At 33.6% G+C, this 60948-nt stretch overlaps 1 protein-coding gene across 1 annotated transcript; it reads left to right on the top strand.

Annotated features, from left to right (window-relative positions):
• Positions 1–31953: 31953 nt before the first annotated feature.
• LOC127715859 (probable methyltransferase-like protein 24) lies at positions 31954–54960 on the top strand (the record flags this gene model as incomplete). The annotated part of the gene is made up of 6 exons (XM_052221985.1): positions 31954–32012; positions 38677–38805; positions 40963–41037; positions 47250–47391; positions 48828–49021; positions 54951–54960. Coding segments are annotated over exons 1-6 (609 nt in total), but the record flags the coding sequence as incomplete, so codon positions are not given.
• Between the last annotated feature and the right edge of the window lie 5988 nt (positions 54961–60948).

A 60948-nucleotide genomic window follows, 5' to 3' on the forward strand; every position in this document is an offset into this window, starting at 1 on the left:
ATTCAAAAAGTTCCGTAACTTTACCCACCTGGGTCTTTGGGTCCAGGCAACCTTAGGCAATTGCCTATCATTTGTACCTAGTGTGGACAAAAGCTTTGCCGTAGGGACTTTTTTATGAATTAAAGAAGGGAGGGGGTTGGGTCACCCTACCCCAACTTTGGACCTCAATTCAAAAAGTTCCGTAACTTTACCCACCTGGGTCTTTGGGTCCAGGCAACCTTAGGCAATTGCCTATCATTTGTACCTAGTGTGGACAAAAGCTTTGCCGTAGGGACTTTTTTATGAATTAAAGAAGGGAGGGGGTTGGGTCACCCTACCCCAACTTTGGACCTCAATTCAAAAAGTTCCGTAACTTTACCCACCTGGGTCTTTGGGTCCAGGCAACCTTAGGCAATTGCCTATCATTTGTACCTAGTGTGGACAAAAGCTTTGCCGTAGGGACTTTTTTATGAATTAAAGAAGGGAGGGGGTTGGGTCACCCTACCCCAACTTTGGACCTCAATTCAAAAAGTTCCGTAACTTTACCCACCTGGGTCTTTGGGTCCAGGCAACCTTAGGCAATTGCCTATCATTTGTACCTAGTGTGGACAAAAGCTTTGCCGTAGGGACTTTTTTATGAATTAAAGAAGGGAGGGGGTTGGGTCACCCTACCCCAACTTTGGACCTCAATTCAAAAAGTTCCGTAACTTTACCCACCTGGGTCTTTGGGTCCAGGCAACCTTAGGCAATTGCCTATCATTTGTACCTAGTGTGGACAAAAGCTTTGCCGTAGGGACTTTTTTATGAATTAAAGAAGGGAGGGGGTTGGGTCACCCTACCCCAACTTTGGACCTCAATTCAAAAAGTTCCGTAACTTTACCCACCTGGGTCTTTGGGTCCAGGCAACCTTAGGCAATTGCCTATCATTTGTACCTAATGTGGACAAAAGCTTTGCCGCAGGGACTTTTTTATGAATTAAAGAAGGGAGGGGGTTGGGTCACCCTACCCCAACTTTGGACCTCAATTCAAAAAGTTCCGTAACTTTACCCACCTGGGTCTTTGGGTCCAGGCAACCTTAGGCAATTGCCTATCATTTGTACCTAGTGTGGACAAAAGCTTTGCCGTAGGGACTTTTTTATGAATTAAAGAAGGGAGGGGGTTGGGTCACCCTACCCCAACTTTGGACCTCAATTCCAAAAGTTCCGTAACTTTACCCACCTGGGTCTTTGGGTCCAGGCAACCTTAGGCAATTGCCTATCATTTGTACCTAGTGTGGACAAAAGCTTTGCCGTAGGGACTTTTTTATGAATTAAAGAAGGGAGGGGGTTGGGTCACCCTACCCCAACTTTGGACCTCAATTCAAAAAGTTCCGTAACTTTACCCACCTGGGTCTTTGGGTCCAGGCAACCTTAGGCAATTGCCTATCATTTGTACCTAGTGTGGACAAAAGCTTTGCCGTAGGGACCTTTTTATGAATTAAAGAAGGGAGGGGGTTGGGTCACCCTACCCCAACTTTGGACCTCAATTCAAAAAGTTCCGTAACTTTACCCACCTGGGTCTTTGGGTCCAGGCAACCTTAGGCAATTGCCTATCATTTGTACCTAGTGTGGACAAAAGCTTTGCCGTAGGGACTTTTTTATGAATTAAAGAAGGGAGGGGGTTGGGTCACCCTACCCCAACTTTGGACCTCAATTCAAAAAGTTCCGTAACTTTACCCACCTGGGTCTTTGGGTCCAGGCAACCTTAGGCAATTGCCTATCATTTGTACCTAGTGTGGACAAAAGCTTTGCCGTAGGGACTTTTTTATGAATTAAAGAAGGGAGGGGGTTGGGTCACCCTACCCCAACTTTGGACCTCAATTCCAAAAGTTCCGTAACTTTACCCACCTGGGTCTTTGGGTCCAGGCAACCTTAGGCAATTGCCTATCATTTGTACCTAGTGTGGACAAAAGCTTTGCCGTAGGGACTTTTTTATGAATTAAAGAAGGGAGGGGGTTGGGTCACCCTACCCCAACTTTGGACCTCAATTCAAAAAGTTCCGTAACTTTACCCACCTGGGTCTTTGGGTCCAGGCAACCTTAGGCAATTGCCTATCATTTGTACCTAGTGTGGACAAAAGCTTTGCCGTAGGGACTTTTTTATGAATTAAAGAAGGGAGGGGGTTGGGTCACCCTACCCCAACTTTGGACCTCAATTCCAAAAGTTCCGTAACTTTACCCACCTGGGTCTTTGGGTCCAGGCAACCTTAGGCAATTGCCTATCATTTGTACCTAGTGTGGACAAAAGCTTTGCCGTAGGGACTTTTTTATGAATTAAAGAAGGGAGGGGGTTGGGTCACCCTACCCCAACTTTGGACCTCAATTCCAAAAGTTCCGTAACTTTACCCACCTGGGTCTTTGGGTCCAGGCAACCTTAGGCAATTGCCTATCATTTGTACCTAGTGTGGACAAAAGCTTTGCCGTAGGGACTTTTTTATGAATTAAAGAAGGGAGGGGGTTGGGTCACCCTACCCCAACTTTGGACCTCAATTCCAAAAGTTCCGTAACTTTACCCACCTGGGTCTTTGGGTCCAGGCAACCTTAGGCAATTGCCTATCATTTGTACCTAGTGTGGACAAAAGCTTTGCCGTAGGGACTTTTTTATGAATTAAAGAAGGGAGGGGGTTGGGTCACCCTACCCCAACTTTGGACCTCAATTCCAAAAGTTCCGTAACTTTACCCACCTGGGTCTTTGGGTCCAGGCAACCTTAGGCAATTGCCTATCATTTGTACCTAGTGTGGACAAAAGCTTTGCCGTAGGGACTTTTTTATGAATTAAAGAAGGGAGGGGGTTGGGTCACCCTACCCCAACTTTGGACCTCAATTCCAAAAGTTCCGTAACTTTACCCACCTGGGTCTTTGGGTCCAGGCAACCTTAGGCAATTGCCTATCATTTGTACCTAGTGTGGACAAAAGCTTTGCCGTAGGGACTTTTTTATGAATTAAAGAAGGGAGGGGGTTGGGTCACCCTACCCCAACTTTGGACCTCAATTCCAAAAGTTCCGTAACTTTACCCACCTGGGTCTTTGGGTCCAGGCAACCTTAGGCAATTGCCTATCATTTGTACCTAATGTGGACAAAAGCTTTGCCGTAGGGACTTTTTTATGAATTAAAGAAGGGAGGGGGTTGGGTCACCCTACCCCAACTTTGGACCTCAATTCAAAAAGTTCCGTAACTTTACCCACCTGGGTCTTTGGGTCCAGGCAACCTTAGGCAATTGCCTATCATTTGTACCTAGTGTGGACAAAAGCTTTGCCGCAGGGACTTTTTTATGAATTAAAGAAGGGAGGGGGTTGGGTCACCCTACCCCAACTTTGGACCTCAATTCAAAAAGTTCCGTAACTTTACCCACCTGGGTCTTTGGGTCCAGGCAACCTTAGGCAATTGCCTATCATTTGTACCTAGTGTGGACAAAAGCTTTGCCGTAGGGACTTTTTTATGAATTAAAGAAGGGAGGGGGTTGGGTCACCCTACCCCAACTTTGGACCTCAATTCAAAAAGTTCCGTAACTTTACCCACCTGGGTCTTTGGGTCCAGGCAACCTTAGGCAATTGCCTATCATTTGTACCTAGTGTGGACAAAAGCTTTGCCGTAGGGACTTTTTTATGAATTAAAGAAGGGAGGGGGTTGGGTCACCCTACCCCAACTTTGGACCTCAATTCAAAAAGTTCCGTAACTTTACCCACCTGGGTCTTTGGGTCCAGGCAACCTTAGGCAATTGCCTATCATTTGTACCTAATGTGGACAAAAGCTTTGCCGCAGGGACTTTTTTATGAATTAAAGAAGGGAGGGGGTTGGGTCACCCTACCCCAACTTTGGACCTCAATTCAAAAAGTTCCGTAACTTTACCCACCTGGGTCTTTGGGTCCAGGCAACCTTAGGCAATTGCCTATCATTTGTACCTAGTGTGGACAAAAGCTTTGCCGTAGGGACTTTTTTATGAATTAAAGAAGGGAGGGGGTTGGGTCACCCTACCCCAACTTTGGACCTCAATTCCAAAAGTTCCGTAACTTTACCCACCTGGGTCTTTGGGTCCAGGCAACCTTAGGCAATTGCCTATCATTTGTACCTAGTGTGGACAAAAGCTTTGCCGTAGGGACTTTTTTATGAATTAAAGAAGGGAGGGGGTTGGGTCACCCTACCCCAACTTTGGACCTCAATTCAAAAAGTTCCGTAACTTTACCCACCTGGGTCTTTGGGTCCAGGCAACCTTAGGCAATTGCCTATCATTTGTACCTAGTGTGGACAAAAGCTTTGCCGTAGGGACTTTTTTATGAATTAAAGAAGGGAGGGGGTTGGGTCACCCTACCCCAACTTTGGACCTCAATTCAAAAAGTTCCGTAACTTTACCCACCTGGGTCTTTGGGTCCAGGCAACCTTAGGCAATTGCCTATCATTTGTACCTAGTGTGGACAAAAGCTTTGCCGTAGGGACTTTTTTATGAATTAAAGAAGGGAGGGGGTTGGGTCACCCTACCCCAACTTTGGACCTCAATTCCAAAAGTTCCGTAACTTTACCCACCTGGGTCTTTGGGTCCAGGCAACCTTAGGCAATTGCCTATCATTTGTACCTAGTGTGGACAAAAGCTTTGCCGTAGGGACTTTTTTATGAATTAAAGAAGGGAGGGGGTTGGGTCACCCTACCCCAACTTTGGACCTCAATTCAAAAAGTTCCGTAACTTTACCCACCTGGGTCTTTGGGTCCAGGCAACCTTAGGCAATTGCCTATCATTTGTACCTAGTGTGGACAAAAGCTTTGCCGTAGGGACTTTTTTATGAATTAAAGAAGGGAGGGGGTTGGGTCACCCTACCCCAACTTCGGACCTCAATTCAAAAAGTTCCGTAACTTTACCCACCTGGGTCTTTGGGTCCAGGCAACCTTAGGCAATTGCCTATCATTTGTACCTAGTGTGGACAAAAGCTTTGCCGTAGGGACTTTTTTATGAATTAAAGAAGGGAGGGGGTTGGGTCACCCTACCCCAACTTTGGACCTCAATTCAAAAAGTACCGTAACTTTACCCACCTGGGTCTTTGGGTCCAGGCAACCTTAGGCAATTGCCTATCAATTGTACCTAGTGTGGACAAAAGCTTTGCCGTAGGGACTTTTTTATGAATTAAAGAAGGGAGGGGGTTGGGTCACCCTACCCCAACTTTGGACCGTTTCCCCGATTAAAATTCCAATGTTAAAATGAAATAGTTGGTATTGTTGTGATTGCATCCTTTTCTTGTTAATTTAAATCAGTGTAAAGAAATTGTTCTTCTGATTTCGGTTTTTCCATCTGTTTCCCGATTTTTTTTTGAATATGCCTCCTTGAAAAGCTTTGATTTGAAAATTTTGTCTGTTAAAGTAGCTAAAATCTTTATATCCATTCAGATATCGTGTCACGTGTGTCATTGTCACATAAAACACATTTCCTATTGAAATGTAATAAATAAATTGCCAGTTTTCAATCATTCCTAACGAAAACTGTGGATATTTATTAGCTTTTATTTCAACTGATAATTCTAACTGCAAAATTCTGTACTTTACGTTCCAAAATCGGTATTTTGTTTTCTTTTAAAAAGAATATAAGCATGTGGATTTAATTTTATCTTTACACTAGTTAAGTATGGTCTAATTTTTTTATTTATTCACTATTATCATGATTATAAAGACAAACCGTTTCTACTCAAAGGTAATCAAAAAAGGGAGAGGAGAACCTAAAAGGAATTTTGAAAATCCTACAAGAGATGTCCTGTGGTCAAGAACAATTATGTTGTCTTGAATATATAAATAAATAAATAAATAAATAAATACCGGTAAACAGTTTTCTATTAATAGTCTTTTTGAAAATGTATTGCATTTCGTCTTCCTACTGGAAATGATTGTTATCAGATTTCAAAGAACGTTTCATGTTATTGCAAGTCTTCGGTTTTTAGGCAAGATCAGTTTGGCGCGTATTTCTTATTGTTCGCTGGCTTATTGTTCGCTAGCTTGATACACCTTATTGTTCGCTGGCTTATTGTTCGCTAGCTTGAGTCTGGTTAAAACAATGTCATAGTCGGCTTGTGAAAACTGTTGATATGATCTTTTGATAAAAGAAAAATCACATATTTGGTCACTTATCAATTTATACACCATTTGCATATTAAGAACTACACTCAGAAGAAATATGATGGCTTGTTTGAAGCATTGCCAGAGTGGATTTAATTATAATTGTTATGAAATTTCTGTTGGTTTCCATTTTTTTTAAATGAGTGTATATTTTATACATTCTTTTGGTAATTACCGGTTCTACTTAATTGAATATATAACTTTGTTAACTAATTCAAAAAATAACATTTGTGTTCTCTTAGGATTCTGATCGGTGTGGACAGAAATGTCCGTTTTGTACTAAGAGGGGTAACGCTTAATATTTGTACATAAGTAATGTGCAGAAATTTTTTAAACATTTTCAACACAAAGTCTGACGAATATGTCGAAAATACAGTCAATAAAGTGTCGGGCAAGTTGCAATGTTAAAAACGGTGACCCGTTCTTGTTTATTCTCTCTTTGACCCTCTTGGTGCCGGAGGGAAACATGTGTTCACACCGGCTGTGCCGATGGGACACATATTGTTATGAGCTTGTAATTGTTATGATTGGTTACCTTGGCCTAATTTGTTTTGTATGGCCTTATAAGATGTTTACACAGTTGTTTACAAAATAATGTTATAATTGTGCAGTTTAGAAATCACTGAAATCATAGATACTGATGGAATGATTAGAACTTTCTATATGACTTACATAATAATTCCGGAATGATCATAATCCACGATTCGTAATTTAAACTTCTACAGTATATAAATTTCTAGGAGTTTCTCTTCTACAGTGTTCTAGAAGTTTCCGTGACAACTATATATACAGACACCGAAATTAAACGGACAGACATTAATATATTTGTATTCTCAGAAGTTCTCTGGATTTGTTGGATTGACACTTTTATTCACGAACAACATCATACTAGATTGGGAACTTATCACTGCATGAAACTATATATTTAATTTGTAATTATACCCTTGATAAACTACAGTTAAATTCTCATTTTAAATGTATACTTTAAGTTTATTTATCATTTAAATTTCACATTTAATTGTGGTTTAATTTGAATTTAAGCTATTAATTAAATTCCTACATTTAATTGTGGTTTAAATCAACCTTTATGGTAGCTTAAATTTAATGTATAAGTAAGTTTAAATGAATTTATATTTGCATAAATTCTTAATTTAAGCAAGAATAGTTCAATTTTAATCTTCATTTTACTTAACATTTATGTGCAATTAAGCAAATATAAATACCTATTTTCAAAGTTTATTTTAATTTAATCTTCACTATACTAGACATTTAAGAAAATTTAATCAAACATTATATAGATATTTTGAAAGTTTAATTTTAAATAATCTTCATTTTACTAGACATTTAAGAAAATTTAATCAAACATTATATAGATATTTCAAAAGTTTAATTTTGAATAATCTTCATTTTACTAGACATTTAAGTCTGAATTTAAGCAAGTTTATTTTAATTCATATTTACAAAATAAATGAATTTAAGCAAATATTAAATTGCTATATTACAAGTTTAGCTGCATTTAATCTTCACTTTATCCAACATTTAAGTCTTTCTTTAGGAATAAATGTTTAGTTTAACAACAACTTGGGCTTTGCTCATTTTTGAAGGCCGTACGGTGACCTATAGTAGTTAAATTCTGTGTCATTTGGTCTCTTGTGGAGAGTTGTCTCATTGGCAATCATACCACATCTTTTTTTTTTTTTATATTATCTGAAATTAAATTTGAATAAAAGTAGGATTCAAGAAAAAATACTGAATTTAAATATTAAAGCAGCTTTTCTTTTAAATCGGGATTAAACTTTTTGATCTATTTGTGTTTGATTTGCTTAAGATTCTATGTATAATGTATACAATATAGATACTATGGGTTTGAATCCATAAAATGTATATACTTTTTCAATGAAGCAGGCGAGTTACTTTGCCTGCTTTATATTCTGTTGAAATCCACATTATGTTTTGTACTTGCAAACATATTGTCATTCAAAGGTACAAAAGTAGTTTACTGGCCACTTGTCTTGAAACTTAACCATATTAACAGACTCTTAAGAACATGAAATGATAAAATTAAAGCAGTACTATATTAAAATACATGTACTTGTTTAGTTTTCTTCCAATATATACCCTGTAATTTATATGTTTTTCTTGCATTTTTCGGAATGATTGTTGTTGTCTTGCTGAAATTTACCCCACATCTGCCCTGTTCTTTATACAAATATGCCATCAACATCAACTAGTGTCTTTTTTTCTTTGTCAGAAATAATAAGAATAAAACAACAAAGTAAAGTTCTAATTTGATTACTAGCCACAACAGTTATAACTTCATTTTGGAATATATACCAGCTAGATCTGACTGCATTGTAAGCCATTCATCCGAAACAACATAAAACATCTTTTCATTTGAACTTCATTAAATTAATTCTATCAACAAATCAGAATATAGAACATGAGTTTTGGAGTTGTCTCTCTTTAATAATTAAATAAATTCGGTTGACATGGCACAGTTGAATATTCTGATAAATTTGTGTGTACTCATCAATAAAACAATTAAAAGAAAAAAATCAGAAATAACCTCATCAGTATAGTCAGTTTAATTTTCATTAAATAAAAAAGTCCTGTAATCAGTGGGACATTTTTTTAAAGAAAGACCTGTGAAAAAGCTTATTTTATGGAATTACCAATACTGTAAATCAGATATTAACTTTACATGACCTTTCAGCCAATAGAAAAAAACAAGCAAATACAAATATTCACATGCTTATTATACTTAGATCTTCTTTTCATTTGAAATATCAAGAATGTTTGGAAATTGTGAGAAAAAAAGTCAGCTAAAAGCAATGAATGTGAAGATAAATAAAGATAAGACTGTTTCAGTGAGTAGAATGAAATCTTATTTTTACTTTTTGGGAAAACAATTTGATATATATGAACAAAAATCATATTAAAACAATGACATAAATATTCAAACAATCTCACCATACCAAAAGGTTATAACAAACAATTATAAAAAAAGGAGTTACTTCCCCTAGATCAGAGAAGTACAGAATGTCCTTGATATCAAAGCTATGGTTACATGGATTATTTTGAGTTAGGCTACTTGTATTTATCATAAATGAGGTTCTTAATTTGATATCTTATGTAGACTAGACAGATAAAATATGTTACAAAGTAATCACTTACAATTCATTTTGTACTATCAAACTTAAAGCAGATAAAAGTACATAGCAAATAAATTTTACTGTCATTGATATATATTTTGTTATAACTAGCATATGACACATACAGTCACCCATCAGATTATACTATGAGTATGCACAACACAGATATTTCCACGCCCCCACATTGTAAATCCTTATCAAAATATTAGACATATATATTCCATTAGATTCCGTACAATTAAGAGAAAAACTCCAGATAAAGAAAAGACAAAGGATCGGACATATATTTTAACAGTTAAGTTGACATTTCAATTTGTATAATATTTCTTGTAAAATTGTATAATAAATCTTGTTAAATTTTATTATTGATTTGTGTCTTTTGTTGCCTATAATTTAAAGGTGATTTCTGGCCGTAACAGAAATTGGAGGCTTGTCCGGGAGAACGTAAATATTAGATTCAAAATTTTTCAGAAAGACAGATTTTCAGTATTTTATTGAGTTTATAGAATTAGCCAACAAAATTCAACAATATGGCATTTAAAGCTAGTAAATTTTGAAAACGCCAGACCTTGACGGGTTGGATATAAATTAAAGAAAGAGCAATTAGTGTTGCTTGCTAAACATCTCACCATAGAATTTAGAGTATCTATGAGAAAACAAATTATAAAAAAATTGGTAATAGACAAATTAGTTGAAGCAGAAATTTTAGGTGAAGAGGCTCTTGAACTCAAGATCGAAAACGTTGATGCTATCAAATTAAAACAGCTTGAATTAGAACATGAATTTAAGTTAAAACAATTCGAAAACGAAGATCAATTAAAACAATTGGAAAAAGAAGATGAATTTAAAGTAAAACAATTGGAAAAAGTAGAAAGACAGGCAGAACTTAAAATGAGGGAAAGGTTAGAGATGGAGAAAAAAAATTGAAATGGTCAAAGCAGAAAGCAACACTAAAGTAGAGTCAAAATCAGAAAATTTTTATGCAGCAAAACATATCCAAATTTTGTGAATAAACAGTTGATAAATTTTTTCCACAGTCTATGAAAATTGCTCAAAATTTGAAATGGCCGAAGCCGTATTGGACTACAATGCTGCAAAGTGTTTTTGAGGGCAAGGCCGCTGAAAATTACTCAGCACTTTCTTCAGAAAAAAGTTCTGATTAGGACACTGTAAAACTTGAAGTTTTGAAAGCTTATGAGCTAGTGCCAGAAGCATATAGACAGAAATTTAGGTCTTATAAAAAGTTTGAATTACAAACCTATGTTGAATTTGCTAGGGAAAAAGAAGATCTATTTGATAAATGGCTTACGTCAAAGAAAATAGATAACAATTTTGATAAAATAAGACGGTTAATGTTATTAGAAGAGTTCAAGCAGTGTGTTCATTTAGACTTAAAAACACATTTAGATGACAAAAATGTTGAGACTTTGCAAGATGCAGCTGTTGTTTCCGATAATTATATCCTTTCACATAAAAGAAGTTTCAAAGGTCAAATTTTTAGTACTTCGAGCGGAAAATACAAAAATCAAAGTACTGTGCATGCTGAAAGAAAGTCTGTTGCACTCTGTCGCCTCTCTTTTGCACAGAATAAGAGTCAGTCTAGTTATAATATGTCTAGTCCAAAATCTAATTTTTTGAGGAGTCACTGACTTGTGCATATTGTAAGAAAATTGGTCATGTGATGGCTGATTATTTTAGACTCCAGAAAAAGAACGAAAGAGATATCAAACCAAAGTCCAGTGCTTGTACGACACCCTTTGTTAGCAATAAGTTAGAATGTCCTGCGAGTCAGGCTTTTAAGTCCAGTTTTTGTGATTAAATGGAGGATTATAAATCCTTTATGTCTGATGGGTTTGTTTCTATAGTTACTCCTCAGCCCATTAAGATGTTACGGGACACTGGAGCTTCTCAGACTTTGTTGTTAGAAGGTGTATTGCCTTTGTCCGATGAGACTTCTGTTGGTGCCTCCGTTTTGTTACAGGGTGTGGAGTTAGGTTGTATTAATCCCCTCAATCGTATTTATTTGAAGTCAGATTTAATTACTGGACCAGTTGTTGTTGGTGTTTCATTATTGCAAGGCAATGATCTAGCTAGGAACAAAGTGGTTGCTGAACCAATTGTTACCAGTGAACCGGTTGTGGATGTTAAATCACCTGAAAATGATGCTGAACTGTATCCAGATTGTGTTGTTACTAGGGCGACGGCAACAAAAATAGGATTTACAAGAAAACCAGTCTAATTATATGGACCTTACTGACACTTTCCTTGTCGACATTGAAGGTTCCATAATAAAACCAACTAGTACTAACAAACATGTAATTATGCCATGACCAGACGTGAACAGCCGTTCATTAGACCTTCTCTTGTGGAAGAGAAAATAAAGACCCTGAGATTGTTCAGCTCCGCAAGAGAGCTCAACCACAAGAGGAAGCAGACAAAGTGGCCAAAAGTTACTACCATCAAGACGGCATTTTAATGAGGAAATGGAGGCCCCCAGATGTTATCCCAGAGGAGGAATGGAGAGTGGTATACCAAGTTGTGGTGCCTAAAGTTTATAGCCAAGAAATAATTGGTCTTGCCCATTACACCCCCTTGACCGGACATTTAGGTATAAGGAAGAATTGTCTAAAGGTCATACAACATTTCTACTGGCCCAGACTTAGAAATGATGTAACAGAATACTGCAAATCATGCCATATATGCCAGGTTGCAGGCGGATACCCAGTTGAAATTAAACAAAAGAAATGAAACTCTTTGTTAAAGAAGGTAAAAAAGGCCAAATAGGTATATTTGAATTGTTTACATCTGTTTCTATGGGCTTTAAAAGTCTAATGAAGGTGCATCATTTATGATTTTATGCATCTTATATATGTGTTCTTACTTAAACTATAGTATGGAGCTTCGAGAAATTTAACAATTTTTAAATTATAGACACATTTTCATAAAATAGTCGATTGTGGTATGTTCAAATACATGTTGATCTTTTTTGTGCATAAGCATAAATTCCGCCGAAGAAAAAAATCCTCAGAAAGATAATAGATCTATCTTTTCAAAGCATTAAGTTGCATCTCTGCCCCCAGCGATAGTATTTTGTGAAAAAGATTGACTTTTCTATCTTGAAAACGCATAAGTCAAAGCTATTTGATACATCATCTCGCTTCAGATTCTATTATTTTTATATATTAAGGCTACAAGTTGATTTAATAACATTTAGAATTCACAGTACTTAAAAATATAATATATGGGTCATGTGAAATACCTTTCTAATGAGTCATAACAATTAGTAGGTGTGCTCGAATAACCAATTTTTACTAAAAGTACTTGACGATAGACTTTACAACTGGATCTTAAAAATGCATAACTAGAGTTATTAGTCTTCAACCTCTGAAACTTTTTAGTCTGCCCTTCCATGAAATATTTGATTAGAATTTATTTTAATGTTTTTGAACATTCAAAAATTCCCCCTGACAACCGATCAGACAATAGTTTGAAGTTGACTAAATGCAGAAAATACATTGAATGATGTTCAATAGCTAGTAGATACATTTGTCTTTTAAAATACAACTGGCTCATAAGGATCGTAATGGTGCTGTGGATAAATATACTGGTTTTCAAGAGCTAAATTGGAAGCGCGTCATCCCTACAATGGCTTCCTCTTTTACGATTGTAAAAATTATCTGGCGTAATGGGGAGACAATTTTGACGAAGTAGAATCCTAACTGGGTTGTTGGTAAGCCTAAGCAGAAAATACCACCAGCACCACTTCTGCCAATTCCAGCCTTTGAAGAACCTTTCACACGAGTACTTATTGATTGCGATGGACATTTGCCAAAGACCAAGACTGGAAATGCGTATTTATTGACGATCATGTGTACATCCAATCGCTTTCCTGAGGCTATTCCGTTAAGGAATATCAATACACCAACTATTGTCAAAGCTCTTATCAAAATTTTCACGTAAGTAGGACTTCCTAAGTCTATACAGATCGACAAGGTTTCAAATTTCATGTCAGGTTTATTTCAGCAGGTCGTTTACCAGTTAGTGAATACTCAGTATAGGTCAAGTGCTTATCATCCAGATCTCAATGTGCCTTAGGACGCTTTCATCAATCATTGAAGAGCATGATTAGAAATTTTGTCTTCAAATTGACAGGGACTGTGATGATGGTGTTCACTTTCTACTTTTTGCGGTCCGAGGGGCTGTTCAAGAATCCCTTGGTTTTAGCCCCTATGAGTTGGTTTTGGTCATACTGTAAGGGGACCTTTGAAATTGGTTAAGGAAAAATGGCTTACTGAACACAATGATTTGAATCTCCCAGACTATGTATCTAAATTAAAGAAAAATTGTATACTGCTTGTCAAATTGCTCAGAAAAACTTAAAAACTGTTTAGAATGAGATGAAAATATGCTATGATAAAGATGCCAGGGACAGAGTTTTTGAGCCTGGTGATAAGGTACTTGTATTTTTGCCAGTCCCTGGAATCCTTTTGCAGGCTAAATGTTGTGGTCCTTATACAATAGAGAGTAAAATAAATGATTTGAATTATATTGTAAAAACTCCAGGTCGGCGCAAACAAAATAGAGTGTGTCACATTAATATGTTGAAACCATATTTTAAGCGTACTAATTAAGGTGAGAGCAAACCAGTTGACACCTTAGCCATGGTTAAATTGGAGAACGATCATGACAAACCAGATATAATTGAACCACCTTTTGATTTTAAGACTATGGAACAAACTGTTAGATTAAAAAATTTTCAAATTTAGACTCAAAACTTGCACATCTGACTTTCGATCGCAGAGGAAAATTGAAAACTTTGGTATTTTCTTTTAAAAATCTTTTTCGAGATGTGCCAAACAAAACCACTGCTGTTTGTCATGATGTTGATGTAGGCGATGCTTCTCCAATTAAGCAACATCCTTATCGGCTCAATCCACTTACACTTGATTTTATGAGACAAGAAATTAGATATATGCTTGACAATGATATTATTGAGCCAAGTAACAGTGAATGGAGCTCTCTTTGTCTCCTTGTACCAAAACCAGATAAAACCTTTCGTTTCGTAGCTGCGGAACGTTTATTCTGTTTCAAAATCTGATTTCTATCCAATTCCAAGGATAGACGAATGTATTGACAACATTGGGCAAGCAAAATTTGAAAGCAAATTTGATTTATTGAAGGGTTACTGGCAGGTACCCTTGACACACAGAGCTCGTGAAATATCAGCTTTTGTCACACGAGACGTTTGGTATGAAAAGGGTTCCAGCTACAATTCAAAGAATGATCAATAATGTTATAAAAGATTTAGACTGTTGTTATGCTTATATTGATGATCTTATAGTATTAAGTGATTGCTGGAAAGAGCATTTAGCACATTTAAATGATTCTTTTGATAGATTGTCACAATCAAATTTGACTATTAATCTTGGTAAAAGTGAATTTTGTCAGGTCACTGTTGATTATTTAGGGCACACAGTTGGCCAAGGTCAAGTGAAACCTATTATGGCTAAAGTGGATGCAATTACCAAATTTCCTCCTCCTACAAATAAATAACAACTTATGAGATATTAAGCCATGATTGGATTTTACAGGAAATTCTGTTAAAATTTTGCCACTGTTGTTCAACCATTGAAGAATCATTTTTTACGGAGGGATTTTAAATTCATCTGGAGTAATAATTGTCAAAACGCTTGTGAAAAAGCAAATCACTTTTAATTAACAGTCCAGTTCTGATCGCTCCAGACTTATTCAAACTTGCCGTTTACACAAGTGATGTAGGAGTTGGGTCCGTTTTATTTCAAGAAACAGATGATAATGTTGAGAAACCTATTTCATATTATTCTAAGAAATTAGATAAACATCAGAAAAATTATTCAACTATTGCTGTCTGTACTTCAACATTTTGATGCATTTTTAAATCCTACTATGCATCCTATTCTTATTTATACTGATCATAATCCTCTCACCTTCATGCATAAATTGAGAAACAAGAACCAGAGGTTGACTAGGTGGAGTTTATTGTTACAGGAATATGATATTATTGTAAAACATATTAAAGGTAAAGATGATTTAATAGCAGATGCTTTATCTAGATCTTTTTAAAACACTGTATGTATATATATATATATATATATATATATATATATATATATAGTTGTCACGGAACTTCATATTCCTGTTCCCTTTCTATAGTTTTCTTGGATTTTCCCTTCTACAGTGTTCTAGAAGTTCCACGACAACTATATATACAGACACCGAAATTAGACAGACAGACATTAATATATAGGTTCTCTGGAGTTGTTGGATTGACACTTTTATTCACGAACAACATCATACCAGATTGTGAACTTATTAGACTTATACCGGTATATTCCATTGGATTCCGTCCAGTTAAGAGAAGAACTCCGGATAAAGAAAAGACGACAAAGCATTCAATTGACTTTCGTGGTAATATAACGTCACACTGGCGCCATGGATATTACATCATTTCCTCAATATAGTTCACCAATTGCAATTTATGAAACGACATATATGTCGCCTTGACATTAAACCCCAAAACGATATACATGTCGCTTTGGCATTAACACTGAAACGACATATATGTCGCCTTGGCATAAAGAATCCTCCATGTAAAGGATAAAATTACATTTGCAATATTGTCGACTGCTACAGCCTTTGCCTTTGGTGGAAATTTAAAGCAAAAGACGGCAAAAGAAGCTACCGAATTGTTCCTAAAATTTATGTACATATTCGGTCCACCTCGGATACTCCAGACGGACAACGGGAAAGAATTTATCAATGCAGATCTTTGTGCAGTGATGGAGGAGTTTAAAACAAGAAACATTATTGGTTGTCCTTACCATCCCCAGTCACAAGTTTAGTTAGTGAACTAAATTGTACTTTAATACATTATCCTTAATCAAAATTACATAATCATTACAATATGTTTTATAATGCTTCATGTCAAAATGCCAGATTTTGATTGGTTAATACGAGGGAGACAATTTACTCTATCCCATGACAAATACTCTATAACCATTCACGGAGACGCTTGCTCAAGTGTGCGCTTTAATAAATACGGATGATTGTTATATACAAGAAGACATAGTTTATATCTTTGAATTTGAAATTTAATAGACAGTTATAACAGAACATTCAATATAATATATTAAATAACACATATCTGAGAGGGTGATAGAGCAGATTGTTACCCCTCGAAAAGACATTATCAACCTTGGCTTCGCCTCAGTTAACAATGTTTTCTCAGGGTATCACCCTCTCAGCTATGTGTTATTTATATAATATTGTCTACATTAGCTCCAGGTTTAAATTTTTCATTAGGCCTTTTTTTAACGGCTACTTATTTTTTTAATATTCATTGCCCCCTTTTTTTTTACTTATTTTATGAATAGTCATTATTTTAATCTTACTTATTTCATGAATATTCATTATTTTTAATTAAATTTAATGTAAACAAACGGTATAACTATAAATTACCATTCTGAACAGTTATATTCTAATTGCTTTATTCATTAGACATAGAATTTTAAAAGTGTCATCAAAAATTGTTTCACAATAACATCAGGACGTGTAGAAAGATTCAATAGGAAAGTTGTTGAATACTTCAGAGCCCAGATTGTTGACACAAGAGATTAGCGAAGTTTACTTGGAGAATTGTATCATAAATATAACAACAGAGCTAACTATAAGAACAATGACACCCCATCAAAGATTTTTCAAGAGGCCAAAATTTTCAATGGCATTAGAACAGGCAAATAATAAGGACTGGTTCATACCATGCACAATTATTGTTAAAATGAAAATATAAAAAAAACATGAAAATGTGGTATGATTGCCGCTAAGACAACTTTCATTTGAAAAACAAATGACGTAAATAAAGCAAATATAGGCTACCATACGACCTTTGTCAATGAGAAAATCACACACTGAAAGGTACAGTTTAAAAGATTGTGATATAAACACAATTTCATACACAAATCCGACGGTTATATTTAAGTGCAAAAAAGTAACACCAAGTTGAAAAATTGTTTTTATTATAGAATATTCGGAGAAGGCTTCATTATTTTGTATGACTTTTAATAAAGTAATGTACACTTAATTTTCCTTGTCGAATGTACAGTGGTAAATATTACAGACACATACAGGACAATCATATGCATAATCATTTGATCATTTATACTAAAATACTTTTATTATTCTACTATTTCTGTTAAGGTTGCAAAATATAATTTAACTAAAGAGGGAAAACATTCCTGGAGTTGGCTCACTTGGACGTTGAGGAAGATGATGACGACAACGACAAATTGACATAAGAGGAAAATAATTGTTTGTTGAAATAAAATAATTTACAAATAATAAAAAATTCTCAATTACTTTAAAATAAAAATAAGAAGATGTGGTATGATTGTAAATGGGACAACTATCCACCCAAGACCAAATGTCGTTGATGTATGCAATAAATAACCGTACTGCCTTCAACGTGGAGTCTTGATCGACGCCTTATAGCAACCTATATAGGACCACACAATGACCAGTGTAAAACAATTGAAAAGAGAAAGACAATGGCTTGATCTATGAACAAGAGAATAAACGAAAAACTAAAAGGAACACAGCAATAAACCATTGCCTGAACCCTATTGCCGTTACACCATCGAACTTTAGCGTGCTATACCATCGCACTTTAGCATGTTTTACCATCGCACTTTAGCGTGTCATACCATCGCACTTTAGCGTGTCATACCATCGCACTTAAAAACAAGCATCCATCGCACTTTAGTGTCTTACACCATCACACTTTAGCATAGACGATCGCACTTTAACGTGGACATGGAGTACCATCGACTTTTAGAGTACCATCGACTTTAGAGTCCTACATATATATTAGGACGAACATCTCCTTGACGTTCAGTATTAGTCTTGTAGCTTCTTCCTATTTTTTCTTCCATGAAGTATTCCCTCATTTGGATATTAATCTGATAATCCTTGTATTTATGTAATCCTCGGTTAGAGACACTGTATGATGCACGTTCCGCATAATTATGTTTAAATTATGTGTATTGTTCTCTTGAGCACAATTTATAGGTTGCACTTTGTAAATACAGCTGTTTCACAAACCACGCCTCTTTTGGGGAGATATATAATATTCTTAGATATTTTGTTTGTTTAAGTACTGGTTCCCAGATATGATCTCTATGTTTCATCTCATAGAGTAGCAGTATATTTACACATAGTTGTAAATGATAAGGCTTTTTTCCAACTGATTAAGCGACATCAATCCAGTGTTATAAACAATGGTCCTGAAATTTTGGTAGATGGCGTTAAAACAGCAAAAACGCATTCCAGTCAAAGAGAAACTTTCGCAGAATTCTTCCAAAATCTAGCAACTCCACAAGAAGAAAATCCCAATTTCATAGAAGTTCTTAATAACAACACAAACAGGTGTAATTTGATAAAAGATGTCTCAAAAAATATGCAGGGAATGAGATAACTCACATATACCAAAACATTTTCAATCAGATCTTTGAGGAAGGGAAAGTGGCAAACAGCTTTAAAACAGGTGTAATAACGCAAGTTCCTAAAAATGGGAAAGATCTTACCCAAGCTTTAAATTACAGAGGCATAACAGTTACATCTGCTCATGGGAAGGTATATGAGTATGTGCTGATTGAAAAGGCAGGTCTAAAGAATATCAAACAATCAAACCTAGAATTTGGTTTTACTGAAGGACTCTCACCTAATATGGCGGCGCTGATATTATCAGAAGTATGCTCAATGATCAAAGGAAAAGATATATTATTTTTAACAACACTAGACAGTCAATAAATATTTGATGTGGTTAATCATCAAATATTGCTAGACAAACTCTACTATCTAGGAATAGATATTGAATATTGGGATGTTATTGAGGATTTGTTAAATGTTGTCACCTCAACTGTGAAATGGAAAGGAGGTACAAGTCTCTCGTTCAGTATTGGTCAGGGAGTAAGACAGGGTGGATTCCTATCTTCACACATATACAAACAATATATCAGTGATACTACTCTCAGAACTAGAAGCTCACAACATATGAACATCTATAGGAAATACATATGCAGGATGTCCTAGCTGTGCAGATGATATTGTACTGCTATCAAATGACCAAAACGAAATGCAAGAAATGCTCAACACTGTGAATGATTACTCTAGCGACCATAGATTCTTAATCCATCCAATAAAAAGCAATACAATATTCAAAAGTGTCAACAAACGAAATGCTGAAAGAATACAACAAACAACAGAAAATTTTACTTTAGGTGATAACTTTTTGGAATTTAAATCAGAAACAACACATCTTGGTCTGAAGAGAACAACATCTGAGGAAACTAATATTAATATCAATGACAGGATATCACTAACACGAAGAACACTATACTCCCTGATCAAAACTAGCGTTCATGGTACAAATGGACTCAACCCAAGAATTTCATGCAAGATTTACCAAGTCTACGTCATTCCACGCATTCTATATGGTCTAGAAACCTTAAATCTTCAAAACAAAGACACAATAGCACTATGCAGTTTTCATCTTAGCACTCTGAAGCATATCCAATCACTTCCAAATAGAACAGCTACATCAGCAGTCTACTTGCTTCTGGGAGCACTACCAATAACTGCTTAGCTCCACAATAGATAGCTGAGTCTTTTACACTCAATAGCAACGAGTCACAATAACTCAATACGAGAGATTGCATGGAGGCAACATACATCAGGTCGACCAACTATCTTCATCAAAAGAATAAATGACATACTGGACATGTATCAACTCCCATCATTCAACGAAATAATGAATCAGCATTACAACAAAATAGACTGGAAAAACATCGTACGAACAGCTATCTCATCTCACTGGACAAATAAACTTAAAGCAGATTGTGAAGAAAAATCAACACTCAAATTGCTATCAAAAAGAAACTTAAATATTAGGGCAAACTCACAACGTATGGGATACAATATCAAACTCCGTTAAAGATGTCGGAAAAGCAACAACAAAAGTACGCATGCTAACTGGAACATATATGCTTCAAACCATTAAAAGTCAAATTCAACCAAGCTGGGGTAGACCCTACTTGCCCTATATGTACAATTGAAGCTGGAGACCTCTATCACCTTCTAACAAGCTGCCAAACGTATAGACACATTCGGAAATCTCATTTTCAACAGATAAAAGAATATGTGATTAGTAAAATTGGAAGTAGAGTGCGGACTAACTGTTTCAATAACAAAGTGGCTATCACAGAACTATTGATAGACTGTCAAAGTTTTGTTGAAAAGAACATTCTCCCAAATGACAAAGTAGTTCTAAGAACAATTGAAATGAAATCAAGGGACTATTGCCACCTAATCCACATGAAAAGAATGAACATTACTAATGTGTAGCTAGTGTGTGGAAAGAGGGGGTAAATCTCTGTGTATGGTCAGTCAGCCTTATATCTTAAATCTTAAAAGTAGTATTCTATATGAACATTTTTAAACCAATTTAAAATAATACTACACAAACATCATACTCATACTATTAGATTTTAAAATTGCATTTAATAAGAACACTTACTTTTTATAATTATGGTACCTTAGCCAAACGAACATGTAATTTATTTTTATCTCTTGGCATTTTAAACTAACGCTAACCTATTTTAAAAACAATGATAGTCAAACCAATCAAATACATATTTTTAGATTTTAAAAAGTAACATTGTGAAATATTATACATTACTTTTAAAGTCCTCATATTGCTGCTAAAATTTAAACTCACGACTTGCTGTATATACACTGGATATTACGGTGGAGGATAATGTTCATTCATATTTTACAAAGGATTAAATGTGTTTTAATATGTACAGATACTTTTAATATAATTTATCGGTCTCATCCGAGTGCTCCGAAACAGTAGGAAACTACGAAAGAAGAAGAAGAAGGTTGCAGGGAATTTTGAATTCTGAGGGTCACCTAAAGTGAAGGTAGGGGTAGTACAGAACTTAAGTATAAGTTTAAACTCGTAGATGTTCGGGGCATATAAATGTTGGAAATATGCCGCACAGCCCTATGTTTTGACCATTGAACAAAATAGTAGTGCATATCAACTTTCCATTCTAGGATATAATTTTTCACGAAACTTCTTAGTAAAAGTGGCACAATTTTAGCCGTAAAGGGAGTTCCTATGGTAAATCGCATTGTCTATATTTACAGAAATGCAACCTATATTGGGTGAAAAAAGAGAACATGTAGAATTTCACCAAATCTGGTTTATCTCAGAGATTTTAATGAAATTAACTCAAATATAAAGTTTTATAAATATTTGATGAAGATTGAGAAAATCTTGTGCCTTAACTGTGATGACTCAGCATATATTCACAGTTTTCAGTAAGCATAGTTTACTTTAAGCTCTGAATGCAAAGTAAATTCATAATATATGCATATTTGTAATTTAAATTGTGTACTGTGGATTCATTTATTTTCGTGGGTACCAATTTTCGTGGATTAAGGAAAACTTACATGTTCGTGGATATTTAATTTCGTGGTTTTTGACAGTGTCTGCATACAAGCCTATAGTAAATTTGCCATTCGTTGAACTTTTAATTTCGTGGTTAACCTATAACCACGAAATCCACGAAAATTGGTATCCAACGAATAATAATGAATCCACAGTATAAGTGCTTATTTTTACTCTTCGCAGTCATTGAAACTCATAAATCCTTGATAAATATTGTTGTTGGGGTGTTTTTGTCCTGTCGATAACCCAAAAGTAAGCCGTAACACCTGAATGTGCTTTCTTGGGACCGCAGCATAAAAAATACCAGCTAGAAATACAAAAATACCTCAATAAAACTAATAATAGTGTGTTCTATCCTAAGTATGTACATAATATTCCATATTCACAGAAACAGCAGAATTGTTTAGCAAATTTGAGGTCCCAGTGGCAAAAAACAGAGAAAAATGCCTACCCCCCTGGGTCATTAAACAGATAATTTAACCTGTAATGCTATGATTTTATCATTTTAAAGGTCTTTTGTATAGAAGACAATAACTGTGCTCGGAAGTTATGCAAAAAAAGATTTAAGCAGTCAGTTTTATAAAACTTTCAGTGAATTCATACATCAGACTGGTAATTTCACACATACAACTTTTGCAATTATGGCTCTATTTAAACACTTCTAGTTCATATATTAGCTAAATTATGTTAGATATATGGTGAGAGAGGATATTTTTGTGACAAGATTTCTAAAATGACCATTTGAGGCAGAAGCTGTAAACTTTTATTGATAAATAGGCATACAGTAAGATGTGGACTGGAGACAGATGCAGGATTGGATACTTTATATGATCTTGAATGTTGGAATTAATAACTACTAGACTTTACATTTATGGTATTCATAAATGCTTTCAATTTGTTATCCGAACAATTTCAAACAGGTTCTAGACATTACATGTCAGAAAACATGCACATAGGTTAAGCTGACAATTATTAAAGTCTTGTTTTCAAATTCTTTAAAAATTGAAACAGGGGTAAGGGGTATAAAATGTACGGTAAAAGAAAAGTTATAGTATATGCAGTGATTTTGTTTGGGCTAACATTCTGATAAATAACTATTGTTTAGAGAAAAAAGTGTTTTTCAAGATTTTTCTATTTCAATAAATGTTAGTATATTGGGTGAAAAAAGAGAACATGTTGAATTTCATCAAATCTGTTTTATCTCAGAGATTGTAATGAAATTAACTCAAATATAAAGTTTTATGAATATTTCATGAAGATTGAGAAAATCTTGGGCCTTAACTATGATGACTCAGCATAAATTCACAGTTTTCAGTAAGCATAGTTTACTTTAAGCCCTAAATGCAAAGTAAATTCATAATATATGCATATTTGTAATTCAGATTGTGCAGAAGTGCTTGTTTTTACTCTTCGCAGTCATTGAAACTCATAAATCCTTGATAAATATTGCTGTTGGGGTGTTTTTGTCATGTCGATAACCCAAAAGTAAGCCGTAACACCTGAATGTGCTTTCTTGTGACTGCGGCATAAAAAATACAAGCTAGAAATACAAAAATACCTCAATAAAACTAATAATAGTGTGTTCTATTCTAAATATGTACTTAATATTCCATATTCACAGAAACAGCAGAATTGTTTAGCAAATTTGAGGTCCCTGTGGCAACAAAACAGAGAAAAATGCCTACCCCCTGGGTCATAAAACAGATAATTTAACCTGTAAATGCTATGATTCTATCATTTTAAAGGTCTTTGGTATAGAAAACAATAACTGTGCTTGGAAGTTATGCAAAAAAAGATGTAAGCAGTCAGTTTTATAAAACTTTTAGTGAATTCATACATCAGACTGGTAATTTCACACATACAACTTTTGCAAATATGGCTCTATTTAAACACTTCTAGTTCATATATTAGCTAAATTATGTTAGATGTATGGTGAGAGAAGATATTTGTGTGACAAGATTTCTAAAATGACCGTTTGAGGCAGAAGCTGTAAACTTTTATTGATAAATAGGCATACAGTAAGATGTGGACTGGAGACAGATGCAGGATTTGATACTTTATATGATCTTGAATGTTGGAATTAATAACTACTAAACTTTACATTTATAGTATTCTGAAATGCTTTCAATTTGTTATCAGAACAGTTTCAAACAGGTTCTAGACATTACATGTCAGAAAACATGCACATAGGTTAGGTTAAGCTGACAATAATTAAAGTCTTGTTTTCAAATTCTTTAAAAATTGAAAAAGGGGTAGGGGGTATAAAATGTACCGTAAAAGAAAAGTTATAGTATATGTAGTGATTTCTTTGGGCTGAAATTCTGATAAATAACTATTGTTTAAAGAAAAGGTGTTTTTCAAAATTTTTCTATTTGAATAAATGTTAGTATATGTTGCACTTTGTAAATACAGCTGTTTCACAAACCACGCCTCTTTTGGGGAGATATATAATATTCATAGATATTTTGTTTGTTTATGTACTGGTTCCCAGATATGATTACTATGTTTCAACTCATAGAGACATAACGTGGGAATGTTACCAGTATATTTACACATGGTTGCAGGGAATTTTGAATTCTGAGGGTCACCTAAAGTGAAGGTAGGGGTAGTACAGAACTTAAGTATAAGTTTAAACTCTTAGAAGTTCGGGGCATATAAATGTTGAAAATATGTCGCACAGCCCTATGTTTCGACCTTTGAATAAAATAGTAGTGCATATCAACTTTCCATTCTAGGATATAATTTTTCACGAAACTTCATAGTAAAAGTGGCACAGATTTAGCCGTAAAGGGAGTTCCTATGGTAAATCGCATTGTCTATATTTACAGAAATGCAACCTTATATGACATTTAATATATTATCTCATTTATGAAAATAGATTATTTCATAATGGCTTCACCTCACTGGTTAATTATGCATTTACATACATCATCTTGTATTATATCAAAGAAAATGTAACCAAACTCTCTTTTGTTAAATATTCTTTTAAAGTTTCATTTCATGTGAATATTCAACTTCGTATTTTAACAGCATTGAACTATTTCAGAACATGCAGTTATTCAGAAAACCAACATTGAAAATATCAATTATTTTTGTGACCACTGCCATATTGCTTACAGTAATTCTTCAAAAAAATGCCCGCACGCTACGATGATGCTGTGATAACAAACCAAATGGAACATATGTTACAGGTACGCAATAGTAACAGTTATTGCTTTTCATATAATTATAACATGATACACAATATAAAGTAAAATAACAAAAATACCGAACCCAAAGGAAAATTCAAAACGCAAATGGCAAAATTAATAGCTCAAACACATCAAACAAATGGAAAACAACTGTCATTTTTATGACTTGGTACAAGCATTTCCTTATGTATACAATGGTTTTATAGCTAGCCAAACCTCCCACTTGTCTGACAGTCGCATATAATTCCATTATTTTGACAACAATATATGAGCAAAACAAGCAGACACCATAGGCAAAAATGTAAAAAATAGGGATACAGCAGTCAACATTGTGTTATAATCTTAATCACTATAAAACCAAACAACTGTGTGAGCAAAGAAATACAAAATGGCATAAAGACACTCTAAAGACAAAGCACATAAGCAAAAATGAAAAACAAGAATTCGAAAAAAGACCATAGCGCAATCTTAAAACACTGGTGTGACGTCATTCTATTGTTGTACTCGTTCTTTTTTTCAGTGATTGGACTATCAGTAACCTGTAAAAAAACCATTACGTTTCCTTTGACTGTGAAAATTCATGTTTGTCGATTTAACTTTAAGTCTCAAATTTGATCCATAACATAATAAAACGTATATCCAAATTACAATAAATCTGAAATAAACAATTAACAATGCATGGACGCGATAACATATATCAACCTTCCGTGTGTATTTTAGTCTAGACGCTATCTAGTTAACCATCCATCGAGATGACCTCCGAAGACTGCCGACGGTCACATAACCCGATATAAACATAAACATAAAATATTAATATATAGCGACCTCGTGCAATTGGACTTTTCTAGGTGTGTTTGATTTCATGTTATAGGTTAAAAAAAATAAGTATGCATCGTTTTTACCTGTATAATTAAGAATAGTTTTTGTGGATCGAATCACTCAACGAAATGGTTCACCGTTGTTTCACTTTCAATGTTGACATTCTTTTCCTTTTAAAAGCTGAACACGACTAATACATGCGTAACCAATCTCTAGCTAATGGGTTAAATTGAAGGTCACATGAATACGGATTCAATGAGGTCGAATTATTCATTTGCAAGTGAATAATTCATCAGCGATGTTTCTTAGTTTATTTTGACAAGTTGACCTAAACTGGCTGCTAAAAGCAAATTGTTATTTCACTATTTCATTTTCATTAATGATTGAACAAAAAAAATCGTATTTAATTTTTTTTGTAATATATCATAGCTAATGCCCCTTTAAAGAATAGCCCTCTTCTTTATCAAAAATATTGGACAGCTGAAGGTAGCATAATTGATTCTTACAGATAAATGATAGTTCAATGACTGAAAAGAAATCCATCAATGCACACAATTTGCGTTTTTCATTTTGAAAAAATTACAACAAAAGAACACATAACAATTACACAAAATTATTTTTTTATCAGTCCAAAGATACAAATGCACAAATTAAAAAAAACTTTATCTTTTAAACCTATTTTTGCAGAGAGAAAAAATATATCCAGTCATAGGAGACTTTAAACCAATCGAAGATACAAACTGCATAAGAACCGTAAGTTTAAACAAACAAGTGTTAAACAACCGACAGTTAGCAATAATAGCTAAACAATTGAAAGACATTATAAGCCTGGAATCGTGATGAGTTATTTAAAGCTGTAAATGTTTACCTTGACAACATCTATGCACGTTTCGGCAAAACACTTTGTCATGTTGTAGGTATTTCAATGGGCACCAATGTGCACTTTTAATTGCGGATTTTTTATGAAGACTAACGGTCCTACATACTGTCAAACCTTGTATTTTGACATTGATTTACTCGTTTGATTTGTTTTACATTTTTCATGTCTGGGTCTGTTATAGCTTACTATAAAGTAAGAATTTTGCTTATTGTTGAAATCCGTACAATAACCTATTGATAGTTGCTTATATCTACATTGTACAAGACTTGGTTTTCCTCCATAAAATAAAACATTAGCCGCCATGATATAACCACATGTGCTGAAAGTGGCTTCAAATACCACAATCAATTAACCTGACGTAATCTCAAATTTTACCATATAAACTAAACAAACGTTGCAAAGTCAATATAGCATTTCTGACGGCTGAAATGTTATGTGACATTGTTTATACAATAACATACCGTACACAATTTACTTACCATTAGCGGTTCTCTTTAATCTGACCTAATCACAAACTTCAACGAATTAGTGACCCAGTCGGCGAAACCAGTACTACTAAGTCTGGCCTTCTCGATCTTGTCGAGGCGAGACAAAAACTAACTTAGAAAAATGAACGTTTATTTTATTTATAAGTTGGTTTTCGATTATCTGAGAATCTTGCAGAGGTGTTTTACAAATATAGCTCAAACACAAGCAAGACGGATTTTTTTGTCTCTGTAAAATGCTTACCATTAGAGAAGAGTTTTCAAATTCTTGAGTTTTTACGTCCTAAATTTTCATAAAACCTCCTTCCATATTACATGTTCCTAAGCTTTAAAAGATGAAATACAGTAATTTCTTTTTTGTACATTTGATTTCTTTTTTCAAAGGATTTTTATCATTCAAAATGAGCAAGTTCGAAATTTTACTCTCTGTTATATGAACAAGAGGATTATTATGCAGTGCCGACATATCCTTCTTGAACCGCAAATAAGTCAAGTAACTAAAACAAGAATGTTTACCTATAATTTCTCGAGACCAATAATACACCGTAAAATCCTTTTTGGCATGGGTTCCCGTAACGCTAGGTGTAGGGGCAAACCACCAATAATGTTGCTAAAACTCATCAAAGATAAGTCTTATAAAAGATAAATAAAAAAAGTTATTTTGGATACTTTTTGGTTTTATCAGCTCTTCAACGTTTGTAAAAGGTTTTGGATTTTCAATTATTTTTGCTTCAAGCGTCACTGAAGAGACATTAATCGTCGATATGCGCTACTGGTGCAGAAAATTGGTACCTTTAATGTTTATTTCAAGGAAATCTGCTTTTTCCGAAAGTTACTATGATAAGAAACATATAGGACTAGTGAGACATACCCCTGTTTATTTGTTTCACAAGAAGTTTTACAGCATTTTTTTGTTTATGTAATTCTTCTTTTTCCCTGGCAACCCCAATGCTTGACAGCTGGGAATAGAAATATGATGATCCCGTTTCGGCAATAAAACTGTTGCTGTGCGGGAAAATATATACGCAGTTGCTTCTGATTTGAATTGGGACCCCGTGTAAATAAATGACCCGATCTGTTGCATGTTAAAGAACAATTGCAACAACTCTCTGAGGCAAATTGCTGCCCCTACACCAACATAACCTATTAAATTTCTATGTGTAAAGAAGTAGTTGTTTGAACAAATAATAATGAGTACTAGTAATTAGTATAGTCAAAAGGATGACATCTTAATTTAATCCAGACATTCTCAAATATTGTTCATTTGTTTTGTTACTAATATTTAAGGTATGATCTCCCTTTTATTGATACGGGAGAGTTAAAGGGTCGTTATGGGCAACGCCAGTCAGTCAACTTGGTCAACTCGTTGGATGAATCAAAATCACGGAAATATAAATCGACCAATTTATGTCATTCATTTTATTGAAATATAAACACAACTGTAATTCTTATATATAAATATCTCAAGCTATGTTTTTGTGTTTTCAGATTGAGCAATTTAAAAATAGTGAAGGAAATTTTATCATTCCACCAGACAATATTTTGAGAGTATTGCCAATAAATGTGGTTGACTGTTTATATCATAGGTATCATTAAACGAGTCTTTTTGCATGCTATTTGTATAATATATTAACTAATGTACAATCAAAGACAGGCGAATGAAAAACACAACCACCATCAACAGCCATCTCATCTTCACCATCGCCTACCTACACACACACACACACACACACACACACATCTGAATCCGCTCCTGCACTCAAACAAACAAAACATGGAATAGTTAGAAATAATCAAATCGTTTACTTATATAAAATATAATTGCAAAAATAGCCCTGATTTAGCTTCGCTCATTTGAAATGAACATCTGGAATTCATGAAGGTAAAACTGCACTTCAGTATAAAAACCTTGAACTTCGTTCTTTATTTGGCCTTTTTAAACTTGTTTTACTCGAGTGTCACTTACGAGTCTTTTGTTTACGAAACGCGCGTCTGGCGTACAAAATATCAATTCTGGTATCTATGATGAGTTTATTCAAATGGACCGTAGTATAACAATTATTAGATAACCTCACACAATTTTATCACACACTATAGCAATAGATATTCAACGATAAACAAAACTTATTAGTGTATATACCATTAATCAAGCTCTTATTATTCTCGTCTAGACAAGATTGGAATAAACTTAAGAGAGAACTTCACAGATCTGCAATGAACAGCAATTGTTTAAAGAAAACAAAACCTACTGAAAAGGTTATTGACATGGAACCAGAACAACCCTATCTTTTTAACACAAAAAGCATTATCATGTTTTTGTTTCTATTCGTACATTTTATAAGGCTAAACGTTTTAAATCATGCATTAGAAAGATGCGTCTTTGTTTCAAAAAAGATTATAGAATAACTTCAACGATTCAAGCATTTTGTGCAAAACGTAGTCGACATGGTACTATAAATGATGGCTGGAATATTTGTGAAGATGAATGTTACAAACCAAATACAAATACAAGTTTTTGGGTTATAAGGTATGACTAATAAATAATTCTAAATTTATATCTCTTACATTATGTATGCTGAAGTATTTCTTGTAGTATTTACAGACAAGTTTACATGATATTAAGGTAATAAAAAAACTGTTGTTTTCCTCCTGTACTATCTAAAAATGATATCTATTTCTATTTGTCATATCACTTGCGGTGGCTGTAAGTCAACCTTTTGCGTACCTGAAAAGTAAATGCAGAAAAATAGTTAGAGTGTAATGAATCAGGATTTTGTTTTATAATTAAGGGCATAATGTAAACTTGCATTTGGGTTGAATGTATTTGTTGTTTGTTTAAAAAATGAAATATATGTGTTTTCTTGGAGAAGTCTTTAGTTATTCAATGAGTTTGTGAAACAAAATGATATAAGATATTATCTTTAGATCAGTATGATAATGTGCTAACCTACGTTTTATGTTTTGTAAGTTTTGGAATTGTAGCAGTGTCACAACTTACCAGCAACATGTTTCTAAACTCACTTACGACATCTTTTTACTTAGATCAGATACCAGAATAGTTGTTTGATCTGTGAATGTACCGATAGTGTCTTATTACTGATTGTAACACTTTGACTGAGTTTTGATTAGCATGACAGGATGTGCATGCATAACAGAATATGCTTAGTACTTACTCCACGGTCCTGCTCCTTTTGGAGTTCTTGTGATTCCTTCAGAGTTTATGTGAGGGAAAAACAATATACCGCTGAATTATTTAAGAACTATAAAATTCTGAATCGGGATGGTCGAATATTACGTCACAAAATATGGTTTTTATATAATTTAAAAATTTATAAATGCAAAATGCACTTGCATCTCACCCTCCGATTTAACTACTAGGGTGGTTTCATCAATGGGCATTATTAAATGTTATTAAAAAAAGATGATAGTGTACATATATTTAAAATTTGTCTATCAAAATGGTTTTTTTTTCTTTCAGTTTGTTTTTTTTTTCCTTTCTAATTTTAACGGTGCCTTTGAGTACGTGATGTATTCATTCGTCAAAACTAATATTTTTCTGAAATAAGTCTCTAAAAAGAGTTTTGTTGAATTTTACAATGAGAACCGTAACTTATTTATAGTCTAGTGTCTATTGTCTATTGTTAACTGTATACATGTGCCGACTCTAAACGATATTTAATTATAAGTTACTTAAAATCCACATGCTTGTTGTTCGTTCAACAAGCTGTACATATGAAGAGCGCTGATATATTGTAAAAGTCACTTATCTTGCAACCTCCATTTATATTTTCTTTGTCCTGAACATTTTATATACATTTTAATAACAGTTTTATCACAATCCATTTACAAATTTTATCGTACCACATTTCGCAAGCTGCTATTCTCTTTTTTTATTGGTATTATTGGTAAAGGAAATAGAAAACAAAAATTCCTACCAATGGCTGGTGTTGTATAAATTTTACAATTTATTTTCTAAAGAAGTAGCACAATTTTAATCGCAACCCATTGAGCAAGCTGAAAATCCTATGATATACTTAAATTGTTGGACCGGTATAAAAATGCTACATATGACTGGTGTGTTTTTATATGATATTATCTTTAACGTTATAAGGCAAACATAGAAAGACGCATAAATAAAAAGTTTTAGTGGCGCTAATACGCTTCCGTAAGTCTGCACTTCCTTATAGAATACATTTTTTGTGGATAGGCTGGAAGTTCGACCGTCTACCGTTAAATAGTTTCTAGTCATAATGGTAGCTTTAATATATTGGTAGGTTGGCAGATCTGTTGGCAAATGTATTATAGTCAGTATACATATGTAATTATTCATTTATTTAACATGTAAATGAGCCAAAATTTAAAAGTGCCAACCAGCAAATTTTTAAAATTGAACACAGTTTTCTTTTTTAATTGCCGACCTGCCGACTTGCCGAGCACTTATATAACTGATAATTTTTTTACTACTTTCTAAAGTGTCGACCAGCCGAATTAATTTTTCTATGGAAATTTACCGACTTTTGATTATGCCCTTTTTAAATCGATCTACTCCTAAAACCGAACGACTCTTTTAAATTTAAATAGCACTTCCGCAGTAAATATGTACCCTTACACTACTTGAACCCAGGTGTCTATACAATTAATTTTCCACATATTTTCAGACATCAGTTTAAGGATGCTTAGAATCTAAAACACATTTTTTTAAATTGTTTTATATCATTTAATATCACATGTGTAGATTTTCATATTTTTAACAGCACAGTGAATGATAAGATGAATGCTCAGAGTATAGATTTGCATTATAAAGCCAAAGTTTATAGACACAAACCGAGGTAAATATCCTTTACAAAATTGATTTATGCATAAGGTATTCTATTATGTAATTAGGTAATTGCAATTTTTATAGCTCAAATAATCTCACCTCATCGAAAAAGAGAAAGCCAAATATACACAATACTTGGAAAACAACACCTAAAACTGTGACAAAACGTATTATTCATTAAGACGAGAAAATGTAAACTAAACGAAAACCGTGATTAAGCAAAATGATCTTTCGTATACGTACTGTAGCTCTCGCAACTTCAAACTTTTCTGAACTATAACCACTATGAGGCATTGAGATACCAACGAAACTATATACATTATAATGCTAATCATAAAGTTTTGGAGGCATTGTGCACTTTAAATTTCAAAAATCCATCAAAATTGTGCAACTATTTTTTTTCAGCCAAACTTGTCACTTTAAAACAACAACACGACCCTTGTAAAACTGGCAGAACAATTACTTTCAATTTGTTTTTCATATACACATTGTCGGAGGATCATGCAAGTTAAATAATTAAAAAATTTAAAGATAATTTTTCGCGTAATGGTCTTTTATTGGTTTTAAGTTTAAAGTCTGGAGAAACGGAAACAGATGTTATACCAAAGGACGAAGAAGGACTCTTTAAATATTCAACAAAATTTGGAGTGTGGTGCGATGAAGTAAAACGAAGATCGGTAGGAATACGTTTTTGGTATTACATTTTATATAACCCGAATAATTCATTTCCTACCCGTAATCGATCTCTCCTACTGATGCAATCGAAGATCAGTGGAAAATAACGACTGAATTTTATACGATATGAATCAGTTTGTACCTGTAGTCATTTGATGGTTCATCGAAATGATCTCAGAACTAATTATATTTTTCTTAAATTGTTCGAACAATTTTACGGTGCCACAAGTGGAGCAGGATCTGCTTACCCTTCCGGAACACCTGGAATCATCCACAGTGTTAGGTGGGGTTCGTGTTTCTCAGTATTTAATTTTCTATGTTGTGTTTTGTGAACTGTTGTTTGTGTGTTGGTCTTTTTTTTTTTTTTAGACATGGCGTTGTCAGTTTACTTTCGACTTATGAGTTTAAATGTCCCTTTGGTATCTTTAACCTCTCTTTTACCGAAGTGACACAAATATGTGTATATTCTTATATTCGGACGCATGCTTTTATGTTTTTTTTTTAAATATTCATAGAGTATATGATTAAAAGAGTTGAAATGATAGTTTTAGTCTTTTTATGTTAAGTATTTTGCGTCAAATATCCAAGATGCATGAATGTGAACAAAGTTAAGGACAACAATTACGGGGAGAGAAAATCGCTGTAATTATTTATACATTAATATATATTTATCACATTGTTGAAGGATTTTATTTAAAGGGTTTTATTTAAAGGTTTGGGATATTTGACGGCGGCATTTGTTCAAAGAAATTAACCTGATATTTTGAACAACTCAGACAAATACAAGTTTGGTCACGCCATCATATATGCTTATAATTTCTTTTGAAGGAAGGCAGAGATGTGTTCATTCTTGATGTAGAAGCTCTAATAGATAAAGTATTAGGTGAAGTGATAGAAAATGGACTATTGAAAAAGATGCAGCACCTGCCAATTCGGATAAACTACGGAGATAAGAAAACTGGGATCAAATACTTATCAGCGCTCAAACGTCTTAGAAAACTGTTTCAAATAGGATTTAGGATATATTGGTCGATGCCAGAATGGTCATGCATTCTTGAGAACAAAATAAGAACAAGCAGTGTATATCTAAATATGGTATGCAGATGATTTATCTTTGCATGATATTTTGTAGGGTCAAGATTCAAAACGAAACTTCAAAAAAACATAATCATACCTGGGTCATTTAAAAAAAATCCAATTCTAAAATTGTAAACTTGAACAAAAGTTACTGGTTAAACCCGCTCCCTTTATAAGTAAATCAAAACAACAATAATTTTGGAACAACATATAAAAAAATGCAATCTTATAATTGTAAACTTTTTATACATTGTGACTTGGATGGAGAGTTGTCTCATAGGCACTCATACCACATCTTCTTATTTATATCTATAATTAATAATGTCATACAACAAAACATTAAAACATGTGTTGATAGGTGATGCAATATTTTGTCTCTCATGTTACCATGTTCAAAAGGACTTTTCAGCTTTTTAGAAAAGGTCACGGTAAAATTTTAAGATTGTTTTTCATGGCCAATAAGGTGGTTTTCAAAAACAAAACTATTATATATTTTAATATAATATAAGAAGATGTGGTATGATTGCAAATGAGACAACTCTAAACCAGATACCAAATGAAATAGCAGTTAACAATTATAGGTCACCGTACGGCTTTCAACAATGAGCAAACCCCATACCGCATAGTCAGCTATAAAAGCCCCCGAAATGACAAATGTAAAACAATTCAAACGAGAAAGGTAAAGGCTTGATTTATGTACAAAACAATAAACGAAAAACGAATACCGGTATGATATACGGCAACAAACGACAACCACTGAATTACAGGCTCCTGACTTGGAATATACATATATTGAATGTGGCGGGGTTAAACATGTTTGCGCTCGACCAACCCTCCTACCTTATTATAACCTGGGACGGTAGTGTAACAGCACAACATATGAACTATTACCTCAGTTGAAAAGGGCTTAACTTATCAGATCGATACAAAGCCGAAAAACAAGTAACAAAAACTCAGACCGGATGTTGCAGGATATTCATACATCCCAACAATAAAAAAGACACTGAGTACAGATCTGAGAGTACTTGCAGTTACTGGCTGCTAGTTCAGATTGTAGATAACAAAATCAATATTTATACCAATAAAAACAATATTCAAAGCTTAAATTACAGTGTTGAATCGGTAACTTTTTAGAATAAGTTTATTTAAAGGATCGATAAGTTTACCGGGATCGTATCTAAATTTGCGGGCTCGGTAAACAACATCTCCGTAAAAATAAGAATTAATGTGCTATCCCGCTTGAAATAAGTTTTCTACAGGTACAGCCAAACTTCTAAACCAAATCTTTGTATCTATGGAAGAATTTAGTAATTAAAAGATTTTGTTAGATTGTTTGTCAATTTTTCATATGGTACAGAAAAATACCACTAAAAATTTATTTTCGTTATATGACGTAGAATGGATATCTTTTACAATGCTTAGACGCTTGTTGATGTATTGTCTTTCTAGATTTACCATGCGTGTAAAGCCACGGAGAACCCAGTAGGAAGATCACTTTACATAAATCACAATAAGACTTTGGTAGGTACATGTAAGACATATTAAAGGACATAATAGGTCTGGAAATAAAGATTCTAATACTGTTCGAATGCAATGCTGTAAAATCCTAGGGATCCGTAAGTTGTTTGTTGTTTGATTACCTTTTGATTTTGAATACTTGTTTTTGTTTTAAGGTGTGTGTGTTTTCTATTTCTTAGGGGTGTCATGCAGTCTTTATCGAGACTTACTAGAATCGGGGTTATTATTTGAAATTGAAACCTTACAGGTTGGTGTCTAAAATATCCAGGTCCTGCACTGGTTACTGGTACCGGTTTTACTGGTTTGTTATTTTTGTCTACTAAGCTATATTGGGCTTACAAAAAACAGTTCAAGAAACGATGCATTCTTTTGAATAGATTTCTTGTCGTTTGCCTAACTTCCAGTAGCAAATATGTCATGCCTATTTAGGCTGCTAAAGATATTGTAAAAGGATTTATAAGCCATGCACATCATAAGAACGTAGTCCATTTATAAATATTAAAAAAAGTAAGCCAGGAACAAAAATGGTTATTTAGAAGAATTCAGTAGTTGTCGTTGGTTGATATCTATAATATTTGTTTTTCGTTCAGTGTGTGTTATCATTAATAAGACAGTTAGTTAATATCGTTCGAAACGTTATTACATTTTGTCACGTAGGGGACTTTTTATATACTAGTAAAACAATTTAGATAAAATGTATTATTTACTTTATATAGAAATGGATGCGCTTTCGCATAAATGATGAAGGAAGTTAGTACATAATTGCTTAAAAATATGCCCAAAATTCATACTGTTAACCCTGATGGAAGAAACAATTGGACTAAATTTGAGAAAAACAAGTATTAAAAAGTTGTTGAACAAGACAAGTATTTGTCAAATTTTAACATGATTTGAAGTTTAACAAACATTTTATATAATATTAAAGTGACTGTAAGCATAGAATCCCCAAAATCATCTTTTTTCAAAAATTCAATCTCTGTTGCCATGGTAACCAAACAACATACAGTGCGACATAAACATGATTTTTTTCGTATTTGATGTCAATGTTTGTTGTCAGTGCCCAACTTGGGTTGATGGATACAGAGAATTGGTATGAATAGCTTACTTTACGGACTGGACATGTGTTCATTAATGAAGGAAGTACGTTGATCCATAGTTGTTAACAGCCACGTCAGTCATAGTTCAGAATTTTCATACTCGGCGGCAAATATATCATTCATATTCGAGACGATACGTGCAAATCCATATCTCACGAACCTTGCTTTCAATATGCTGATCACAAGGCAGTTATCTTCATACACATGTTACATATTAAACTGGACACAGTTTTCTGATTCCGATCAAACTTATAAATTTCGAGAATTTCATTAGAAATAGCAAAACCTAATCTCAAGGTCTTTAATTTGACTAGCCGGGAGTTCAAACACTCTTGCCCGAAATATTTATTTTAATATTTCTATTAGACAGATCATACTCATATTGTCATTCCTGAGGATGGAATACTCAGAACCTTTAGTAAAACGGAAATTAATGGTCTATATATACGGTACAGTATATGTTATTGTTTCAGTCAATACATGAAGATACCTTGACTTCGATATGGTCAGTTTTTTTACGAAAGTTTACTTTTCAAGTGCATTTTCAAATATTACAATTAATGTTTGACTTTTTTCTATCAGAATAGATCATAGTATTTAAAGAAATTTACTTTAATGTAGCTAGGGTGTCTAAATGTTCGACGATATAGTTTTCTAAAACTTCTGTAAAAGACTTCTGGGTCAATGTACTTTGTTCAAATTTCAATATAAAACCTAGGGGTCACGGACCTTTTTCTTTCGTTAAAATTCACTGCAATTAACGAAATCACAGTGATTTTATATGTGTTATATAAGGAAAACTCATTTTTTCCTTATTGAGGAAACATTAAACTATAGAATAGGTTAAAATTATATGAAAGAAATGATTTTCATAAATACTTCCGAAATATAAAATAAAATTAGTGGGTCATGGGCCTTATTTTCTTGAAAAATCCATACAAAAATTGACCTATCAAAAATTCAATATTCAATATAATTATGTGCCATTGATTTTAAAAGAATTGAAAATACACTAAACGACATTTAATTTTTTGATATAATTTGATCTTTAAATTTCAAGTTTTAGATAACATGACCAGAAGGGACGCTCAGAAAAAGAAACCCGATATACCTTAAGTTTACTATAAACTATAATTTAACATATTTGGTCCTGGATTAAAAATAGTAGTAATGAATGCATCATACATGTTATACACTTTGTACAAGTTATTGTGTATTTCAATGACGAAAAATATTAACAGTATAGCTTTGACTTAACTAGTGGCTTTATTGTTGCTGTATTATTGCACTGATATATGCATATACATTAACTTGACTAATAAAACTCCTCTCTTGGAATATTCAAGAAAATGTATAATCATGGTATGGAAAAGACTAATTAAATGTTGGTAATAAAAAGAAAAAAAATATACTGAATGATGCAATTGAAATATCATTAACTGCTTCATCGGCGATCTAAACACTCTGTATGTCTTCACTGTAATGCTACGTACATTGTATAAAAGCTTGATGAACTCTTCAAAGTCACACCCATAAAGCGTGCTATAATTTTGAGTCCACAATATCCTTTTCCATTTTTTAACAGAGTTTGTTTCTTGTGATGTGTGAAGACCGCAAACATTTCTGTTGTACCTGAGGTGTACTTGAAATGTAGCCTCTAATATTTCAAAGTTATGTCGTATTTTTCTTGAGATGATTTCACTTACATGTATCTGTGCACCTATCATTCATCTTTCATGGTGTTCCTAATTGTAAGATGCATTTTTTTTTTCTCTCGAGACAACCATATATTTTTCAACTCTAAAATACAGAATCAACATTTTGTAATCAATTTTTAAAAGTCTATTTCGATTAGAAATAATCTTTTTTATCATTTCCCTTTTACTGCAATAAATAAGGGGTTAAGATAAATTTTTCGTTGAAATCATATCAAACCAGGGGCATTTTTCAAAAGTCCTCCAATCTTTACTGAATCACTCAGTATCCGATTCCTATGTTTACAGTAAGGTTTTAGCAACATCTATGCGTATTTCCATTGTCGAGAAGAAAATTCTTAGCCTTAATTCTATTGGAAATAATTACTTAAATTGTCTTTCAGATACAACACGATTTTTTAGGTAAAAGGTTTCCTTCTATACAACATTTGAAATTTGAAATATTTTCGATTAAAACAATACGCATTATATATTACTGAATATTAAAGGAAATATGAAAAATATATATATACGGTTTAAATATCTTAAGTATATGGTTATATAGACTTCGAATTCCAGTAGGGAGTAAAAACTTTCTGATTTATCATTGTAGCTATCTGAAATCAACACAGATACATTGCAAAGAAGTAATACGATTAGGTCTTATTACCGACGGAGGATGGAACGTATGTCATGATAAACAATACAGGCCATCTCACCCGTGTTTGGTGTATTCATTTGGGTTAGTTTATTTAAACAACGGAAAATAGCCTATTATAATGATGATTTTTAAAATATACAAAATTTTTAAAAACTAATAAATTAGGAAAAGACATTAAACAATCCGCATTAGGTGAAGCAATGATATGACTTTGTGCAATAAACTCATCATTTCAAATTTGGTACACCAGACGCGCGTTTCGTCTACAAAAGACTCATCAGTGACGATCGAATTAAAACAGTTAACGGCCAAAGAAAGTACGAAGTTGACGAGCATTAGTTTTAAACATATTTATTGGATTGGGAAACAAGTTATTGCAACTTATATTAACCCCTTTCCACTTTGCGGGTGCGAGTGCTTCCTTGTAACGGCATTCGCCTGCTCTTTTTCGAAATCTACAAGGGTGTTTTTTACGTGCAAGAGATATTGCTCTCTCTTAACACGGGTAAGCCATTTATCGTCCCCTTCCGACGGACTATCATCGTTTCTCAAGACCATACTCGCAAATGGTGTCAAGGGAGAGCAGAAAATTCAGTCCCTGAAATTTTCTCCCCGAAATGGGGGTCAAACCAGGAACCTTTGTGTTAGTAGTCCGATGCGCTAACCACTACACCACGACGAGCATTGAGTCCCTAAAATATCGAAAGTTTTGGCAAATACAGCTAACTTAAAGGTAATCTACTCCTTGGGTAGAAAAAAACTTTTTTGTAAACAGTTAATTTATAATTATGACCATATCACAATGGTTTAGTGAAGTAGGAGATGATTACACTAATAAGTACCCACTTATCCGCAAGTGTGTCAGCAAACAATACTTTAAGAGCATCTTGAACTTCGTACAACCCGGTCATAAATGAATATTACGAGCTAATACATTGTAAATAAGATGTGTCCGAAGCGCTTTTCTGTATTTACCTTCATCAAGTACACAAACCTAGCAATTTGTAAAAAAAACAAGGACGAGGCAATTAAATCAGTATTTAAAACACAATTAACATCGTGTGAGTATAAACTGATAGTGCGGAAGAACAAACTTCATATTGGACAGTATCTCCAATGACTAACTGTCAACCATCAATGGAAGTAAATGATATGGCGCACTTGTAAACCATTTCAAACATTTATATGATTTTTAAGACATAGATTTTTTGTCTCGCCTAGACGGAGTACATGAAGGATATTTGGTATGCAGTTGTAAAAGCGTTGGCACATCTCATTTCTATGGAGATTATTTGGCCATGGCCCCTTAGTCATGATCTATTGACTTTAAATATGTCTCATATGATAATAAGTCAATTGTATTTAGGGAGCTACCATTTGATTTTTATGGGGGGGGGGGGGGGGGGCTAGGATGAAATTTGAAACAAATAGACAGGACAGGAGTTTTGAGTAAAAAAAAAAGGCAGGATGAGCAACTTGGTAAAAAAAAAGGCAGGATGACAATTTGTGTAAAAAAATTCAGGATAAACTAGTAAAAAAAAGGCAGGACCGAATAGAGTAGGCAGGACAGAGATTACAACTAAAAAAAAAGCAGGACAAGATTTTTCATTCTTCCCCCCCCCCCCCCCCATAAAAATCAAATGGTAGCTCCCTTAGTTGAATTATTATTGACATATCTTTTATCTCAGAAATCATTTGGCTCTGTTCCTTTAGTCATGGTTCATTGACTTTGAGTATTTTGCATAACGTACATGTTAAAGGGTTGCTTTTTTAATTACAATATTTGCATTTTACTTTCAAATTATAAACAGGCGAGACAAATTTCTGTGTCAACAGTTTATTTAAATTGTTTGATCAATCCGCTAAAAAGAGAAAGATGCTGCACCACTGGTTGTATAGCTGTGAACGATTGTAGACTTTCGTGACACAATTTGACCTTTCTTCATGCCGAGTTAGAAATTTGAACATAATCGAGATTTACGTGTAGAAAGTTTTGAGAAATAAACCAGTATGTAAATAAATTTTTTGACAATTAAACGTGATTTTTATTTCTCTTTAGCTCTAGAAATCACATATATTAACATTCTATAAATTGTTTGACGATTTAAGAATCAACAGAAATGTTTTTTTTATAATGTAGTAGCGACATGCAAATGTCAAAACGTACAGTAGATTTTATACAAATATATTCAATGATTTAAGCGTACTGCTTTCGATCTTTCGTTTTGCTTCTTTTAGCATATTCTGGGATTTTAGTTTTGATGATGCCGTGGCAGAAACGTATGGTTGTGAGATCCACTCCTTTGATCCAAGGTAAACAGGAAAAAAAATAAAGTAGTTTTGCCGCGAAGGTGCATGATATTCAGGAATTTATATTTGTGTATTGCTTAAAGAAAATAAATTGATAATGATATAGAACACGCACAGGCACTTGTCTCAGAATTTTTTTAATATTAAGGTATATAGGAAATTTTTTTCTGAGACAAGTGCCTATGAGAACACGCGTACGCTACCTTAATTGTCTTGAATTAAGATTTTTTATAAAACACAAATGAATGAATTCATGAATAATTCATTTTGTAGTTTTCCTGTTTGAAAAAGTTTCGGCGTCAAATTAGGGATAAATTCTCCATACAATATTAGTTTGTAAAAAAAATGACCTTCACACATTTTTTCTTAATTTTAATTTCGTCTTGATATGGAATAAAAGATTTTTTAATTAGTCAAACCATGTTTCTTGAACGGAAAAATAAAAGTATCTTTTATCTTGTTCCAGTGAGGGATAGCCGAAAACAAAACGCTTTTAATTAAAAAAAAACTCTTTAAAACTGATTGTATGATTTAACAGACTGTCGGCTTTCTTCTGGAAAATAACTATGGTATTCTTCTTGTCCATATATGTATACTCTAGACTTCGTATGATGCATAATTCATTAAAAGGAAAATGAAATACGAAGATAAGAAAGAATGTTAACATCAATGGTATTTTGAAATTATGCATACCACGGACACACTTAAAATCAAAATAAGGATAAGTGATATGAATGTAAATGAGACAACAATCGACCAAAGACGAAAAGACAAGGTTGATGGCAGCTATGGCACTCCTCAATAAGAAAAAAAAGTGTAATAGACTATCTATAAAGTCACCTGGATATCAAAATAAGAAGCAATTTAAAAAAGACACCAACTGGTTGGAACAGACACTTAAAGAATGTGGTGACAGGCTTACTATTTCTGCGAACGCTCGTACCCACAGTCAAACCATAAGCCTATAAATATCGCCATTAATAAGTGCTAATACCTGTTTTGTTATGCAATTAACTTTAGAAAATTGAATTAATGTTAGCCCGAAGAAGCAATTTTTTGTGTAAACTGCTATTTTTAGACAAGAATGAATGATTCAGAAGAACAACGAACTTGGGGAAAAGGTAAACCAAAGAATATATGCATTTTTATATGCGTATGTGTCATTCGAGAACTTCATGAAAGTACTTTTTCCATAATTTACGCTTAACACCAAGGCAAAACCGTATCAAAAAGGTTTCAGGTTAAACAATCTTACTATAACCTGTTATAGGATATAGAGATATTTTGAAATCTTTGTTTATGGGAGTAAGTGAAGTCTAATGCAGTTAACAAACGGTGTTTTTAGCAGGCATAGGGATATTTTGAAATCTTTGTTTATGGGAGTAAGTGAAGTCTAATGCAATTAACAAACGGTGTTTTCACCATGCCAAAAAAAAACAAACCCTGAAACACATGCGAAAAAGGTGGTCGAGCTGTAACTGTCTGGAGTTGTTCAAGGTTAAGTAATTTTTTTAGAGAATGCCGGAAGAAAACCAAATATCCAGTCGTCATGAGTTGTTCTGTGTATATTTATTTCCAGTAGTGAGGTATAAAATCTTTCTTCACTATTAGAATGTATAATTATAATAAACAACAGATTACGTCATCTCAACTGTATATCAATTATTCGTTTTGAATATCTTATCATGTCCACGAGTTTTTTCGCATAAAGGATTTGACAATGTTGCACACAACACATAATTTTTCGTTTTTTTGATAACATTCTTTACAATTTCCGAGTGTATATTTCACTACCGCGTTTCCTAACCTTATCAAATGTTTTTGTGTAGGCCATGTGCTCTTTTTTATTTGATGCTCCTAATCATCGAATGTTTTTGTGTAGGCCGTGTGCCCTTTTTATTTGATGCTCCTAAACATCGAATGTTTTTTGTTTAGGCCGTGTGCCTTTTTTTTTATTTGATGCTCCTAACCATCGAAGTTTTTTGTTGTAGGCCGTGTGCTCTTTTGTATTTGATGCTCCTAAACATCGAATGTTTTTGTGTAGGCCGTGTGCCCTTTTTTATTTGATGCTCCTAAAAATCGAATGCTTTTGTGTAGGCCGTGTGCCCTTTTTCATTTGATGCTCCTAAACAGCGAATGTTTTTGTGTAGGCCATGTGCTCTTTTTTATTTGATGCTCCTAAACATCGAATGTTTTTGTGTAGGCCGTGTGCCCTTTATTTATTTGATGCTCCTAAACATCGAATGTTTTTGTGTAAGCCATGTGCTCTTTTGTATTTGATGCTCCTAAACATCGAATGTTTTTGTGTAGGCCATGTGCATTTTTTTAATTGATGCTCCTAAAAATCGAATGCTTTTGTGAAGGCCGTGTGCCCTTTTTATTTGATGCTCCTAAACATCGAATGTTTTTGTGTAGGCCATGTGCTCTTTTTTATTTGATGCTCCTAAACAGCGAATGTTTTTGTGTAGGCCATGTGCTCTTTTTTATTTGATGCTCCTAAACATCGAATGTTTTTGTGTAGGCCGTGTGCCCTTTTTATTTGATGCTCCTAAACATCGAATGTTTTTGTGTAAGCCATGTGCCCTTTTTTATTTGATGCTCTTAAACATCGAATGTTTTGTGATGGTTGTGTGCCCTTTTTATTTGATGCTCCTAAACATCGAATGTTTTTTGTTTAGGCCGTGTGCCTTTTTTTTTTTATTTGATGTTCCTAACCATCGAAGTTTTTTGTTGGAGGCCGTGTGCTCTTTTGTATTTGATGCTCCTAAACATCGAATGTTTTTGTGTAGGCCGTGTGCCCTTTTTTATTTGATGCTCCTAAAAATCGAATGCTTTTGTGAAGGCCGTGTGCCCTTTTCATTTGATGCTCCTAAACATCGAATGATTTTGTGTAGGCCATGTGCTCTTTTTTATTTGATGCTCCTAATTATCGAATGTTTTTGTGTATGCCGTGTGCCTTTTATTTATTTGATGCTCCTAAACATCGAATGTTTTTGTGTAGGCCATGTGCCCTTTTTTATTTGATGCTCATAAACATCGAATGTTTTGTGTTGGTCGTGTGCCCTTTTTATTTGATGCTCCTAAACATCGGATGTTTTTTGTTTAGGCCGTGTGCCTTTTTTTCATTTGATGCTCCTAACCATCGAAGTTTTTTGTGGGAGGCCGTGTGCTCTTTTGTATTTGATGCTCCTAAACACCGAATGTTTTTGTGTAGGCCGTGTGCCCTTTTTTATTTGATGCTCCTAAAAATCGAATGCTTTTGTGTAGGCCGTGTGCCCTTTTTTATTTGATGCTCCTAAACATCGAATGTTTTTGTGTAGGCCGTGTGCTCTTTTTTATTTGATGCTCCTAAACATCTGAGGTTATTGTGTAGGCCGTATGCCCTTTTTATTTGATGCTCCTACACATCGAATGTGATGAATAGGTCGTGTGCGCTTATTTTTAGTTGATGCTTCTAAACATCGAATGGTTTTGTGTAGGCCATGTGCCCTTTTTCTATTTGATCCTCCTAAACAAGGAATGTTTTTGTGAAAGCCGTGTGCCATTTTTTTATGCTCCTAAACATCGAATGTTTTTGTGTAGGCCGTGTGCCCTTTTTTATTTGATGCTCCTAAACATCGAATGCTTTTGTGTAGGTCGGTTGCCTTTTTTTATTTGATGCTACTAAACATCGAAAAGCTTTTGTGTAGGCCGTGTGCCCTTTTGTGTTTGATGCTCCTAAACATCGAATGTTTTTGTGAAGGCCGTGTACCCTTTTTTTATTTGATGCTTCTTAACATCGAATATTTTGTGTAGGCCGTGTGCCTTTTTTATTTGATGCTCCTAAACATTGAATTTTTTTGTGTAGGCCGTGAGTCCTTTTATTTGATGCTCCTAAACATCGAATGTTGTGTGTAGGTCGTGTGCCCTTTTTTATTTGATGTTCCTAAACATCGAATGTTTTTGTGTAGTCTGTGTGCCTTTTTTTATTTGATGCTCCTAAACATCGAAGGTTTTTGTTGTAGGCCGTGTGCCATTTAGTATTTGATGCTCCTAAACATCGAAAGGTTTTGTGTAGGCCGTGTGCCCTTTTTTTATTTGATGCACCTAAACATCGAATGTTGTTGTGTAGGCCGTGTGCCATTTTTTATTTGATGCTCCTTAACATCTGAGGCTATTGTGTAGACCGTGTGCCCTTTTTTTATTTGATGCTCCTACACATTGAATGTCGAAAGGTTTTGTGTAGGCCGTGTGCCCTTTTTCTATTTGATGCTCCTAAACATCAAATGTTTTTGTGAAAGCCGTGTGCAATGTGCTTTGATGCTCCTAAACATCGAATGCTTTTGTGTAGGCCGGGTGCCTTTTTTATTTGATGCTCCTAAATATCGATTGTTTTTGTGTAGGCTGTGTACCCTTTTTTTATTTGATGCTCCTATACACCGAATGTTTTATGTAGGTCATGTGCCCTTTTTCTTTGATGCTCCAAAACATTGAATGTTTTTGTGTAGGCCGTGTGCCCTTTTTTATTTGATGCTCCTAAACTTCGAAGGTTTTTGTTGTAGGTTTTGTGTAGGTCGTGTGCCCTTTTTTTATTTGATGTTCCTAAACATCGGAGGTTATTGTGTAGGCCGTGTCCCTTTTTTTATTTGATGCTCCTACACATCGAATGTCGAATGTTTTTGTGTAGGCCGTGTGCCCTTTTCTAATTGATGCTCCTAAACATCGAAGGTTTTTATGAAAACCGTGTGCAATGTTTTATTTGATACTCCTAAACATCTAATGCTTTTGTGTAGGCCGGGTGCCTTTTTTTATTTGATGCTTCTAAACATCGAAGGTTTTTGTGTAGGCCGTGTGTCCTTTTGTATTTGATGCTCCTAGACATTGAATGTTTTTGTGTAGGCCGTGTGCCCTTTTTTATTTGATGCTCCTCAACATCGAGTGCTTTTGTGTAGGCCGGTTGATTTTTTTTTTATTTGATGCTAGTAAACATCGAATGTTTTTGTATAGGCCGTGTGCCCTTTTGTATTTGACGCTCCTAAACATTGAATGTTTTTGTGTAGGCCGTGTGCCCTTTATTTATTTGATGCTCCTAAACATCGAATGTTTTGTGTAGGCCGTGTGCCCTTTTGTATTTGATGCTCCTAAACATCGAATGTTTTTGTGTAGGCCGTGTGCCTTTTTTTTTGTATTTGATGCTCCTAAACAGAGAATGTTTTTGTGAAGGCCGTGTGCCCTTTTGTATTTGATGCTCCTAATCATCGAATGCTTTTGTGTAGGCCGTGTGCCCTTTTGTATTTGATGCTCTTAAACATCGAAGGTTTTTGTGTATGCCGTTTGTCCTTTTTTTAATTGATGCTCCTAAACATCGAATGTGTTGTATAGGTCGTGTGCCTTTATTTTTAGTTGATGCTCCTAACATCGAATGGTTTTGTGTAGGCCGTGTGCCCTTTTTCTATTTGATACTCCTAAACATCGAAGATTTTTGTGAAAGCCGTGTGCAATTATTTTTCTTTTATGCTCCTAAACATCGAATGTTTTTTTGTAGGCAGTGGGCCCTTTTGTATTTGATGCTCCTAAACATCGAATGTTTTTGTGTAGGCCGTGTGCCCTTTTATATTTGATGCTCCTCAACATCGAAGGTTTTTGTCTTTTGATACGTTTGCTCTCGAGCGTACCGTACATGATGAAAGTTTTTCGTGAATCAATAGTTGTAAGCATTGTGATTTATATATCAAACGCTGTTCCTTTATTATACTTGTTTGATATAAATAGTATAAATTAGCCAAGATAATCAAAACACACTACATGTGAATATTATCTAAAAGTTTCAAAAGTTTGATTTAAGAAAAAACTTGTATTCATGCAAAAAGACTCTTACTACAAAACTCCAAAGAAGCGACGTAAAAAAATTTCAAATACATATGTTGTTAAACTTTTCTTTCTTTTTTTATAAATGAAGAATGTCAAAATTTGTCCTTTTTAACCAGCAAAAATGATGTATTAATTTTTATTATGTGTGTTGCGTTATTTAAGAGTTCTCATCAGATATATGTTTATCTGCAGCAAGCTAGAACAAATCATTAGCTTGGGCAAAAGGACATCGTATAAAACCTTGGGTGACAGAAGGCTCGCGGAAGAAATAGAGTCGTTAATATCAACAATATCATACAACGATAAAACTTAATAGACATTCATTAATGATCACTATAGGATTCCATGTTATATTTCATTTGTAGTATGAACACTTCGGATTTTAAACGAGGAAATCTCATATGGTTTCATAAGCTTGGCCTGTCTGATAAATCAGGAATATATGGGAAAAACAAATGGAAGGTATCGACTCTACAAGATATCTTTGCAGAACTGAACCATACTTCGGTAAGATCTAGTACGCTTTCAAAGTTCAGCTCAAACACTTCAAAACATACTTAATTAGATTAAAAACATGATTTATAGAATATTAACTCCATAAAAAAGGAAATAAATGTTTGATTAGGAAGATTTGTCATCATATTCTTAGATATTATCAAAATATTGTCAGTTTGTCGAATTACAAGTTGCGTAGAAAATATAGTTTAAACCATAGCAATTTGATTGATATAATTATGTATATTTTGTACTGGAAACAATTATACCTTTGAAAAGTGAGATGATGGTAATAATAACGATGGTTGTGTTTTATCACCAGTACTAAATATAACATGCATATGGGCCTTTTTCAAAAAATGTCCACTTTTTGACAACTGGCAAATAAAAAAAAAACAATGTAGAGAAATATGTTATTTAATCTGGTAATTTAATTGTACATGTCAATACTGTAACATCAGTATTTTTTCATGGACGCCACTTAAAAAATTACTAGAACAAATCTATTTCATTTTTTCTAAATGTTTGAATACTTTTTGTAATGTTCAGATGTACCTCTACGACATAGCATTCCAAAAGGTGCAAAAAAGATTGGTAAATGGTATGAAATTTTGAAAATTTGAATAAACTTTCAAAAGTGGACAGAGCGTCACGGTTTTTGCTGTCTTGAGCCCTTTGGTCGGATATTTTCAGAGAGTCCTTACCACAAAGCAAACAAAGAGTGTTGCCGTTGTCTTTACTAAGTACAATTTATAGACAGACTGAGACAAAAAATGTATATGATTTTATTAAAATTTAAGTACTGGACAGAAAAGTGGACATTTTTTGAAAAACTCCCATATCAGGACGTGAGCCTGTTAATGTGATACGAATATGGACATTGCTATGTACTAGATCGACACTCTATGCGAGATTTTGAACTTGCTTATCACAAAGTAACTCTCTGTTTGGACAAATTTTTCTGACTCCGAGTCCACGAGTCTTTGCTCTTGCACCTAAACGCCGCTTGCTCAGCGGAGAAGCAGCAAATACCAATTTTCAGGTATGTTGTTTCATGATGATTGGAATCGAACCCATAAGCTCCCGCACTCGAGACAAACACGCTACAATGAGACAACAGAAGGTGTCATAAAACTTAAACTTTAACAGTCATAGAAATATTTAATATATAGATAAACAATTTTACAATATTTATACACATTTCACATAAAATAATTAGAATTTAATGAAGCTGTTTAATTCATGAATACAAAAAATAAAAAAACTGGTCCAACACTTGAAGAAAATGTTTACCTGTGTCTTTTCAATTAACTCATATTCTAAGTGCATCCGAAACCTATTCGATAGGTTGCGAGAGTCCCTCGGTTGATTTGAAATAGACTAAAAAGTAAGAAAAACTTTAATTAAATTTTTGAATGCGCTTTATGCTGAATATGTCTTTTTTCCAGAAAGCACTGGACATTTTAAAAATGGATATAGAATCTATGGAATGGCAGTCTTTACCCAACATGATCAAAACTGGTGCACTTAGAAATACTAGACAGCTTTCAGTGGAAATTCATAGACATTCCGTTTCTTTGCAAATGCTTCAAACATTAAGAAGTATATATGATGAAGGATATAGAATTTATTGGTACCATAGAAACCCCGCAAAGATCAATATAATCAAAGGGAAATTTATAGAAAACACTGCCGGTTATGAAGTATATTTTCTTAAAATATAACAGTATGACTTTGTTAACAACAGATAAAAAATAAACGTATGGCTTGTTTTATTCTTCTTTGTACTTCAATTTTGTTAAATTTTTTTGTTTTTTTTTTCGTCAAATTTTGGATTGTTGTTAATTTCTTACCCATAAACGGAGTGTATAATATCTTTTTGCATTCAATTCATGTTAAGTTATGGGTAGAATGGAGGAAATAGAACAATTGTGGTATCAAAATGTGGACCTTTCCAAAAACGAATAATATTACTCTTCAATGAATAATACGTGTATTAGTATAAGCATAATTATTATAATATATTATAACTAACGCAGGTAACTGGATCACTAACGCAGGTATCTGGATCACTGATGCAGGTAACTGGATCAGTAATGCAGGTAACTGGATCACTATACACATGTTTCATATTTCGAAGATCAACAAAGACTATCTAGTGAAGCCAAATAAGTTATATACCTGTTAAAATAAATACATCTTTAAAGATATATGAACCCAATCTAAGTATACCACTTCTTAGTCCATATATTGAAACATCAATAACTGGATTGGGGGAAAGGGAGGGTATCTGGAAATAACTTCACACAAAAAACGCGTAAGAAAATTTGGCATACAATTTGGCTCGTTGAACTATAATTAAAAATCGAAAAATTGATTTTATCTCTTTTATTTCTTGAAATGTTACAGATTGAATTCTTTCAACAAAGGTCAACATGAGTAGATATAGAGCATAAAATCCGAGAAAAAACTTTACATCATTAAATTTTCCCTTTTAAATCCATAGAAAATTATATGTCGTCCATGCATAAATTGCCGTTATAATGATACCAATAAAGCATATGGTCACCAACTTCGTTTCTGATGGGTTTGTTTTTTTTTATCTAGGACACCATTTGAATGATGTAGACCGTCCGTGAAAACGAATTCTGTGACCCATAATTATTCTTAGGCAGTATGGGTGTCTTTTGTCCTCTTGAACTGTAAAATAGCAGAACTCATAGGTCTAGATTTTCTATCTAGTCAGCAAAATTTGATGCAGGAATGCAATTAACTAATGTAAATTTTCATTTAAATGAATAAATTTTTAAGATTGTAACTTATAATTAATCTTTTTCTGATCGATCATTTTTATTATATTTTTGAGCATATCACAATACATACTACATTTTTGCAAAAAATGAACGAATTCTGTCCTTTTTTCAATTATACTCTCATACAACCTTCAACCATAAAAACATAAACCACCTTTGATCTGAAAAGGTCATTTTCAACTGATCAACTCTTAAAAGATTGAACAATTATTTGTGATATATTTTTATGTTTTATATATGATCCTCCTGAAAATTCATCATTCAGTAGACGCATTGATTATAATATTCTAGAAATGATAGAAAAAGATATAATTGAATACTAGCTGGAGATCTCAATGCTAGGGTTGCAGAGGCTTCAGATTATTTTGAAAATGATTCTGATAAACATTTACCTTTATATGAGTCATATAGTCTAGATACATCATTATTACATAGACTGAATCAAGATAATACTTTATGTACTAGGGGAGACAACTCCAATCACTTTGCATCTCCTCTGGTCTAAGAATACTTAAGGATGTTCCCTTCTCTGTTTCAAAATAACAAGCTTTTTAAAAGACTGTTATAAATTGATAGTATATAAATAAATAAACTAAAAAAGCAGAAAAAAATGAAGGGTCCGTGTGCTTGTTTTCGAGATAAAAGCCATTGAAAATTTGGCGGGAAATAATTCTCTCTAGATTTTTCATACATTTAACATTGGCACCTTTTTTCTTTCAAAAACGATGAAAAAATAACAAGGATTTTATAAGATTTTCAAAGATGACATTTTAAACTATATGTAATCAAATTATGGAAAGAAAAGTAAGGGTTAGTGGGCAAAATTTTTACTGGCACTACATGGATAAAACCAGAGGTTTCCGAATATCTGGCAACAATTCAAAAACAAGAGGAGCGAACATCCTTAACGGTAGAATTCTAGGCGACTTACTGGGAAAGTTCACTTGTCATGAGCCTTTAAGCAGTAGCACAGTAGATCTTATAGTAACATCAGAAGAGTTACTTTCTCTGTTTAGATATTTTAAAGTTCATGATTATTTACCAGATTTATCTGATCATTACACGATTTCGTGTATGATTTAATGTAATATGATATCATAAATACAGATAATAAATCAGCTTTAATGCCAGGTTGATATATTTGGGATGATAATTCTCCTGTAAAATTTGTGGATGCATTAAGCTCAAATACAATTAAAAAGACGATCACCGATTTTTAACAGAAAATACAAAAATCTGATGAAACCGATGACTTTAGTTGTAAATTTAAACTCAATTATATCAAAATCAACTGATCTATCACTTGAAATAAAGGAAGATAAAAGAAAGAAAATAAACAAGTTTAAGAAAAGAGATAAACCATGGTTTAATAATGATTTAAAGTTAATGAAAATGGAACTATATCACAAAAGTAAAGGTCTCAAAACTAACTCCAACCCTGTTGTCAGAGGTTCCTTTTTAAGTTGCTGAAACATTATAGAAAAAATAGGGAAAAAAAAACTATGAGACTACAGAAAATTCTACTAGATAAATTAGATAATTCATATAGTGAAAATCCAAAAGAATACTGGAAATTAATAGAAAAGCTTAAAAATTAAAATAACTCCAAATCTTATGAAACTAATATTGACATTTCAGACTGGAACTCTAAATCAGAATGTTAATAATAATACTAAACATAATGCTTCTATAGCAGACACATTGGCTGAAGAAGAGAAAAGAAATGTCTTTAATGAGTTAGACTACAGGATAACAGACTCAGAAGTGTTTAAAGTCATTAAATCACTAAACTCGGAATGGAAAATCCAGTGGATTTAGTTAAATTTTAAATGAAATGTTAAAATATGGACAAACAATATTGTGCCCAATCCTAGTAGAGGTGTTCAATAAAATTTTACTGAACGGCAGTTATCCAAAAAATATGGTCATTAGGATACAAAACAGCATTGCATAAAAAAGGATCGATTTATGATCCATCAAATATAAGGGCATAACAATCAGTGATAATGTGAGTAAATTATTTAATTAAATAATAGATTGGTACTTTATTTAAAAAAAAATTATTAATTGCTTAGAACAAATAGGATTTACCGCAGTGAGCAGGACAACATATCACATGTATTGAACACGTTGATAAATAAATATGTTTAAAAACAGCTCTAAACAGTCATATGCATGTTTTGTTGATTTTAAGCGTGTATTTGATTCGATACCACATTTATCATTGTTTTATAAACTGAAATCAGCAAGAGTAGGATCCAAGTTCTATAATATAATAAAATCTATGTATATTAATATTGATAACTATAGATCTGAATTTTTCTCCTCAGATATTGGGGTTAGACAGGGCGACTACCTAAGCCCTAGTCCGTTTAACTTATATCTTACTGATTTACCATCACATTTTGACACATCTTGTGATCCACAATGAATAACACTGCTATTAGTTGCTTGCTTTATGCAGATGATTCAGTTCTATTATCAGAGAGTAAAAGTGGTCTTCAAAACTTCCCAAATAAATTGTATAACTGAATGGCAATTACATTTTAATACTGATAAAAAAAGTTCTAATTTTTAATAAATCTGGTCGTTTTAAAAAAAACTGAATTTAAATATCATAATACTATAGTAGAACGTGTGCAGACATATACATATCTAGGTTTATGTTTTGCAGCATCAGGCACATTTTCATATAACTTTATAATAAATAATTAAAGGCATTCTTTAAGCTTAGTAAGATATTTACACAAAATAAGCCAAATATTACTTCACTACTCCATTTATTTAATCATACAGTGAATATTGTATGGTTCAGAAAATGGAGAGGCTTTAAAAGTAAAATATTTATGAAAGACCCTGCAAAATATTTAACAAAGGAAATTGATAAAATTGTATTGGAGAAAGTGCACACTAAATTTTAAAAATTTGCACTTGTAGTAGGTAGAAAAATCATCAATATTGGTGTTAGATCAGAGTAAGGTAGCCTACATACTCTGTGTTATGTGCTATTTAACATGATAAAATATTGGTATAGGCTGCAAAAATCTGAAAATGATAGTACCATACTTAAGGCAGCCTCTGATGAATCATGGAATATGTTTGAGAAAGGAAAAGAATCGTGGATGGGATGTATTAACCATATTCTTATTTTTTTTAAATATGAGTCATTTATTTAAAAGAGATCTTAAAATAACTAATAAATGCATATTGAATAAAATAAAAAAATGTTTACATACAAAATTTATACTTTTATGGACAGCAGAACTAAATAATGATAATAAACATAATGCTAAAGTTGGAAGTAAGCTTAGAACATACAGGAAGTTTAAGTCTTGCTTTCAGCTTGGAGCATATCTGAGGTATGGCAATGAAAACCAGAGGAGAGTATTAAGTAAATTTAGACTTAGTGCTCATAGCTTGAATATTGAAAAGGGAAGAAATAAGAATCTGGATATTAAAGATAGAAAGTGTGATTTTTGCCATAATAAAGTAGAAGATGAGGTTCACTTCTGTTTTGAGTGTCCTTCTCTCCTTAATGTGAGAAATGACGATTTAGTTTTTTTTCAGCAAAACTTGTAAAAACTTTTCTCATTTGTCCTCTAATAATAAATTAATTCGGTTATTCAGTAATAATTTTACAAAATATAATATATTGCTATATATGCACAGTTATAAGAACTCATGATCTTAAATCCCGTCGATACTGTTTACTCTTATTTTGGCATTGCACTAGGTCATTCGTTTCTCGGACTGTTTATGATGTCTTTAAACTAAATCCGTTGGATGTGTACTGATTGATACCTTAGTCTGCATGGGAGAACATAATTTATTTATAAGTTTTTATTGGCTTTGAACTAACTTTCAGTAACTGAGAGTACTCTTATTTCGGTGCTATGTGTTTATTATTTTTATGTAAGTTGTTTTGTACCTCGTGCCGATCTTTTGAGTTAAGCAACTGCAACTGATTTTTACAGTTTGTTCTTATACTGACGAACTATTAAAAAGCAACACACATTAATTAATTTTGGTTAAATTCTTTACCAAATCATGATTAATCTTCATATAATTGCCATTCATGCTTATCATACTTCTTTTTTTTTCAGAAAAATTCAATATTCGACTTATCTGAGGTAATAAAACATGTCAGATTATTAACGTCGGACGAATTTCTGAAAGCGAAATTTGAATATCATGCATGATTTTTTAAGGTTTTATTCTTCGTGAAACATTTCTTTGAATCCATATCCACACTTAAATCAGTAAAACATGTTGCATTTCCATATTGCTGAGACCGAGCAATGAAAATCTGAATCACGCCATAAGAATGTTGCAGGCACGAATACGTCAACGTGCTGTTGTTGGACAATTTTGGAGAAAACCAGAGTTTCAGTGCATACCACATGATTTGAACATCAAACGTGACACAATCAATTCAACTTTCGAACTTCAAACTTTCTTTAGACAGTGAAGTAATAAATGACGTTTATGTTTAATTATATATTCATTTTAAAACTATTGCATATTTGAAATCGAAATTTTTTTTAAATTATCTACTGTTGCGTTTTCAAAGTCCGTTATTTTTCATGTGGGAGGCTTTTAATAGCCTACTTTACGGTATGAGTTTTTTGTCATTGTTGAAGGCCGTATGATGGCCTTTAATTGCATATCATCACTTTATTTTAACTCTGGTGGATAGTTGTCTTATTGGCAATCATACCACATCTCCTCATGTTTATATATATTTCATGTACGCCGAATAAATTTAATTTGTAAATGTTTTTTTTTTATATAAAATTGAAATGATTTTTATCCGTTTGAGTGATAATTAACATGCTAAAAAATAAATTATGTAGACTTAAAGGCATTTAAGAAGACATGAAAAAGTATTATATTAAATATAGTACCTTGATACTGTACACACATATATTATGTTGTTAACAAACTAAAGTACATATATTTTACTGTCATCAAAATGCACGTAAATCGTGTTTATTACTGACGTAAAGACACATTTTAACAAACCTATATTTCAGCTCTTAAAGCGACGTGTTTTTAATTTTCTTTATATAATTTTCTGTTTAATGATTTAATAAATTTTATCTAATTCTTTCTGATAAATGTCTAAAGGAAGTTCATAAAAAAAATCGTAATTAGTCCTTTATTAAACAAATGTTTTAATTTTAACATGTTCGTTCAGTTAAGTGCCGTTGGCATTTCCTGCTGTTACCATTTTGTTATCAAACCAATATTTTTTAAATTTTTAGCGCGATCATTATCTGTTTCCTGTATCAATTTAAAAACTATTGTTTTCTGCCCATGGGGAGGTAAAAAGGTGTGAACAATTATTGATCAATGATGTGTGTTTGAGTAGCAACATATAAAAGTTGAAAATCCAAATTATAATCATTTTAAAAAGGGTAGATCTGAAGCTAACAAACTTGGTGAAAACAACCGCGGTAAGGCGTATAAACAATATAGATATGGAATCCAGTAACCAGAAAGTCACCATAGTAGCTAAATTTGAAGGAGATATGCAATGCTTTGAAGAAAACTGTATGTATGCAGAAAAGGACAAAGAAAACGTTCACCAGATAACAACTCGTAAACGAAAGACAAAACCAAAATTTTTAGAGGAAGATCGCCTAAAAACGAATGAAAGAGAACGACAGCGCATGCACCAGATGAACAAAGGAATGGAGGAACTGAAGCAAGTATTGCCGTACTCAAAGTCTGTGAATAAACTGTCTAAAATGTCTACCCTTCTCCTAGCAAGGGAACATATTGTATCGTTGCAAAAAACTCAGAAAGAGCTTCATCATTTAGTGCAGAAACTACATAATAATTTATCAAGGCAGTCACATAATGTTCCAGTAATGTGTATGTCAACGGAACGTGCATCACACAGTGTCTCTAACCGAGGATTACATATATACAAGGATTACCAGATTAATACTCAAATGAGGGAAAACTTCATGGAAGAAAATAATAGGAAGAAGCTACAAGACATTACTAATACTAAACGTCAAGGAAATGTTCGTCCAAAAATTCCGCACAAATTTTCAATAGATGCTTTGTTATCAGATTATTAATTTCCTTTACCAAGGAAAACATACTTACTTAGCCGTTATTATATACTTTTACCTATACGATTCCTTTGAATTGAAATGACATGTGACAAAATTCAAATGGGAATTGCCTTACTGCAATTTATTTATTGTTGTATTGTGAAAAGTGCTATTTATAAATTTATATTATTTACATAAAATTGTAAAAAAATATAGAGTAGTATTTTTTGTTTTTGTTTACCTCAGTATATCGTTTTAAATGTTTTATTAGATCGTTTGTATGCTACTCTAGATTGTTAGAGACTCATTCTCAGTTTTGCTCCAAGATTGCTTTCCTTATGGGTGCTACTTAACTGTATGTATGATAGCACTTATATGTTATAATTCAATATGTAACCTAACACCAAACTAACAATTTTAAAGTCAACTAGAGGTCAAAATACGACCTGTATTCACGAAGACAAAGTACGAATTATATACAAAAAAGATGTTTTTCTCTGACTGTTAATGTCGCATTTACACTAAATCTATTAGATGTTGGATGTGTACTGATTGATATTTTAGTTTTAGATACATGATTGTTTTATTAGTTGTTATTGGCTTTGAACTAGCTGTCAGTATTTGCGAGTACTCTCAGATCTGTTCTTAGTGTCTTTTTTGTTGTTAGAGATGTATAAATACTCTCCCACGTACGGTTTGTGTCTTTTTTGTTGTTAGGGATGTATAAATACTCTCCAACGTACGGTTTGTGTATTTGTTAGCTGTTATTCTTCTCGATCTGATGAGTTAAGCCTTTTCCACTGGTTTTCAGAGTTTGTTCTTATGTTGTGCTGTAACTCCACTGTCCTTGGTTAGGGGGACAAACATGTTTAACCCCGCCACATTCTTTATGTGCATGTCCCAAGTCAGGAGCCGGTAGTTCAGTAGTTGAAGTTGGTTCGTGTCTGTCATATTCTTTTTTCGCAAAATTGTTTTGTTATAGATAAGGCCGTTGGATTTTTCAATTGAATTGTTCATTTTTTTCATGTCGGAGCCTATTATTGCCGAAAATATGGTATGGGTTTTTGTCATTGCTGAAGGCCGTACGATTGCCTATAATTGCTTACATTCACATAATTTGAACCTTGTAAGATAGTTGTCTCATTGGCAATCATACCACATCTTATTTTTATAAGAAAAGCCAACTTTAATAAAGACGAATCGAAGACAATGCTGACAGTTATTCAGACGAAAAAAAATGCTCTTACATGTACTCGGGACATTTTCCGATTCTGTAATCACGGAAAATCTTACAGTCGTCTAGGAAATCCAATGGATTTGATCAATCTCTGAAGATCCTTATGGATATCACATTTTTCTCTCTTGCACACACAAGCAAGAACATTGCATTTTATTAACTAAGAGAGAGATAAGGATGCCCCTGACCATTCTTAGAAATTTCTGTTAAGTTTTCAGTAAAAAAAGAATGCTGATACACTTAACATTTGCTAAGAGTAACCAAAGACGATTTTAAGTTGATTATCGACGTTCAAGATACCCAGTCGTTAAGATTAAAACTAAGAGAGCGTTCCGAGGAGGATAAAGAGTACTCTTAGGGTTGCGAGTGCAACATGAATTTTAAGGGCTGTCAATCATTCTAAGACGACTTCAAGATACACTCTTAGCAAATAAGATGATCTTTTAAAAGATGATCTTGAGCACTAAGATTGCTTCATGATACCGGCCCATCACCATCACGGTGATACAAGGCTGAAAAGCACATTCTGTATACATAATTCGTCTAAATAACAGCCCAACAATGTTAGATCTGTAAATTTGCGGAAGCACATTTTTTGTTCTTCCCTGGCCGGGATTCGTACTCATGCTACTGAGATATCGTCTAACCAAAACGTCTGCACTATGCCCGACGCGCTAGACCACTCGATCACCTAGGCTCGACAAAAATCAAGCTTTCGGTGGCCGGGTGTTACCTTTCCTCGTCAGTTTTTATCTAGCGTCGTAACACAGTACATGATATATAAGGCATGAAGATGGAATATTACAGATCAGCTGAATTAGCTAACGTAGCGGATCTTACAAATTGATGTAGGATGCAGTCACAGAAATAATATATGTCTACAGATTTGCGCAACGGTACTAATATAAGATGGTAATATACGAAGATGATGTTATAAAATCGTGTTGACAAATATTTCAGTTTAACAAATAGCCTTCGTCAGTGTCAATAATGTTAACAATACTAATTGTTTGTGTAAAATATGTTCAGTAATACAGGTAAATTTTGCGACGTTTTGCATTTGCGCCAATCTGCATTTCATTTGCGCCAATTTTTCTATTTCGTTTGCGCCAATTGTTTTGTCTTTTGCGCCAATATTTTTTTTTTCATTTGCGCCAATTTTCAGGTAAACACAAGTCATGAGATAGATTCAATATTTTATTATAGTCTCACCACATACAAACATAAAATGAGATATATAAGTTGTACAGAATCTATTGATATGATAACAAAAATACCGCGTCTGTCTGCTGTCTGCCCCTGCTCACCACTAGGAGATGGAAGTGGGATTTCAAGCAGGATAAGTTTATTGTAAAAGTTTATGATGGCATGATACTAAACCCCTAACGGGGGGATTTTGTTGATTTTCATATGATAAAGACATAATCTTTCAATCAGTTTAATTGAAGTATGGAACTGGCATGTAAGTAACTGCATGCTAGTAGTTCTTTGTTTATTAATGTTTTATCATTGTCATTTTGCTTAGTTTCTTCTGTTACCTATTCTAACATCGGACTGAATTTTACTGTGAGTTTTACTGTGTGTATGTTTATTCTTCATTGGCTAGAGGTATAGAAGAGGGTTGAAATCTCAAAAAACATCTTTAACCCCGTCGCATTTTTGCACCTGTCCCAAGTCAGGAGTAAACTCACAAAAATACTGAACTCCGAGGAAAATTCAAAACGGAAAGTCCCTAATCAAATGACAAAATCAAATGATAAAACACATCAAACGAATGGACAACAACTGTCATATTCCTGACTTGGTACAGGCATTTCCAAATGTAGAAAATGGTGGATTGAACCTGGTTTTATAGCGCTAAACCTCTCACTTGTATGACAGTCGCATCAAATTCCATTATATTTACAACGATGCGTGAACAAAACAGACATAATAGGTAACATTGTCAAACCTCTAGCCTTTGTTAGTCTTGTGTGTTTTTTTTTTTTTTAATTTTGGTTCATTTGTATATTTCGGAGTTTAGTGTGGCGTCCATTTCGCTGAACTAGTATACATTATTGTTAAGGGGCCAGCTGAAGCTCGCCTCCGGGTGCGGGATTTTCTCGCTGCATTGAAGACCCATTGGTGACCTTGATAGTTGTCTAATTGGCAATCATACCACATCTCTTTATTTTTATATTGGGCTGTTTCCTGCTCTTTGGTCGGGTTGTTGTCTCTTTGACACATTTCCTGTTTCCATTGTCTATTCAATTTCCCAGTTTCACTTGACTTCTCCTTGTAATCTGTGCTATACGTTATGTTAACCTAAGTAACGGTAATTATCTAAAATGTATCAGATCTTTTAAAAACTGTTCAAATTGAATTGGCGCAAATGAAAAAAAATATATTTCAAAATTGGCGTATATGTCATACGCCCAGGTTTTGGTTCTATTGATTTAATCCCAAATCTGGAACTTCATCAAATAAAACAAAAATCAATACTCTATAAACGTGCCTGCGGATGTATACATCACAAATTGTCAAAGTGCAGTAGTATGTATGAATATATGTAAAATAATAGATGAGTCCCTCTATAAAGCTGTTAGTACTTCTTATTGATGCCGTTTGAATAAAGAACATTAAGTTCCTTTATCCAAAAGCTTTCCCGAACCTGTCGCTGGGCATCACTCAAGTGAATGTTCTGTTCAACCACTAGGATTTTCATGCGGTTAAAGTCATCAAGTTTGTGACCCGACTGTCTGAAATATGCTGACTAACTAGAAGTAGTGGCTTCTTAGAGATATCACTTCTATGGCAATTGAGGCGTTTGTGAAAAGGCTGCTTTGACTCACCAACATATGGGAGGCCACAAACCGAACATTCTAGAATGTAAATAACATTCATACTTTTGCAAGTCACATTGCAAAATATCCTATAGTTTTTATCGGTTGCCTTACTGTGAAAAGTTGATGAGTGGTGCATCTGTAGGCAGCATTTGCAGCGATGTTCATCACACGAACGACATTCTCCAGAAGTACTTCACGGATCAGACACTTCAGCCTGCACCAGCAGGTTCCGCAGACTATTGGGTTGCCTTAAAGCTATCATGGGGGGCTCGGGAAAAATCTTGGATAATTGGAATTCTTTTCAACTGTTTGCCAACGCTCACGAATGACACCGAAGCTGTTTTTTAGATAAAGTCGGTAAGTTAGAACACATGGAGTCCTTTTTTTTTCTCATTTTATATTTGTATTCTAGCAGTTTGCTCCTTGAGATATTTTCCGCTTTCTGAAAACCTGTTTGAATAGTCTCATGTTTATAGCCCCTTCTCTTCTTCGCTTCGTAATAGTGAGCAGTGTAAAATTGCATATTAGAATACGGAAATACTGAGCACAGCACTATTGTAATAAGAAGTACCACAAATATATACTATGGGCAAAAACACATTGTGAAGCAGGTTTTAAATAGTGATATA

This window comes from Mytilus californianus, unplaced genomic scaffold (assembly GCF_021869535.1).
Source record: "Mytilus californianus isolate M0D057914Y unplaced genomic scaffold, xbMytCali1.0.p SCAF_9, whole genome shotgun sequence".
NCBI classification, from domain to species: Eukaryota; Metazoa; Mollusca; class Bivalvia; order Mytilida; family Mytilidae; genus Mytilus; species Mytilus californianus.